At 47.9% G+C, this 66,555-nt stretch overlaps 1 protein-coding gene across 1 annotated transcript; it reads left to right on the forward strand.

Annotated features, from left to right (window-relative positions):
* The first annotated feature begins 3,394 nt into the window (after positions 1–3,394).
* Positions 3,395–60,684, forward strand: MYH16 (myosin heavy chain 16). The gene is given in 44 exon segments (XM_075994846.1): positions 3,395–3,604; positions 7,546–7,689; positions 10,643–10,799; positions 11,457–11,484; positions 11,799–11,892; positions 12,587–12,679; positions 13,578–13,641; positions 14,020–14,118; positions 15,961–16,066; positions 16,888–17,024; positions 17,400–17,668; positions 18,442–18,483; positions 18,485–18,613; positions 20,026–20,205; positions 21,783–21,909; positions 22,666–22,724; positions 23,688–23,775; positions 24,146–24,263; positions 25,723–25,843; positions 29,051–29,187; positions 30,994–31,075; positions 34,108–34,281; positions 35,527–35,754; positions 36,559–36,663; positions 38,910–38,996; positions 39,216–39,361; positions 40,581–40,671; positions 41,138–41,194; positions 41,902–41,988; positions 44,963–45,208; positions 46,347–46,464; positions 48,051–48,178; positions 48,525–48,721; positions 49,912–50,041; positions 51,134–51,350; positions 53,600–53,736; positions 53,828–53,931; positions 54,776–54,878; positions 55,849–56,007; positions 56,939–57,142; positions 57,392–57,517; positions 58,488–58,655; positions 59,199–59,399; positions 60,484–60,684. Coding segments are annotated over 44 exon segments (5,898 nt in total).
* Positions 60,685–66,555: the final 5,871 nt, after the last annotated feature.

The following is a 66,555-nucleotide window of genomic DNA, read 5'->3' on the forward strand; positions in this document are numbered from 1 at the left end:
ATTTAGGGCATCCAGTGATCCCCCCTGAGGGACCCAGGAGTGTCCAGTCAGGCCCTGGAAGGTGAGGCCAGCTGAGCCACTGGAGCCCTGGGGGGTTTTCTTTTTTAAGGTTTTGCCGGCTCAGACCTGTTGGACAGGTATAAAAGGGCACGGCCAGGCTCCCAGTCTCTTCCAGTGTGGTCTCAGGTAGGACCCGCAGGGGTGCTGGGGGAGACGGGGCACGGGCTGGGGGTGCTGAGGAGGAGCGCTGGCAGGAGTCACCTGAGGCAATCGTGGGTAATGACAAGAGGTTGGCAGGGGAGGCAGGTACAAGCATTTTGTGAGTACCTGCCTTGCCCCGGGGGCTGCAGAGGCGGCATCCCGGTCAACTCTCCAGTTGACTGTGCTCCAGGCCTGCTGTATGAACAGATGAGGGGACAAGTCCAGAGAGCTGCCAGGACTCCACAGGGAAACAAGAGCAGCTCAGATTTGAACCTGGATCAGCCCCTTCCCCTTGTGCCACCTGCCTTCCTGGGACGGTGGGGCTGGATTCGTGCTGGGTTCAATCCCAGCCCTGCCCCTCCTGTGCTCTATAAAGTGTCTTTCATTCTGAGGACCCTTGCAGCTTTGCATTCCGTGAGCTAAATGTTTTCTGTGTTTTGTGGTTTGTGATTTTTGACAATGGGTCTTGGTTATCGAGACCTAATGGCACCAAGACAGCCAAAGTGACATGCGGGAAAGATGCCAAAGGTTATCAAAGATGTCTGGAAAGACAGGAGTGTTTTAGATGCAAGGGGGCCTTTGGTGGGGGTCTTGACCAAGCAAGAGGCTGGTGGCCACTGAAAGGTAGTACTGGTATCAGAGATCTGGACATCCTTCAGGGTAGCACCTGGTGGGAGGGGTCTGTGCCCAGGCTGCCAGGCCAGGACAATAGCAATGGCACCTCCACTTGCAGCTCACAGCAGAACCACTGTTTTTTTTTGTTTTGTTTTGTTTTGTTTTAAAAAAAGCAGGCCAATTGGTATAAACAAGGGAGAATTTCTCGCCCCCACTGTCCCCACTGGAACAATTGAAAAGGAATTCAAGCCTCAGATGTGGGCAGATGTTTTCTTTTCAAGGCAAGTCAAAGGCATCTTAATCTGACTTTGCTGATACTTGAATTTCCTTTGCATGAGAATTTTGGTCTCCTGTCCCTGGTGACTTCTATGTATGTTAAGCAGAACCAGGGAAATGGAACAGCAAAGAAACCAAAAAATCAAAAATGCAGTTGAGCACGGCAGGGGCAACAAATGACAAAAGGAAGTTTACATTGAGCAATTGTAGCTTCCAGAAGGCATGCTGGGTTGGAGGGAAGCTGAAGGAGGTGTCGGCACTGCCCAAGGTGGCTCCTGGCAGAGCTAAGTAGGAGCTGGGTCTCCTAGATACTGAAAGAAAATTGCTCGATGCTATTGGCAGAAGCCAGGACTCCCAGCCCAGTGCTCCCTGAAGATAGGACATGGGAAGGATTAGGCAGGAGTTCTTAACTGGGAGCCCTGGCATCTTCAATGAGAAAACAATTCCATTGTGATTTTCAATAGCTTCAACTGAAATGTGTCGTCTCCTCCCCTTTATAACACAGTCTCTTATTAATTACAGCCTTATTAGTAGGGCCCAGAAGACACTGGTATTTTCATATCAAATTATTATTATGGTTACAGATGTCTCAAAATGTCATTAATTCTCATTGCTGCTTCAAAACCAGTGCTTGTTAGACCTGCTGCTAGATCGAGTTATTCCATGCGTTTATAAAGAGACACATATATACTGTATCATGCATCTTTAATATTTGGTTAATTATATTTTAATGTCACTTGTTTCCCTGGTAATCCTATGTATTTTATTACTTCAATTTGACATATTTGGTCCAAGGGGACCCCAGGCATCACCAGGCAACCAAAGGGGTCCGCAGCCCACGAGGGCACAAGACCCCCACTCTTCTTCCTTCATTTCTTGTTTTCTGTGCAATGGCTCAGCTTTGGGGACACAGAACCTGGGCTCCAGCAGAACTGGCTAAGACAGGCCCCACGGGGATAGCATACCTGGCTTTGCCTCCGGCACTGGCTGCACTGACTCAGCCTCTTTTAGAAAGGGAGGGGCCTTGGCAGGCAACACGGTGGCACAGCACAGCAGGGACCTTGGGCATGGTCGGGAGACCTCCCGCTCTCCAGCAGGGTTATGTGAAGACACAGGCTGTATTCTTGGCCTGGAGAACAGCAGCACTGACAAAGGGTCTCAGAACCACATTCTCCCTGAAACTTCGAGAAGGTTCTTCACCCCCAAGACACATTGAGGAAGCTTCTCTCTTTGTTCCCTTGAATCCCCGGTTCCCCTCCCTTCTAGGGGTTCAGTGAATCCATATGGAGTTTGGAAATCAAGAGGCCTCTGTTTGACCCTAGCTTGTCCTTGTTTCAGGAAAGACAGTCACTGACTGAGGCAATCATTTTGTACCAGGAACCTGCCTGGTAGCTGGTGAAGCCTGTGGACCCCTGCTCAGATTAGTGGATTTTTTTTTTTTTTGAGACAGAATCTTACTCTGTTGCCCTGGATAGAGTGCAATATTGTCAGCCTAGCTCACAGCAACCTCAAACTCCTGAGCTGAAGCGATCCTCCTGCCTTGGCCTCCCAGACTGCTGGGATTATAGGCATGCACCACCATGCCCAGCCAGATTAGTGTTTTTAAATACAAAGAATAAAATACATAGAGCTACCAAGGAAACAAATGATATTGAAATACTGTTATGAAAATATTAAAAATTAATTTGTGATGTGGTAATAATAAATGTCCTTCGTTATTAATAAATTTAAATAACAACATCTCACTGAGACTCTAAAGAGACCCTAACTTCAAAGTTGAGATGAGGATAAATAATACCTTGCAATGTTTGTGCCCACTCTAAAATGAAAGAACCCCTCTGATTTCTGTGGAGAGCAAGATAGGCTGTGCTGGCCCTATGGTGGCTGTGGCCTCTGTTCATACCTGAAGGGAAGTAAAAACCAAGTGAAAATTGTTTTCCTGTCCCATTTTGTGGGCCCTGATTAAAAACTCTTGGTTCCATCTCTCCTTGCTCTGGTCTCCTCCATAAAATGGGCTTCCCGATCCCCAGCATGCAGCCTGGGAGTCCGGAGCGTATGAGATGGCAGATGCAGAAGCATTTTGTTGTGTGGGGCACCCCGCTGTGGGGAGTTATTTGCTGATTTCTTAGTCTTGGTTATGAAGACCTAATGGTACCAAGACAGCCAAAGTGACAATCGGGAAGCAAGCCCTTGTCTCTCCCAGGGCGTCTGCTCTAGCCTGTGCCTGCCTCCCCCACAGCACCCAGGGAAGCCCAGGCTCCTGCCCTCGGTTCCGTCCTGCTCCTCCCTCAGCCAAGCCACGATGCCTGGTGGGTACAAAGGGGAATGTGGGGACAATGTGGATCCCATGTCCTTCCTGGCACCTCCCGACAAGGAGAGGATTGAAGCCATGAACAAACCCTACGACATTAAGAGGTCCTGCTGGGTCAAAGACGAGAAGGAGGGCTTCATCCCTGGGGAGATCCAGTCTGAACAGGGTGACCAAGTCACTGTGAAGACCATCACCAACCAGGTGAGTGGGAAATGACCTCCAGGAGTAAATTGACCTTGGCAGTAGCAGGCACCCAGGCCTCCTCTGGACCTGCTTCTGCCCAAGGGGCAGGGGAGCAAAAAGAGTAGATGTCTCTAAGTCCCACATGCGGGGATCAACTCCAGACTCAACTACACTCAAGCTGTGTGACCCTGGGCAAGATGATTTTCCTCTCTGAGGCTCCATCACAATAGAGATCCTGACATGACAAGAATCTCACGCAGGATCTATTTTCTAAGAGTCAGAGTGAGCACCCCACCCATCCGCAGTCTCCCAGTGTGCTGTGGCCTAAGGTGGCATGAGGAACTCGAAACAGGACCCCAAACACCCTAACTCAACTGTGGGAGTAACAGGTGGTGTTTCTCAAGCCCCTTGTTGCATAGCGGTAGTGTGCTGGACCCAACCTGGCTTATGAAGACACAACACTAAACATTCAGGGACTCTACAGCCAGTTGTTAAACCTGTGATAGCTTGCTAGTGGCCATGGTGGGAGTATTTACACCATGGAAATTGGCAAAGGCTACAGATCAGGGATTTTCCCCCCCTAGACAGCTGGTTGACCAACACACCCCTCTCTCTTCTGGTCCACATTGCATCTGATCATGAGGTATGACTTGAGTGGATAGAAAATTTTTAAACCCCTACCCTGTGGCTGACCCCTAGTGAGGCACTTGACAATTTGTTTAATCCTCTGACAACCTTATGTAGTAGAATTTATTGACCCAATTTTGCAGAGAAGGGAAATTGAGGATCAAATGTACCTGAGGTTACTGGGGCAAGGTCGCTAAGATAGCAAATGAGGAACTTGGATCCAAACCTGCGGCATCTGGCTCCAGTGCTGGTTCTCCCTCTACATTGCCATACCGCCTTTCCACGGCGGGCTACCAAAGGGGAGGGGGAGGTCAGTCCCTGGTTAATTTTCATGAATAAAAAAACCTAGAGATCTTTGATGACCAGAATAAACAACCACTCCGTTTTTCTCTGTGCCCGCCTTCGACGGGCGTGGCAGTAAAAAGACAGGGAGGCTGGAGCCACAGGGAGATGTGAAAGTCAAGCTTAATTCTCAGGAGAAACATACTTTTCAGAGGGGACAGGATTGCAGTGAGAAATGATGTGACAACACTTAACTTCCTTGAGTATGCGCAGTGGACAGGGCCAGCGAGTGGGTTTGGGACAGAACAAATGGAGCCTCTGGTGCTGACTCACCTGGCTCCTATGAGAAAGTCAAAGACCCCAGTTCCTCTACTGGGGCTGAAAGGGAAGTGCCCGCATGGGGGCGAGGACCAGAGATCTGAAAACTACGGAAAATGGACTCCAAGTAGAACGCAGCCTGATTTACTATGGGCGCGGAGATCACTACTAGGTGGATTTTCCAAAACTGCCAAGATTTCAGATGATCTGCTTGTTATACTCATACATTATTACAAGTCCCAGAAATCCCAGTATATATTCAGGCTGTACATCTAAAGCTGCAGGCAGCTAAGACATATTTATTTTCTGAATCATGTCTGAAGCTTTGATCCCAGATGCCAGGACTTAGGAGCTGGAGGTAGTTTTCATTCATAGATGAAGAAATTGGGGTGCAGTATGGGGAGAGGATCTGTCCACCTTGCACAGGAGCCCACATATCTACTGCTGAACACTCACTGCTACTTCCTTTTTATCTTCTTTGCTTGCTTGCTTTTAATTTTATCCTTCAAGGTGGTTTGGTGGGAGCAAGGAAATGTCTTTAAAAAAAATGGAAAAGTTCATTACTATTTTGGAACCACTACTAGCACTCAAGGCAGAGAGATATGAGTCACATCCCTGAAAAATGTCCCCCAGATCAAAGAGCGAGTTCTGTTCAGCTACCAGGATGGATTGGGCTGGAGGAAAAGCACAGGTCAGAGGTACTCTGTAATACAGGGAGGGGATGTTGTAGTTTACAAGGTATTTTCGCATGATTCCACTTAGGTCCATGTAATTCTCTCAGCAATCAGCCAAGGAGGCCACTGTTACCCCCACTTCAGAGGGGACGCAATGAAGGCTGTTATGATCTCAGAAGTCCTTCCCCATCCCAAGTCACATGGTGCCATGGGGCTGGACTGGGAGTTGAGTCCATTGGATGCTCCACTCCTGCTACTTCCAGGACACCAGAGGGCGTGTGGCACCCTGGGCCAGAAGCCATGTGGCTATGACAGCTCTATTTCATAAACATGTGCTGCTGTGTCTTTTTTTTTTTAACCATTTACAAATATGTTTAATAGCAGCAGTTTTTTATATTAAAGAAAAGCAAAGTTCAAAGGCCCAGCAATAATTACGTTTAACACTTGATATACATATGAACAAAGACATAAGGCTACGGAGTAACACTGGATTTAAATAAAGGTATTATAGGTATAATTAACTATAACTTATTTTATGAATAAATAAGAAAAAAGTCACTGGCTGAAAGGAATACCAGACCACCTCTACTCCCTGCCAACCAGGCAGACTTCCCACTATTAGACCTTGCCAGGCAATGACCACATGCCACACCATTAGCCCTGCTGGTTCAGAGGAAACAGTGTTTAGCCTGTGGCTCTACGATCTTCATCCTAACCTAGTTCTGGCTTCCAGGAGCCCAATCCATGCCTTTGGTCACCTGAGACATTTAATCAACATCAACACCTCTGCCGGTTTCAACCTTAAATGCCACCACCCACCAGAGAGGAGGCTCTCGCTAGATTCTAAATCTGTTATTTAAATTACTTTTCAATTAAAAAGAGAGATAAAGAGAGAAGACATTTATCAGAATAAGGCCACCCTAGGAATGTGCTTAAGGTCTCCATTCAGCTTTTGGATAATGGATGAAATTATAAATAATAAACATAACCTTTTCCCCAAGTGTGAGGCTACACCAGCAGCTTCTGAGGTTGGTCTATAGTGTTCAGAAAGACACATTGCCTAAAGGGTCAGGCTAGTGATATATTAATAGCTCCATCCATCCAAATATCTAATCATCCAAACATCCATCCATCCATCCATCCATCCAAACAGCCACCATTCATTCATCTATCCAACCATCCACTCAAACATCCACCCATCCAAACATCTACTCATCCATATTTCTAAACATCCATCCTTCCAAACACTTATCTATCAATCCATCCATACATACATATATACATACATCTGCAAATGAGGCCTTGCCAACCACCAGTGGGTGGACACGCAGCATCCAGCACTGGTCCTTCCCTCCTCTTGAGTTTCACGGTGGGGTCCATGTGAGGGAGCAGCCTGTACTCCTGTTAGAGGATGGTTGTAGCACTTCCCAGAGCACAGAGTAGATGAATGATACCAAGTTTTCCAGGCAACCACAATTAAGCTGAGGCAACACTCAGGGTTCTGGCCATCCCCAAATGGTCCCCCATCAATGACCAAGGACAACTGAGACCAGAGGTCTTAGAACTCTTCAACATTCAGAGGACTGGCCTGGGAGATGAGGTTGGAGCTAGTGACAGCAAGACATCCCCCCAAACACTGGGGCAAAGTCTCGTATAAAGGTATGGTCAGGAATCTGATGCCTACAAAGGGAGAAGAGGGGTTCAGGTTGCTGTTGAGGGCTTCTGAGGGTTTCATCACCAGGGTCACTGGTCCTGGCAACAGGCCTCTCAGGAGCCCCTCTGGTGCTCTCGCTGGGCAGTATCTGCAGATGTCGGCCACATGGCCCAGACTTATGGCCAGTGACTGAGTCTTGCAGCTCACTGGGCAGGCCAGGCCATACAGCATATTGGTGGGGACGCCTCTGTCCAGTTGGTGTGCTCAGGGCTTGTGGCCCACCCAGGCCCTAATACCCAGGAGCCACAACAGCCAGGGATCCATGGGCAGAGGAGGCAGCCACTCGGGGAACCCACAGGCCCCCTCACTCAACCTCACGCTGCTACTTTGTCTTGACCCCCCAGACGGTCACCGTGAAGAAGGAGGATATCCAGCAGATGAACCCGCCCAAATTCTACCAGGCCAGTGAAATGGCAGACATGACCTTCCTGAATGAGGCCAGCATCCTGGACAACCTGCGCCAGCGCTACATCAACATGAGGATCTATGTGAGTGCCCAGGATGGGGCTGAGGTGGGGAAGACAGGGGCCTGCAGATATTCTGCCCCTCTTTTGAAAAAGGGATACCTGCTCCACCCTCCCTATTCCTAATGCATATTATCACTCAGACAAGGGCACAGACATGATAGAACTTCCACCCAAGCCTTCAGCATCTCAGTAATGGCAACATCTCCATGGGCAGCTGAAATACTTTGTACTGAGACTGTCACTCAGAAATCTTCCTCCTCATGCTCCTCCCCACTTCCTCAAATGCTCCAATCAAAACATCATTTTCTCCATGGCGATTTCCAAACATACATCAATCCACTCATCCATCCATTCATCCATCCATCCATCCACATATCCATCCATCCAAATATCCATTCATCCATCTATCCAAACATCCATCCCCTCAAACATCCATTCATCCATCCATCCATCCATCCAAACATCCACCCATTCATCCATCCAAACATCCACCCATACATCCATCCAAACATCCACCCACCCATCCACCCATCCAGACATCCAACCATCTAGCCAGACAAAAACATGAGGAAATGTGATTTAAATGTAGCCTGAGGGACTTAGGAAGAACAACAGGCTGCATCCTTGAAAGAGTTTGGTTTCTGTTTGTCTGAGGTGATGACCAAAGTGGTTTACAATCAGTCTTCTAAGTGTCTTGGAAATCCTAAGACAGAGGATGATTTCCTCAAGGTGCTGGTGACTACATTCCCAAGTGGATTGTAAGTTTTGGTGTTTGTTTCTCCATATGTCTTTACTAAAGAGGAAAGGTGCTTGTCTGATAGGAATAGGTGAGGTGCACCTGATTTCAAGGTCGAGGCCATGAAGGATTTCCCTGCCTGGGTTTGTGGCTGCTGCACCCCACTCCCCTCATCCTCCTTTACTGCCTTGTTGGTCCTGGATTCAGGCCCCTGCAGCACCATAGCCCAGGAGGTGCTGGAAGGTCTCTGGAATGCTTTTGTGGATACCTGCCAGGCCTGGAGGCTACCAGGGCATTCTCTGACCACTGGTCTAGGAAGAGCTACTTGCACCCTTGGCCGGGTCTGGAGCCTGGACTGATAATATTGGTGTCAGTGGGCTCCATGGCCAAGCTCAGGGCTGGGCTTACTCGGGCCTGCTCTGCAGCCAAGCCCTTGCTTCTTGAGGATGGCCACTGTGTCTTCCGGCTAAGGGACTGCAGGCTCCGCGGAGTGTGACCTGAGGGACCAGGGCAGGGAGAAACTTCTGACATCAAAGCACCTCGATGGAATCACTAGTTGAACAACTCTGGCAGGCAAGGGCTGCTCTCACAGCCCCAAATGCTTCCCTCTCATACCTCTCCTGACCAAAATGCAGATGGAGCTGGCTTCCGCGCCACCATCTGTCCCCACACCAGAGCTGAGACGGGCTGGAGGGGAATTGTGACCCAGTGGCTGCAGTCCCAGGATGGGACGCTGCTTGTCATACTCTCAGCTCTCCCATGGGGTCTTGTTCATCTTCTCTTTGCTACTTTTTCTTCAGATTATGTTCTATTTAATAAGTTTCTTCTTAAAAACTCAGTTATGCTATGGAGAAGCTGGGTGAGGCACTTGGACCAAAATGGAAGGGTTTAAAGTTGAATTGAGAAGAGGCACATGGCAGAAGCATCAGCAGTCAGTGCGACCGTGCAGCAACAAGAAGGGAAAGTTTGAGGCCGGGCACAGTGGCTCACGCCTGTAATCCTAGCTCTCTGAGAGGCCGAGGCGGGCAGATTGCTCGAGGTCAGGAGTTCGAAACCAGCCTGAGCAAGAGCGAGACCCTGTCTCTACTATAAAATAGAAAGAAATTAATTGGCCAACTAATATATATACAAAAAATTAGCCGGGCATGGTGGTGAATGCCTGTAGTCCCAGCTACTTGGGAGGCTGAAGCAGGAGGATTGCTTGAGCCAGGAGTGTGAAGTTGCTGTGAGCTAGGCTGACGCCATGGCACTCACTCTAGCCTAGGCAACAAAGCGAGACTCTGTTTCAAAAAAAAAAAGAAGGGAAAGTTTGGGACACGTTGATTTGGCCATTTCTTGTCTGCACTTATTCTCCCTCCCCTCAGATAATTTCTTTTACTACTTTGTTGGTTTCTCTGTCTTTTTTTTTTTGCATGGAGTGATTTCTTACCAAATTGCGATCTTGGAGTGAAAAGAGAAGTTGGGGTCTCTTTTTAAGACTAGGTCAAACCCAGCTTCCCATCAGTAGGGAACTATGTCCACATAGTGAGGACTCTGCAGCTCCAAAATCACCCCAGAAGTGTCACACTGGACCCTCATGGACAATTTCTCAGATATATTAAGTGAAAAAGGCAAGACATAAAACAGTACTGTAGAATACCATCTTTTGTTCTATAAACAAGGGGAAGGGGCTAAGAATGTGTCTGTGGATTTGTTTTACATGCATCAAAAACCACAGAAGAGGGTATAAGAAACTAGGTCCTTTTGCTGTGTATGTGTCCACATAGTGACTGTGTTACCTGTTCAAATACAGATGGCCTCCGGCATATGATGGTTTAACTTAATGATTTTCTGACTTTACAATGGCACAAAAGCAATACCCATTCGGTACACTCCTCGATTTACAATGGGGCTACATCTAAATAAACTCATCATATGTTGAAAATATCATAAGTCAACTTACAGTACAACATTTCTCACTTACCATGTGCTCATCTGGATGTAACTCTAACATAAATCAAGGAGCATCTGTCATCAAACAAAAGAAAAAAAATACATATTAAAGAGAAAGCTCATCTTGCTCAATGAATAGAGACTCAGACAGGCATAGGTTTTGCCCCCAGAAGACTCATTTTGTTCACAGCCTGCTCTGCGATAGGCTGGGGCCTGGAGGGACTCAGCCGAGGGAAGAGGGACTCAGCTGAGGGAAGAGGGCCCCAGGAGGTCGGCCAGCTAACCATCTTCCTTTCCTCCTGCTAGACCTACTCGGGCCTGTTCTGCGTGACAGTCAACCCCTACAGGTGGCTGCCCATCTATGGGGCCCACATGGCCAACATGTACAAGGGCAAGAAGCGCACAGAGATGCCGCCCCACCTCTTCTCCATCTCTGACAACGCCTACCATGACATGCTCATGGGTGCGTGGGGGCAAGGGCTGCTGGGGCTGGGGTAGCGGGAGACAAGCTTTCCTTTGCCATTGTGGCTCCATGAGCATTGGAACCGCTGCTGCCTCATCCCAGTCCTGACCCGGCACCACCCATTGAAGTTCTTTGCTAGATATTGAGCAGCTACAGTAGCAGCTGCATGTGATATTAACACCACGTGCTAGTGCTCAGTGAATGCACACAGCACCCTTCAGGCACCAGCCCTACCGCACACCCTATCTCATTTAAGCTTCACAAACCCATGGGATGCCAAGGTAAGTAACTTGCCCAGAACTCAAGTCAACACCCTTAACCATTATCTGGACGATTTTTGCCGAATGGTATAGTGACTCCTTTATGTGATTTTTGTGACCATTTCTCTTTATGTTGCTTATGACTGGGTAGCTTTATGATCCAAGAGAACTGGCTGGTAGAAACTGGCTGATAAATTCTTGGCCCTTTCTATAGACTGCTGTGGTGGACATGTGGTCACACAAAACTGGGTTTTTGGCCTCCAAGTGCAGCCAAGGCCACGATCTGAGCTGGTTGGGACTTGGGGAAGGGCTGAATGTTTGGCTGGGGTATCATCAAATGCCTACTTTCTAAATGTTTCCTAATTACATCTTCCTGTTGCTGTTTTCTTCCCTACAGAGCGTGAAAATCAGTCTATGCTAATCACGTAAGTGTCTCTTCTGTCTCTCAGTCTATACACATATAATTAGGTCTCTGTCTTATACATGTAATTAAGCCTTCTTAGAATTAATTGGGGGATATTGTAGGGAACTTTGCAGGCAGTGAGTGGGCTCAACAGGGCGAGTAAGGCTGCACCTGCTAACCCGAGGGGGACTCTGCACCCCTAGGGCCTCCCCACCTGCCTATCTGTCTAGGCCAGGGGCACAATGTGACTAGAAATGTATACTTCCTGTTGCTTCCTTTTCTTGGCCAATGCACTCTCTTCTGGCATTTCTTTCCACTCCCGTTTTCTACCCACAGTGGAGAATCCGGAGCTGGCAAGACTGAGAACACGAAGAAGGTGATCCAGTACTTCGCCAACATTGGAGGGACTGGCAAGCCCTCCGATAAGAAGGTACAGCTGACAGGGTGGACTCAGGGTCCATTTCCCATCTTCCAAGTTCTGCAACACACAGCAGAGCCTGTGAGACCTTCACAGTGGCTCTAGGGGTCAGGGTCATCTTACAGATGATGACATTGAGGCTGGAGAAAAGCGACTTGGCTGGGGTCACACAGGGAGAAGGTGACCATAGAGCAGGGTCTCCTCCCGCAGCACTGGTTCTGCTGCCCCAGGCCACATCTGCCCCCAGGAGGACACTGGCACAGGAGAGACAGGGAAGGGGGCTCTGCCTTAAGCTGCTTCTGTAGGCTGTGGCTGTCCCAGGGGCACAAGGAGCACAGACTGGACTAGCAGCAGCTATAAAAAGCCGACAGAGCATAGGAGAGCTCCCGAGGGAGACCAAGGATGCACAAGGAGGGAGGCGGCACTTTCAGGTTCACTCAGGGGTCTCCCCACGAACAGCAAAGTGAGGAAATAGCTGGGAATCAAGGAATCCCCCACCCACCTGACATTATGGAGCTGTAGAAGGACAGACATTGTCAGGCAGTGGCCATCTGCCCCAGGTCACTACATGTTGCCCCTCTGGCCCTGACTTCCCAGCAGCCCCAAGGCCGCTCCCCTCCTGGGTCCCTGGCACATAAGGCACTGTCATTAGCAAGCTCAGTCCCTCAGCCCTGGTCACCCCACCTTGGGTTTCTCTCAGGGACAGGGGTCCCTGGAGGATCAAATCATCCAGGCCAACCCTGTGCTGGAGGCCTTCGGGAACGCCAAGACCACCAGGAACAACAATTCCTCTCGCTTCGTAAGTGTGAACCCAGGGGTGATAGGACAGGAGCCATGACCCTGTTCTAGGTGAAGAAATGGGGGTTGATTTAAGTGAACTTGAAGGGAAAGAGGAAATCCCAGGCATCTCCTTCCCAGAGATTTTTAAGTTGTGCTAATTAGGACCTAATCAGTGAACAGAACCTACTTCAGTATTTCAATCAAGGGGCTTTGATGCAGAGATTCTCAGCTGTGGGAAGCTGCGACCCCCTGGAAGGACGTAGGAGAGGTGCTGTTCCTGGGCCCCGGTGGATTCTGAAACCAGCGTGGCTGGCCTTCCGGCGGGAGCTGGAAACACCAGGGAAACTCAGCACCATCTGAGGTGCCGCCCAAGGAGGAGCCACACCTGGCCTTCCGTCCAGCCTCGCTAGCCTGCTCTGGGGCCTCCCATGGCAGAGCCCAGGGAGCTGGCAGGAACCCCCAGGGAAACAGGGCTGAGGCCAGCGGGTGAGGGACAGAGGTGAAGGCAGATAGGCCGAGGAGCAGCCAAGACCGAAACAGATTCCTGTCTCCAGGAGAATTCATTGGTGACTCTACCACAAGTCAGGAAGAAGAAGGGGCTGTCTCTTGATAAGGAGATTCGGCACAGTTCCCACCACCTAGCTGGCCAAATTCCCATGATGCCTGGCCTCTGAGCAGAATCCCAAAGGATCTCGGCCCCTTCTGCTGAGCACTCCCTTCCCCCACAAATGCCCCAAACCACAGACCCTAGATTCAGCCTCTGAGTCCTTCCTCATGGGAACTTCAAGGCTCTGCATACAACCCCATGTGCCCTGGTTATATCCCGAACAGTGACTCTTGGCTAAATCCAGGCCGCGTATTGCTCTAAAGCTCTGGACAACCTCCCTCCTGACCACTACCCTCTCCTCCCTATTCAGGGCAAGTTCATCCGGATCCATTTCGGAACTACAGGCAAACTGGCTGGAGCTGACATCGAGAGCTGTAAGTCAGGCCCTTGTGGCGGGCTCGTCCAGGCAGGACCAGCCACATAACTTGTGAGGCCCAGTGCAAAATGAAAATGAAGGGCTCTTGTTCAAAATGCATTAAGAGTTTCAAAACAGCAACAGAGGAGCATTAAAACAAGTGTGAAGCCCTTCTGAGTGCGGCCTATTAGTGCCCAGGAGACAGCCCTCCTCGAAGGCCTCCCCAAGGGCAGTCGGGCCCTCAAGGCTGTGCCTCGGGAGAGGGGAGAGTGGAGCCCACCGCTGGCAACCTGGCCACTGCACTGGGCTTTAGAGAGGGGTTCCTGCTTTCCATGGAACCCTGAACTCCAGGGAGACGGCTCTGTTCTCACTAGTGTCTTTGCTTCTTCTCATTCAGATCTCTTAGAGAAATCTCGTGTCATCTCACAGCAAGCAGCTGAGAGAGGCTACCACATTTTCTACCAGATTCTCTCAAACAAGAAGCCTGAACTTGTTGGTAAAAATCTTTACATTCGTCTGCCTGCCCCGAACTCACTTTTCCTCTTTTCAATCATGAAAAGAATTCCCGCATGCAAAGGGTCATGTGTCACCTCTGTGGTCCTATGACAATCCCTTCAGTTTAAAGTTCTGTGAATGCGTCACAGGGAACTTTCTGAAAGTTATACTTGCACATCTTGTCCTCACAGTAGCCATATGAGGCTCAACACTGTTGTTGGCCCATTTCACCGATAAGGTTTTTGGCTGCCTGCAACTCATGGCTGAGACATGGACCTGGGACAGGAGGCTTTAGATCCCCCTGAGACTGGGACCTGCTCTCTCTGAGTCTGACGCGTAGGTAGTGGCAGAGGTGTCCAGCCAGGACCATGATTAGCCCTGCCAGTGCTTGCATGCTCAGTAACAACAGGCTCCCCCTGGGCGGACACAGTCCACACTGGGTGCACAGCTCGGAGAGCAGAGTGCTCTCACCCACTCAACTTGATGCCCTTGTGCGGGCACCAACATGGCCAACTGTCCATGGCAGATCTGCTCAGGACATAAGGTGGGAAGGGGGATGAGGACTCAATCTTCCACAGGCACACCTCCTAACCCAGCCAGAGATGAGGGCATTGGGCACCATCCCCCACCCACAGAGAGCTTTATTTGTGTTGAACTAAGTATATTTTTATATTAATGAATGGCATTTTGAAATTAGAAGCCTTCACATAAAAATCTAATTTCCTAGGTTCTCTTAGATTAGCAGAAGATCCAATATCTCTGAGTTTGCCCTCCCACCTGGTACTAATCAGGGCAGTTGAGTGGTGTTGGCTCCCCTGTCTGGTGCTCAAGCTCTCTTGTTAACCAAACTCCCCACCAAGCCCTATTGTCTCCCTCATGCTGGAGCAGAGTGGCAAATTTATCTTCCTTCTTGTGTTTTAGTTTTTCCCTTTAGGAGAGATAAAATGAAAAGGAAACATTTCTTATACCCATGTCTCCTTCCAAAAGTAAATATACAAAGACAGACCAAGAGGAGCACACATCTGAAGAAAAACAGAAATGAGTGTATTTCTTTATAAAAGTAACAATAGGGCCGGGCGCGGTGGCTCACGCCTGTAATCCTAACACTCTGGGAGGCCGAGGCAGGTGGATTGCTTGAGGTCAGGAGTTCGAAACCAGCCTGAGCAAGAGCGAGACCCTGTCTCTACTATAAATAGAAAGAAATTAATTGGCCAACTAATATATATTTATATATAGAAAAAATTAGCTGGGCATGATGGCACGTGCCTGTAGTCCCAGCTACTCAGGAGGCTGAGGCAGTAGGATTGCTTGAGCCCAGGAGTTTGAGGTTGCTGTGAGCTAGTCTGATGCCACGGCACTCACTCTAGCCTGGGCAACAAAGCAAGACTCTGTCTCAAAAAAAAAAAAAAAAAAAGTAACAATATTCCCATGTGTGTCACATGCAGACAATTGTATTGCTTGCGGCAGCCATTATATTGCCTTCTACATTGGTAGAAGACTCTGCTCTTCATAGGACAGAGGAGGGAGAGACATAAGAATTCATTATCCAAATATCTACTGGGTACTTACTAGATGCCAAGTACTGAGGCAAGTGACAGAGGATGCAGCCAAGTTCCTGTGACCCTCTTGCTGTTCTAAAGCTCCTTGCATGAGGCTGTTCAAGTCCCTCTGTGATTCTGGTGGTACCAGGTGGCAGGGACCATATTTCATTCGGCCCTGTAACTCTCACAATGCCCGCCGTCGTGCCTAGTATGTGAGAGGCATTTAGAGAAATTAGTTAGGAATGAAAGAGAATAAAACCATGTATCACCGAGCTGTTAACCTGCTTTGCTGCCCTTGGCAGAGAGCTTGCTGCTGGTCCCCAATGCTAAGCAATACCACTGGGTGAGCCAAGGCGTCACTGTGGTGGACAACATGGATGATGGGGAGGAGCTGCAGATCACAGACATGAGTGGGTGGGCATGGCTGATGCGGGACATGGGGAGACCTGGGATGGAAACTTTGGGGCCCTGCCTGCATGGCCATTGGAACCAGAGTGGGGGTGGGGTCCCACCCAGAGCTGTCAGACAACAGCCTGGATTCTTCCCTGGGGGTTTCTGGGGTTGCAGTTGGTGCTTATCCCAAGCCTATTGCAGCAAGCAGAGTTTCTCTTTGCAGCATCGAATTAGAATTCCACAGGGACGGAAGGGGCCATCAACTCCATACAACGTTCCTCCTCTGCAACCCGGCCACCTTACCACTAGAAGCAACTCTGCCACCTTACCACTCCCCACTGCACTCTCTGTCTCCTTCCCTCTTATGACACTGAGCACGTGGGACTTCCATTAAGATTTTTTGTGTACTAGGCCCTCTCTTCTCTGATGACAGAATCGAGTCCTGATTTACTTTTGCCTTCCCCTCTCCCAGTACCTAGCATGAAGCCTTAATAATAATAACAATGGTAGTAATAATAATAACCCCCTTTACTGAGCACTTATGGTGTGTCAAACACTAAATATTTTACACATCATTCTGATCTGTCCTGACAATCACTTAGTATCCCCATCTTATAGATAGCTAAACAGAGGCTGGAGGGATTAAATAAATAAAATAGCCAGATAGCAGAGAATCTGATATGGCCCCTCCATGTCCAGGGTGTGTCTGACTCTGGTGCCCACACCTGCCACAGTGGCCCTTTGGTGTGGCCCCACAGCGGCAGTCCCATGGCCTCTGCCACGTGGGATGAGAAGCCAGGAGTCACATGGCTTCTCCTCCCTGTTGCTTTGCAGGACGCCTTCGACGTGCTGGGCTTCAGTGCTGAGGAGAAGATAGGTGTCTATAAGCTGACGGGGGGCATCATGCACTTTGGGAACATGAAGTTCAAGCAGAAGCCCAGAGAGGAGCAAGCTGAAGTGGACACCACTGAGGGTGGGTGTTGGGCTGAGGCTGTTCAGGCACAAGGCAGCAAGTGGTGGGAGTTTTCTGCCCCCCACCTCAGGGCTTTGTGGCCATTTCAGAAACATGCCAGGTATTCTCAGGTGCCGTGGTGGCTGTAAACTGTGCATGTTCCTTGAACATTCAGACATCAATCTTCTTAGAGAGGCATGACAGAGAGTCAAGACTGGACCCTAATTTGCCACTTGACTTTGAGCAAGTGTGGATCCACCTCAGATCTTTGTTTTGTTGTGGGTCTCCTCCTGCTCCCTGTCACCTCCTCCCCAGACCACAGTAGGCAGTGTGAGGTTTCTCCTGGGCATGGCACCATCTTCCTGGTCCTCACCTGTATTTTCCCTCCCTGCTCAGTGGCTGACAAAGTCGCCCATCTCATGGGTCTCAATTCCGGTGAACTCCAGAAGGGCATCACCAGGCCCCTGGTCAAGGTGGGCAATGAGTTTGTGCAAAAAGGCCAGAACATGGATCAGTGCCACAACTCCATCGGGGCCCTGGGCAAGGCTATCTACGACAAGATGTTCAAGTGGCTGGTGGTCAGGATTAACAAGACTTTGGACACCAAGATGCGGAGGCAGTTCTTCATCGGGGTGCTGGACATTGCTGGCTTTGAGATCTTTGAGGTGTGCCTGGCCTCGTGTTTGGTTTTTGCCTTGGTGGGGCTGTCCTCCTTTTATAAGTGACTTTGCACTACGGTTCTCTTGTTTCTCACCTTGGACCCGGGGCAGACCAATCGATTTGCCACTAGATCTCTGATTCTTGGAGAAAATTCCATTTTCATTTCTATGGTGCCAAATCATAAAGAATGGTGTGAACTTAATGGATGGAATGAGTGGTGTGCCGAAGCCATCCTGTACTGGCTCACAACAGCTGATTATTAAATTTTCAGGAACTTTGGGAATTTTGTGAGCCAGTTTACATGTTCATAGCTTAAAATTAGCCATGGTATAAATATTTACACCATGGAAATTGACAAACTTATAGATGAGGATGAGAAAAAGTAGAGAGAGAGAGAAAAGAACTACCCACCGGCACACGATGGCTCAGATCCATACAGCATTTCAAGCAATTTCCACACTTAAAAGAAAATGGTTCTTTCCACAATTATCTCTGTTCACCACAAGAGGCTAGAGTTTGGCTGCCTGGGTTTCAGGTCCCTAAATTGTGCTGCATGGGGCTCGTGTTAAACTATTCTATGCCTCTGCAGGGGAGGGTAATGGAGAGCTGCTTCTCCCAGGTCCCCTGCATGGTCAGTGCTATGGCAGTCAGGGCAGTGCCTGATTCTGGTGGGCCCTTGACAAGTTTCCACTAAGTGTGTGGCTTCCTCACCCCGTCCTGGGAGGGGCTTTCTCCTCACCTGGGCTGACGCCCTTCTTTCTGTGTTCCCCCACCGCAGTTCAACAGCTTTGAGCAACTGTGCATCAACTTCACCAATGAGAAAGCTGCAGCAGTTCTTCAACCACCACATGTTTGTGCTGGAGCAGGAAGAGTACAAGAGGGAGGGCATCGAGTGGGTCTTCATCGACTTTGGCCTTGACCTGCAGGCCTGCATTGACCTCCTGGAAAAGGTGACCTGCTTCTTGAAGGAGGGGCTCGGGCTCTGAATGGTACATGCCTCAGGAAGGCATGTCTCTGGGGCATGCAGGGAGGTGGCTCTTGGCTTCTGGTCAGTTGGCAACAGCCCCGATGACCTTCATTGGTCTGATTTCTAGCTCCCCCTCTGCAAAACGCACACCACATCGACCGCAATGACTCCTATTAGTTGGGCTGTTGTGTGCTACAACTCACTGGACCATCACAGCCTACCCTATAAAGGGGTGCTTTTACCATACCCATTTCATGAATGGGAACATTGAGGTACAGAGAAGGGAAATCACTTGTCCAAAGTCCCACAGCCTATGAGTGGCACAGTCAGGTTCTAACCTGGGCCACATAATAATTTCACCTGTAATCATACCACATGGAATGTTTTAGCAAATGATCTAATTCAAGAGTATATATTGTTTGATTCAATGCAGAAAAAAGACAGAAAAAGGACATTAACAGGGCAGATGACAAAATTGAAACAAACTCTGTTCATTGTCTGGATGGTAGCTTCCTGGGTTTCATTATTGTACATACAGTGGTTTTAGTAATTTTTGGAGAAGCTGGGTGAAGGGTATATGGGAAGGTTTTGCACTATTTTTGCAAGCCTGAAATTATTTCAATGTGAAAACTTAAAAAATAAAACAAAGAAAGAATATATCTTGCTTCTGAGGCTCATCCTCGGGCTAGTCCTAGAGAATCAGTCATCAAAGCAGCCAAGGGTCTCCATTGTGGGCCCAGCCTCCCAGGAAAGTACCGTCTCCAAAAGCAGGCTGTGTGCACAGTCCTGCATTGCCATGTACCTTAAATACCTTCCTGCCAGCTGTCATAGAGCCCCAAATCTCCTCATTCTTGAGCTTTGGGGTTAAACATCGCCCTCTTCCAGAAGTCCTCTTTTAAAACCCAGGCCCTCCATGGACAGAGGGCATATTGTCACTAACAGCATTTGGGAACTCCCCATTTTTGTGTGTGAGAATAGACCTAGAACAGCATAAGGCTTCAGGGTAGTCTGGAAGGTCAGCAGGGAGGAGCAGATCAAAGATAATTACAAACAGCAAGCACAGGTGGCATTGACTTCCCATTGTTTCAGAAGACCAAGCTTGCCCAGGGCCACTGTCTAGGTGGGATTAGCATTTGGGGAGCTATCTTGCTCCTTCAGGCCTTAGCCTTCTCTTCTGTTGGACTCGGCTGAATTATAGCTTCTTTCAAGTCTAATTGCCTGTGGGGTTTGAAGACAAGGCCGTGGGGCACCAGGTGCTACTCCCAAAAGTCTGAGTTCTGCTTTCTGGCTGGCCATGTGGATACATATTTATACTGGCCCTGGACTCAGTGCTAGTGTGATCTCTTTTGGGTCCTGCTACCTCTCCTAACACTATCTTCTCCTCTTTCCTCCTAGCCCATGGGCATCTTCTCCGTCCTGGAGGAACAGTGTGTCTTCCCCAAAGCTACAGATGCCACATTCAAGGCAGCCCTGTATGACAACCACTTGGGCAAGTCAAGCAACTTTCTTAAGCCCAAGGGGGGCAAGGGCAAGGGCCCCGAGGCCCACTTCGAGCTTATCCACTATGCAGGCACTGTAAGTACCGGCCTCAGAGCCCCTTGGTCCACAATGACACACCCCTCCAGAGGTGACCTGCTTCCAACCACCACAGCCAAGATATAACAGGGTGATCAGCCAATTGAAATGAGCTCTAGCTCATACCTCCTCATCACTTCTCCATCTGAGAATTCCAAAGCAATCCAGTGAAGGATGCCCCTTAGGGAGCAGCCTGCAGTTGGTGCCATCAGACCTGCCCGGGCCACACTATTGTCTACAGCCCTTGGTTTAATGGCTGAACTTCAATCTTGGCCAGCAATGACAACACTTGTAACAAGGAAAAAATTTTTTCATGAGCCCATTAATTACTCCCAACTGAATAACTTGTCTTTCTGACAGCTCGTGGCCACCAAATGAACAAGGTGACATCTATGAAGTAGCATTTTCACTCATGACAAATTTAGTCCTTGAGGAAGAGGGAAATTAAGTGCAGCCAGGACTCAGGTTCTATTTGTATAATTAATAGAGGAGAAAACATTCATTCTGCCAGTGTATGAGAATGTGCTTGGTTTCCTTGGGATCTCAATATTTCTCTGAGTGCCAACGTGCCTAGTACCAACAGAGTTTGTTGATCCTTTGGGGGTTTAACTGCAGGGAAACAGCAGTCTTAGGATTAGGTTGTCAGGAAAGCCACAACTACAATGGGCATCAGTGCCAAGAGTTAATAGTCATTAACCATAACAACGCCAACTGCTCACAAAATGCACTGGGCCAATACTTTGAGCAAACAGCAGACCTGGGACCAAATTGCAGCTCTCTATCCCCTCTTCCTACACTGGACTGAGAAGAGCTCTGTATTTATAGCAATAGACTATTCAAAGTCAAATGGAACCTGTGAACTTCCAAGAAGGCCCTAAAATAAGGCCCAAGATGACACCTGCTGTATGTTGCACAGGAGATGGAAAGCTCAGAGATTGTGGCTCCTCATCTACTTTCCTTGGTTCTCTGTGTTCCATGGAAGGATCTGAAGGCTCCTCCCACTTAGCCATCCTGTTGGGGCTACATGGCAAAATGAGAAGTGGAAATTAGCAGATGTCCAATTACCTGGATATCTGGAGCTCCCAGTTCTGGATGTAGTCCGCCTTCCACCAGCCAAAGACCCTACAGTGTCATAAGAGGGGATGCATGCTCTCCAACAAGGAGAGATCAGAAGCCCTTGTAGATTTCTTCATGCATCTCAGGATTCCACAGCTGTGGCCAGTTGCTGACAGCAAGCCCGCCTGGGCAGTTGAAGACCCAAGGGTCAGGAAGGCTCAGTGTGGTCAGCAGAGCAAGTCCACAAAAGGTCACACCCCAGGAGGGGTGGTTTATGGGCAAAGCTCAGAGATGGGTTGTTTTAGACAGGCAAACTGCAAATGCCCAAGAAAGCATACGATGGGACCTTTAACCCCAGGATACTAGGCAAGTCATCAGGACAAGAACTGAAGCTCCAGGAGATGGGGCTGAAAGTTGGTCCTGGGAGCCCAGAGCAGGTGGAGTTGTTGGTGGAGGTTCTACCTGTGAGACCTGAAAGGGGGAGGCTGAGCCTCAAAATTACTGGCATCTGCCCCCTCCAGGTGAGCTACAACATCACAGGCTGGCTGGAGAAGAACAAAGACCCCCTGAATGAAACAGTGGTGGGCTTGTTCCAGAAATCGTCCCTGGGACTCCTGGCCCTTCTCTTCAAAGAAGAGGAGGCTCCAGGTATGGCCGAACCCTTGTTATATCCCATCTCCCTGTGCTGATGCCCTTTAGTGGCCAAAATGGAAAAAAGGAAAGAAAACTCTCTTATTCAACTCTTGTGGAATGAGTGAGTGAATGCATGAATGGCCAGTGCTTGAGGTGGGCCGTGGATGGAACTGTAAGAGAGGAGTGAAGACACAACCTGGGAGCCTCTATCAGCTGAACAGCTCACTGGGCCTGTATCTCCTCTAGGTGGAGGGATGCTACTTCCTAAAAGTTGGCACCCAAATGCCCTCTGCTTATTCTCTGCTTCCCTCTCTCCCGTCTGAGGCAAATGCCTAGCCTGGCCCTGTCATCTGATAGAGGGCACATGGTTCATAAGGGACTGCCCTGGTGGAAGCTGCCCAATCAGGCTGTGCTCGGTGGGGCAGGAACAGCAAACCTCCTTGGGCTCAGCAACATTTTACCACCGATAAGTACATTCTCTGATGGTCTAGGGGCTCTTCTTCCTCCCCAGGCAATGGGAGCAGTTGGTCACCCCACCAGAACCTAAATCACAAAGGACTGTATAGTCCCCAGGGAGCACAATTACACCACAGTCCATCCATTTGCCCACTCCCTGGTAGATCTCATTTTCCTGGTGTGAGGGTCCCACCTCAGTCCCAGAATAAGCCTTTTTAAACCCAGAGAATGCGTGTGTTTTGGCACAGAGCACTTTACGGGGCTGTTTGTCCCCAGGCTGAGTACTGACATGAAATGTACTTGTCCGTCCCTCAGCTGGAACCAAGAAGCAAAAGAGAGGGTCCTCCTTCATAACAGTTTCCAACTTCTATAGGGTGAGTAGGGGCTGCCCAGAGGCCACCTGGAGCCCAGTGCCCTAACCCTCCTTTTCAATAGTGGGTGGTCTGGCTGCCATGTCATGGCCGAAGGCAGGATAATTTCATCACTCTGTCAGTGATCGCCTCTTTAATTAAAGAAGTCTGTTTCTGAAGAGGCCACAGAATCACAGGATCATTAGGCAGAAAAAACCATCAAGAAGGTCCATCATTGTAGATGGAAATCCAGAGAGTGAAGGGACTTGTGCCACATGACCAACTGTGGTATCAGTGCCCAATATTGTGTGTCCTAGAGTGACAGGTCTTCTGGGCTGGCTACAACTTCCACAAAGTTTGGGCATTACTGGAAACACCTTGCAAAGGGCAGTGAACAGGGAGATGTTGCACGAACAAAGACTGAACAATCTGCAATGATGAAATGTGCTCTTCTGGGCTGTCCAGTATCAATATGGTAGCCATGAAGCACATGTGGCTAGTGCTGAAAAGTGGCTGGTGTAACTGAGCACACTGAATTTTAATTTAGTTTTAGTTGATTAAACGCTAAATAAAAACCTCCTGGGTGTGGGTGTCCTGCAACATCAATGCTAAGTTTCACTCACTCTCTTTTTTTTTTTTTTTTGAGACAGAGTCTCGATTTGTTGCCCAGGCTAGAGTGAGTGCCGTGGCGTCAGCCTAGCTCACAGCAACCTCAAACTCCTGGGCTCAAGGGATCCTCCTGCCTCAGCCTCCCAAGTAGCTGGGACTACAGGCATGTGCCACCATGCCCGGCTAATTTTTTGTATATATTAGTTGGCCAATTAATTTCTTTCTATTTATAGTAGAGACGGGGTCTCACTCTTGCTCAGGCTGGTTTCGAACTCCTGACCTCGAGCAATCCGCCCGCCTCGGCCTCCCAGAGAGCTAGGATTACAGGCGTGAGCCACCGCGCCCGGCCTCACTCTCTCTTTTGTCGTTTGTCCCTAGGAGCAGCTGAACAAGCTGATGGCCACCCTCCACAGCACAGCCCCCCATTTTGTCCGCTGCATTGTTCCCAATGAGTTTAAGCAATCAGGTACATTGTGGGGTCATGTCTCCCTGTTGGAAGTCCTGAGAGACTTTCAAGTTAGTGTTTGTTCCAAATTAAGTCCACCTTGCATTTTCAGGGATGGTGGGGGCTAAACAAGGCACTGAATCCCTGACAATGGGTCACCCAAAAATCATGGTCTAGCTGTGTTATAAAGCAGACGGTACCCACCCAGCCAGAAAATACACTCAGAAGAGCCTTTGGGCATTGGCCAAATAGTGGCCCTGAGGCCCCCAGTCAGTGACAGAAGATGTGGGTCAATGACAGAGATGCTCAGTTCAGCCTTCTTCACTGGCCAAGACTGGCCTGTACCACCCCAGGGCAATGACTCTCTACCCTGTGCCCTCCCCTTTGGCAGGTGTGGTGGATGCTCACCTGATTATGCACCAACTGGCTTGCAACGGTGTCCTGGAAGGCATCCGTATTTGCAGGAAGGGCTTCCCAAACAGGCTGCAGTACCCAGAGTTCAAACAAAGGTGAGTGGTGTCTCTTTGACCTCTGTCCTCCAGAGGTTGGCCAGCTGGTAAGTCCTGTTACATTGTGGCAGGCACTATGGTGTCCTGTCAATACCTCCTCACTGTCACTGCCTTAGTATATGCTGGCCCAATTTTCAACTGCCAGAACCTGCATTTCTTTGGCTACTGGATACAGGCTACCCCTTCCCTGCAGGCTGAGAGTCCCAGGAATTAACACCTTCCCCAGAGTAGCCCTCCATCAGTGACTGAGGAGAGTTGATATGTAAATACTTCTGCTCCCTCACCCATCTGGTGGGCTAACTCCAAGACCATCTTCTATACTTGCTCTCAGACAGCAGTGTGCTGGTGAATGTTTAACCAGGTTCTCCAGGCTAAAAAAAAAAAAAAAAAAAAAAAAAAAAGCAGCCCTGATTGGTAATATTTGCCAATTTCCACGGTATAAATTCTCCCACCATTGCTCCCAGGGCTCCCCCACTGTCATAACTGCCTTGATAATGTGCATTTAATTGGCTTTCTACTCACTTCCCAACTCTGCCACCTCCCAAATAAACCACTTGCACTTGTCTCAGGGTCTGCTTCTAGGAGAACTAAATTAAGACTCCTAACTTAGAGATGATCTTCTCCTACTGCCCTACTTCCTAGAACACAGAACCACAGATTGATGGATCAGGAAAGATCACTGGTGGTCACCTTGTTCAAGGACCTCTGAAATCCCTAAATGGGGAAGGACTTGTCCAAGATCACAAAGGGGGCTACTGACAGCCCAGGAAAAGAAGCCATTCTTCTCTGCCTGGGCCAGTGCCCTTTTCTCTACTCTAAGCTCTGCCAGGAAGGAAAGGATTTGGGTTTCTTAATTTCTAGGAACACCTCCTCCCAGAACCCCCAACCTATACCAGCATTCACTCCCAAGCTGTAACCCTTGCCCCAAAGCCTCCTGTGGATCTCATCTCTCTGCCTACTTTGGGCATCCCTGTCTTGAAGCCCTCAATGCCAATTGATTTTGAAATATCAAGACACATTTTATGAAAGGAAGCCTGATTTCTCTACCTTGTGATGTAACATCTAACTCCTTGGGAGGTTTTTCTTGCAGGGGGTGGGGAATGCAAGGAGGCAGGAGCATTCTTTTCCATCCTTTCCCCATAGGGACTCAGCTGGGGGCTCTGTTCCCAGCCCCCACATGCAGAATGACAGGCTCCAGCAGCTGAGAGGTTGTGGGGCTCCTGCAGTTGTACTCTCTCTGGTCCCCAAAGGAGAGTGACTTGACCAAGGAAACATACATAACTCATTGAAGGCAGGCTGAGGCCAGAATGCAGGTCTCCTGGCACCTTCTATCCTTCTAAAAGTTTCTATCATGTCCTATCTGAAGCATGTAAAAAATCCGTGAATGACTGTGTGAACGTGCTTTCTGTGCTGCCAGTGTGAGTATGACAATGACTGTCAGTCGTCTCTCTCCTGTCAGGTACCAAGTCCTGAACCCTAACGTGATTCCCCAGGGGTTCGTGGATAACAAGAAGGCCTCAGAGCTGCTTCTGGGGTCCATTGGCCTGGACACGAATGAATACAAAATTGGGCATACCAAGGTAGGGTCTTCTGGGGGGACGCCCTCCCTACACCCACTCAGCCCTGTTCCAAGAAGGTGGGCTTCAGAGCGTGAACTCCAGCTTGGCCAAGTAACTCTAGCTGCCTGCCTTAGGCAAGTCCTTCAGCTACTGAGAGCCTCAGTTTTCTAAAAAATCAGGGCTGACAATGCTAGTCTCACAGGATTTGGGGTGATTAGTGGCAACATGCATAGAACCCAGCTCAGCACAGAGTGGTTCTCAATCAATGGTACAATGTTTCTTAGTACTGTATGAACCCTAAGTTTCTAAGAATAAAGAAGTCCATCAGAATCAAGGTCCTGGATCTGACCCAGCACTGCAGAATGTATAGGCAGGGCCTGGGCAGGGAAGCACCAGAGCCCCAGCTCTGAGCTGGTAGGTGAGTCGGGGCTGACTCAGAGCAGCCTCCTGATCCTGACTCATGGGGCCTGGGATGCCCTGTGTCTATCTCATTTCCTGGTCCTACAGCTTCCTGTTGGGACTGCAAGGGCTGGCCAGGCAAGTGGTGCAAGGTGTTCATCCACAGCTATACCACCAGACTGCACCCCAACATGATAGCCAGGTGACCCAGAAGAAGCACTGGCTTTGCAGGCAGGAGTGTCTGTGCAGCCTAGGGCAGATCACTTTTCTCTCAAAGTCTCATGTGTGATGCAGGGCCAGTATGAAAACTCCCGGGGTGCACATTCCTCCAAAACATCTGGTCACTTGGCAAATGCTTATGGAGTATGTGCTAGGCATGGTTCCAGGCTCTCGGGATATACCACAAAGAGAAGAGAACGAGTCCCTAGCTCCTTGCTTTATAATATCCTGTATTTGCAGAATTGTAACACTGTTGTAGAACCTGCCAGAACTGTTTGCTTTGGCCTCCTTTGCAATTAAGACATGCTGTGTACAGCTAGATTGACTTACAGGAAGGACTTGAGATTTTGTCACAGAATCATTGAATACTTGAGCTGGAAAGAACCTTGGAAACCAGCAGGCCCCCTCTCGCCCCACCCACCCTTGACAGATGGGAAGTTTCAGAAAGCCTGGCAAGAAGGTGGAGGTGACATGTCCCACTTCACAGAACCAAGCATGACAGAGCTAGTTGGTGTCAAGGCCCACCACTACTGGGCACGTGGCCTGGAAGCCAGAGCTGGTATCTCCAGACTCTGCCATAGCTACCACCTGGGCAAATGCACCACATCCTGCTCTTGCTCAAGGGTTGCATTAGGCATCGCAGGTCCTGGGGAAGGCCTAGTGTTGCTGGGGACAGCTTTGTTCCCTGAGGCTCTGGTAGCAAGGACAGAACAAAGATCAGGGTGGCTCTGCTTATAAATGGTGTTCCTGTCCTTGGTATTGGCTCACTCGGGCCCCAACCCCCACCCACAGGCTTGCCTCAAAGACCAAGCCTCAATGCCAATTGATTTTGAAATATCAAGACACATTTTATGAAAGGAAGCCTGATTTCTCTACCTTGTGATGTAACATCTAACTCCTTGGGAGGTTTTTCTTGCAGGGAGTGGGGAATGCAAGGAGGCAGGAGCATTCTTTTCCATCCTTTCCCCATAAGGACTCAGCTGGGGGCTCTGTTCCCAGCCCCCACATGCAGAATGACAGGCTCCAGCAGCTGAGAGGTTGTGGGGCTTCTGCAGTTGTACTCTCTCTGGTCCCCAAAGGAGAGTGACTTGACCAAGGAAACATACATAACTCATTGAAGGCAGGCTGAGGCCAGAATGCAGGTCTCCTGGCACCTTCTATCCTAAAAGTTTCTATCATGTCCTATCTGAAGCATGTAAAAAGATTTTACATTATGAGACATAATAATAAAGTGAGCAACCACAAACCCAGTTAAAAGCCCAGAATATGATCTTTGTGCATCTTTCTTCCCCTTCCTCCCCACCCCCAGCAGTAATGCTTGTCCTAAATAATTATGTTAACCATTCCCTTACCTTTTAAAAATCAGTTTTATCACATGTGTATACAATCCCAGGTTTTGCTTGGTTTTGAGTTTCATGGAAATATCATACTTAACACTCTTCTGTGGCATTTTTCAATGACATGCTTTCATCGCTTAATTCTGTTTCTAAGGTTGTCCTTGTTGGTACGTGATACTCATTCATTGTCATAGCCACACCATATTGCAGTGCTGCCATGAGCATCCTTGCCCATGGTCCTATGTTGGAGTTTCTCTAGAACAAAGTCCTCAACCTTGGCTGTACATTAAAATCATGTGGGGAGATTTTAAAAACTCTAGTGCCTGAGCCCCGCCCCAGAAATTGTTTGAAATTCCTTATGCCCATGCATTTGCATTTTTCAAAAGCCCTTCAGGCAGGTGTAGCAAGCAGCCCAGGCTGAGATATATGGGAAGACGGCTGCCTGTTGCAGGTAACAAATGTCCAACTTGATGAGGGAATGTCAACCCATTTTCCAAAATTCTTGTGCCAATTCGCCCTCCCCTTGTTCCACACCTGTGCCAACACTTGTTTTATCAGAAGTTAGAAATGTTACAAGTGTGGGGAAGGGTAAATGATATCTTGGGACCTTAATTTGCATTTCCCTGAGGCTGGATGTTTCCAGCTCTTTCTAACACTCATTGCAAAGCCAGCCTTGCTTTCCTGGGGTGAGTCCCCCTCACACCCCAGCTTGAAGCTGAAAATATGTAGCATGGTAAATTCCATCTTCTGAGAAAGTTAACCACCCCTACCCAAACCCCCTGCCACCCTGGCCATGCAGGGCAATCACCATGATATAAGGACTATGATGGTCTACCACATTTCACTTAGAACTTCACAGAACTTTTCCACCAATTATCTCATTTAATCCTTACAATAACCCTCTGAGAGAGGGATGGGCATCCCCATTTCACAGATAAGAAACTGAGGCTCAGAGATGTGAGGAGATGTATCCAAGGTGAGCCAGCTAGTAAGTGCAAGGCCAGGGCTGGAGTCCTGCGTGGTGCTAGGCAGATCCGGGGTGCACCCTAGTGAGAGGAGCTTGAGGCTAAGGCTGTCAGTGGGTGCCCTGCTGCTGGAGGTATCCAGGCTGGGGTCAGCTGTTTCCTTTTGGCCCCAGGCGTCAGCACCAGACCAGGTCCCTTAACTTTTAAGGACCCTTCTGACCCTCTGATTCTTTGATTTAAAACTTCCTCAAGTGGCTGCCATTGGGTGACAGCTGGGCTTTCTTCAGAGGGGTACCTCTTTCCCACAGGTGTTCTTCCGTGTAGGCATCCTGGCCAAGCTCGAGGACATGCGGGACGAGCGTCTGGCCAAGATCATGACGATGCTGCAGTGTCGGCTCCGGGGTTTCCTCATGAGGGTCGAGTTTAAGAAGATGCTGGAACGAAGGTAGCACTCACAAACACCAACAGGAAAGGACTGCTGACGCCACACATATGCCACACACACAAGGGCCAGCTCCATTAGCCACACCATGTAGTGAGGGCGGGGTGGACATCAATGTCTTTGCTGGCCCAGAGACTGTGTGTGGGGCCTATATCAGTCTGCTAGGGCTGTCATAACCAAATTCCACACACTGGATGGCTTAAAACAACAGGAATTTATCCTCTCACAGCTGGAGGCCAGAAGTCCAAAATTAGGGGGTTGGTAGGGTTGTGCCCCAGCCAAAGCCTCTAGGAGAGGATTCTTTCTTGGCACTGCCAGCACAGGTCGCCCCAATTGTCCCTCTGCTTGTGGATGCAGCACTCAAATCCCTGCCTCTGTCTTCACACATGTTCTTCCCACATGTCTGTGTCTTTACATCATCTTTCCTCTTTCTATAAGGAACCCATCATATAGGATTAGAGCTCACCCCACCCCAGTATGACCTCATCTTAACTAATTCCATCTGAAATGACTGTATTTCCAAATAAGGTCATATTCACAGGTACTGGGGGTTAAGACTTCAAAGTATCTTTTTGGAGGACACAATTCAATCCCTTATAGGGACCAGCTAATATAAACCCTTTTCTTTACAGTTTCAATTTACTTTCACAGCCTTCCCCTTACTCAGTACATGTGATCATGCTGTGAGAGAGATGTGGCAGGGCCAGCACACCCATTTTACAGATATAGAAACTGAGGTCAGAGGGGTTAAAGAACCAGACCAGCTTCATGCAGATTCAGGATTAGAACCCAGGATTTCTCGCTCTAAATTCCTTATCATCGGCCGAGCGCGGTGGCTCACGCCTGTAATCCTAGCTCTCTGGGAGGCCGAGGCGGGTGGATTGCTCAAGGTCAGGAGTTCAAAACCAGCCTGAGCAAGAGCGAGACCCCGTCTCTACTATAAATAGAAAGAACTTAATTGGCCAACTGATATGTATATAAAAAAATTAGCCAGGCATGGTGGCGCATGCCTGTAGTCCCAGCTACTCGGGAGGCTGAGGCAGGAGGATCGCCTGAGCCCAGGAGTTTGAGGTTGCTGTGAGCTAGGCTGACGCCACGGCACTCACTCTAGCCTGGACAACAAAGCGAGACTCTGTCTCAAAAAAAAATAAAAAATAAAAAATAAAAATAAAAAAATAAATTCCTTAGAATCATGTTTTCAGCCATTTCCCTAACACAGTAACTTAAAAATTGGTGTGTCCATCCCAGATGACCTGTGGTTGCCTCTGGCTCTTTGTGGTTGTAGAATTTGAATACCTGCTACCCACTAGCAGGCCATCCAAGACCCTGGACTGAAGGCAGGGACACCAGTTAGGGGCTGACGCGAGGGATGTTGGCCAGATCCAGCCCAGGGCCTCTGTGCATGGTAGGGTCTTCAGTAAATGACATTTGAATGAAGCTACAGGGGACAAGAAAGGGGCAGATTCCAGAGACTGCACAGATCTAGGATTTAGAGACTAATGGGTGATTTCTGGTGAAGGAGCGGAAGGAGGGAAAATGCAGGAGTATATGATTGGTCTGTCTCAGCCATCTGGGAGGGACCTGGTTGCACTGGCTTCCATCTTTGTTCCCTTAACCCACTGCTGGGCTCTGACTCCAGCCTGAGTCTTGCTGCCCCAGACCACATGGGCAACGTAGGGTCCTGATAAAGTATTTTTGTGTCTGCACCAAGTACATCTACTGGCTTCCATTCCCTGCCCAGCCCCTCCCCAGAGAAGCCAGGTCCAGACACCTTCATTTTAACCCATGCAATCCCAATTCTTTTTGCAGAATTGGCCTGAAAGTCATTCAGCGGAATGTGTGCAAGTTCCTTCAGCTACGTTTCTGGGGCTGGTGGAAGCTCTACAATAAGGTGAGGGCTGAAGGGCCAGGACTGCTACTGCCTGTGGACTGGGGGGCCCTGGTCCTGGATGGAGGTGGGGCGGGGGGGGGGGGGGGGAGGGATATAAGAACAGTGTGAAAATGAGGGTGCCTTGGAGTGGAAGGAGTCTAGCCTCCTTCCAGACAGGGGCTAATTCCCCCCAGAGAAAAATCATGGTGTGTCTTTCAACCTTCCATCTCATCCCTCAAAATAATATCCACTTAAGATGGAGAGAGTGAAGGGACATATGGAGTGAAAAAAATAAAAAAAGGATAGAGCCATACAGTCCCACCAAAAAGAGTAGGCTTGGCTACTGATCCCTGCCCTTGGGCTTACTGAGGTATTTTCAGCTCCTTCAGTGAGTCCTTGGCCTCAAAGCTTGAGGGACCTCAAGAAATATGGGATCTGACCTTTCATTTTCCAGGTTCTTCCAAGATGGCAGTGAGGGCAGTGTGGGTCAGCCAGCTGGAGTGGCTGCAGATACCCCGAGCAGGCAGGCCACCCTCAGCCGATGCAAGAGGCCATGAGCCATCCCACTGCGTGGGAGTCCAGTCATGCCAGGGCTGGGGTCACCAGTAAGAGGGAACATGCCCCTGGGCACCAGAGGAGGGAGGTTAGACACGGGCAGCTGTGTTCAAGAAACAGGACAGTGTTGTTTGGGGCAGCCACGCGGGGGGTGGGAACAGGCTCTGAGTCATCTTGGGTGGCCCCGAGTCCTTCATAGCTCACAAAGAAGCTTCTTTCCATTCCCAGTAGGAAAGAACTCACTAACAATCAGTGCTGACCACAAATGGAAAGGGAGGGACAGTAAGTCCTGCATCCCCAAAGGTATCGCAGGCAGGCCAGTCCCCTGGAGGGACTGAGACCAGAGAGGAATCTGGACAAGCCGCTCTCAAAGGCCAGTTATTGCCAGTACTGCCTGGCTTTTACCATGTGTCCTGTGACTGAGCTTCTTTACATCAATTCACCATTTTTCATTTTGAAAATTTTATTTTAAAAGAAATCTTAATATCCTTACCTGCTTTAATCTCATCCCAAGCAAATGTTATGCACGAAATTGTGGATTTGATGAGCTCTTTTTCATTTTTAAAATTGTCTATTATAGTAACTATGTAACAACTCACATCAAAGGGTTTCTATGTAACACTTGAAGGCATCTCACCAGTCCCCCCCCCCCCCCCCCCGTATATGAGTTACACTTTGGGAAGACCCAGACCAACAGCCTTTAAGATTCTTTCTGTGCAGGACGCAGTGGCAAGAGATGTAAACTTCTCTGCTCTTTACTAATTAGATGTCACAGAGCAAGGTCCTGTTCTAATTAGTGAAATAAAAACCAAAACTTTTCCTCTTGGCTTTTTAACAAGGCTCTGACCTTATTTAACAAAGCCAGAGAGGATGGATCAGTGGAAGAAAACACCTACAGCAGGTATCCACTGAATAAAATGTGTTACACAGCTGCAAGCTGTGGTGCTTCTTGCAAACTTTGCCACTGTGACATCCCAGATCCCCAACGGCCAGGCTGGCAATGATCAAAATTTATATGTTATCTTCTAAGAGACATGCGCCTCCTCCCAAATCCAAGTCCATGGCATTTGCCCTCCTTGGAAACGTACCCTTTGACTCAGGAAATTTTCCCAGAGGTCCTGTTCTGCAGGCTCCACTCAGTATTGTAGAGACCTGAGAGGGCAGAGGGAGATCTTTAAGGGGCTTGCAGACACAAGGCAGAGGAATGTAGGTGATGGGATCTAGCAGACCCTGGCACTCTGATGCAGACTGAGAAGTGCCAAACGCATCGAGAGGTCCAGATGGATGCTGGGAGTGCAGAACAGGAGCGACTGCGCTCTGCTGAATGGCAAAGAAGGCCAGCCCTACAACATGGGGGCAACAGGGGCACGGCCAGAGGCAGGAAGTACCAGCTGAGCAAGCGTAGAGCGAACAGGGGCTGCACTGTGGAAGGCTTGCAAGGCCACGGTGAGAGTTGGGGCTTCATGTTGCAGAGAAGGTGAAAGAAGGGGAGCGGGGAGAAAATGAGAGGGACAGAGAGAGAATCAGAGATAGAAATAGAAAGAGGGAGAGACAGAGCAACAGAGAGACAGACAAAAAGAGCTAGAGACACAGCATGAGAGAGAAAGACACAGAGGGTGTCAGAGAGGGTGACAGAGGCAGAAACAGAGACAGAGAGGGTAAAAGATTGAAAAACAAGAGAGACAGAGACAGAAACAGAGAGAAAAACACAGAGAGACAGAAAGAGAGAGACAAAGAAGAGGGAAAAATCAGTAAGGAAGAAAGGGAAGGGAACCCAAAGCTGTGCATTTCACCAGGGCTCCTGGTGTACACACAATGTACAGAACAGATGTAAGCATTCCATCTTTGGTCCTTCCTGCTGTGCCACAGCCGTTTCTGTCACCGTAAGAGTGTGGCACTTGCGTTGTCCCTCTGCTGTGCCCAAAGCTGCCTCCAACATCATTTTTCTGTGTTCTCTCAATGCCCCTGAGAAGCTGCTAAAGCTGATATCCCTATTTTTTGTGTTTGTGGAGGCCAAGGCTGAGTGAGACCACAGTGATGAAAGAATCTTTCATCTATAGAAGTGTCGTTGTGTGTTCCATCCCTTTAAACCTCATGATGATTTCTCTTATTTTTCAGGTAGAGAACTGAATTTTAGTAAAATGCTACATAACATCATAAGCCACACAGCTGGCCTGGGTATTTTGCTGTTTTACCCTAGATGCTGAGAAACAACTAACTCTGCATCTACTGGGATTAAAGAGCATCCTAAGAATTGGTCCTGAGTGATGGCAGACCTTCTCTGTTGAGGCTAGGGCTGCAAGGGATGCTTTAAGGCAAGGAGCTCAGCCTTAGAGATGGCACCTGTGGAGAGACTAGGCCTGCAGAGCTGCAGCAAGAGCTGCTTCCCACCACCATGCTGCTGTGAGGTCAAACCTGAGCAGACACTTCACAGCCCACCATCTATCCCCCTGGCAAATCCACCCTCCTAACACTCTTTGGTATTGCTCATCGCCCAGGTCAAGCCACTCCTGAATGTGGCTCAGCAAGAGGAGGAGATGAAAGTCAAGGAAGTGGAGCTGAGGAGTACCATGGCCAAGACCCAGGAGCTGCTCAATAAGGTCAAGGAAATGGAGGAGAAGATGGCCACACTCAGCCAGGAGAAGAATGACCTCACCATCCAGCTGCAGGCTGTACGTGGGGTCCTCGGGGAGAAGGGCGGGAGGCTTGGAGGCCCTGGTGGGCAGGGAGGAAGGGTGAGCTCTTCTAAAAAGCCATGTCCCTCTGGACCACGGGGAAATTCCCCAGCCTTCACTTTCCCTTCATTACCATGTCACCCTTGACCCAACCACCAAAAAGTCTCCATCATATTCTTATTTGCACATCACCACGGGGCGGGCACACAGCCACAGGCCCCACCTGTGGGGAAAGTCCAGGGATGGCCGGGAGATGTGTCGGAAAGAGCACCCCCTGGAGTCAGAGCTCAGCTCTGCCCTGTGAACTTGGCAACTTATCCTCCCTGTACCTCCTTTTCCTCACCTATCAAGGGGAAACATGGCCAGGTGTGGTGGCTCATGCCTGTAATCCTTGCACTCTGGGAGGCCAAGGCAAGAGGATCACTCAAGGTCAGGAGTTTGAGACCAACCTGAGCAAGAGTGAGACCTGAGCAAGAGTGAAAGAAATTATCTGGACAACTAAAATATATATATATAAAATTAGCAGGGCATGGTGGCACACGCCTGTACTCAGGAGGCACAGCTTCTCGGGAGGCTGAGGCAGAAGGATTGCTTGAGCCCAGGACTTTGAGGTTGCTGTGAGGTAGGCTGATGCCATGGCACTCTCGCTTGGGCAACAGAGCAACATTTGGTCTCAAAACAAAAAACAAAACAAAACAAACAAAAAACCAAGGGGAAACACGGCAGGGAAGAATAAATGACAGTTTCTGTAGGGTGGTGACTAAATGCCCTGTGGTGCATCTGCTGCTGGCATCCTTTTGGCTCCCAAAGCTTATCCTGTCTCTTCTCTGATTTGACCCTCACAACCACCCCATAAAACACCCAGTTTTCATATGTCTTGTACAGGGTAGAAAACCCAGTTGGCAGACATTTAGAGACTTGGTCAAGGTAGGTAGACAACCTGCCAACACCTTAAGGTGAAGCTGTTCATCTAGGGTGATGCAGAGTCAGACAGCAGGTCTCAGGTTTGTGTCCAAGTGATGTTGCTGTGGCTGCTGATCCCAGACCACCCTCCTACACTATACTATGTTTTGTCACACACATTGTAAAAGGAACTTAGAGATAGCCCACCCTCTTGTCTACCCAAAGACACATTTTTCAGGGATTATCAGCCCTAGGCTTGTCCACCGTCTTGGTGATGGTGTGTGGATCCCTCGCAGGTACCTGGTACCTGCCTTTGACTGGGGCTCTTTCTTCCAACAGGAGCAAGAGAACCTGATGGATGCAGAGGAACGCCTGACCCAAATGATGAAGACCAAGATGGAGCTGGAGAGCTCCATCGCAGACATGCGGGAGTGGCTGGAGGAGGAAGAGGGCACAGCAGCCTCACTGAGTGCTGCCAAGCACAGGCTAGAGGGGGAGCTGAGTGACCTGAAGAGGGACTTGGAGGGCCTTGAAACCACGCTGGCTAAGACAGAGAAGGAGAAGCAGGTGAGGACTGCCTGGGTCCTATCACGCTCCTCTCAGGCCAGGGCACCCCTGCCTGTTCACCTTCAAGGACATCAGGAGCCTCCACCGTGGTGATGCCCAGTGCCTCAGCCACTGGCCACGTGGGGCTATTTTAATTTCAATTAATGCAATAAAATTTAAAATGCAGCTCCTTAGTTGCACTAGCCACATTCTGAGTGCTCAGAGCCACGTGTATTAAGTGCCACAGGCAGAGAACATGTCCATTACTGCAGAAAATTCTGCTGGACAGAGCAGCTGACTAAGGTGACTGAGAGCTGTTACTGTCATGGAGAAGGGATCACCTTTAGCTGTTGGATTTCTGACAAATAAGCAGTTGCTTCCCTCTGAGCAGCTCCCTGGGGAAGCCCTGGCCCCTTCCTGCCGTCACAGGTGGGTAGAGCTCACGAGCAGGGTAAGGTGGCTTCTGCCTAAACCTGTGCTTCTCCAACTTTGCTATGCACACAAACGACCGGGGATACCGACAAGGTGCAGACTCTGGACTGGCAGGGCCCAAGGGTCTGTGTTTCTAGCACACTCCCAGGTGATGCCACTGCTGATGTCTGGGAACCATGTTTTTTGCAAGAACGCCCTAAACTAGTGGTTCCCACTGCTCCCCAACACTTGTAAGATTCTGACTTGGTTTGTCCGGGATATGCCCTGGGCGCTGGCATTTCTTAAACTCCCAGGAAACTCTAGGGTGCCGCCAAGCTTAGGACCCCCCTCTCCTCCTTATGGAGGCTGTTTCCAGTCTTAAGGACCCATCTCTCTCCTCACCTGGGTTTCCAGGCCCTGGATCACAAGGTCTGCACCCTGAGTGGGGACCTCTTGCTCCGTGAAGACTCCATTGCCAAGCTCCAGAAGGAGAAGAGGGCCCTGGAAGAGCTGCACCAGGTAGGTTTCCCTGTATCTCCCCTTGGCAGAGCAGGTGGAGCTTTGAACAATGTGTTTTGTGTGTGGAGACTGGAGCCTGGTGTTCATATCCTGGCCTTGCTGCCCCTCAACTGGGGGCCTTAGGGAAGTCAAGGAATCTCCCTAAATCTCAATTCCCTCATCAGTGAAGTAGGTGTGGTCACATCTTGATGCCTTCCTTCCAGGTGTGTTATAAGTAGGACAACCATATAATTTATCTTATAAAGTAGGACAGTTTTGAGGATGAAACAGGGAGCTGTTAATACTTATGAGTCAGGTTGTGCCCAGGCACATTGGGAGGTATGGTCACCAGAGTGGTAAGTATGCTGTGGGGTGTATGGAAGTGCCCCGTAAGCTCCAAAGCCCAGTGGACCCTAATGCACCATGGCAACAACAGCCACAAGCTCGTGAGGTCATGAGGAGACCCACCCTACTTTCCCAGGGCTGCTTTTATGGCTCAGGCTTCTGAATGCAGAGCTAGCTCTGACCAGCTGCCAGCGCTGACCTCTAGTGACACAGGTACAAAGAACAGGTCAAAGCTGAGAGCTGACACTCATCCCTGTGTTTGCTGACATCATGAATCCACAGCATGTCCCCTGATCTCCTTTCTCCACTGCCTCTGGAACTGCCTCCTTTAGGCTGTGATTCTCAATCATATCAGACCCAAGGCCTCCTTTTACAATAAATACAGTCAGTTCTTGTTATGCACAGTAGTTCTGTAAAATTGTTCTGTAAAGTTGCCACAAACACTGAATTAACAAATACTGAATTAGCAAATACCAACCATTGCTCTTAGGGGAAACACAGAGTTAGGTTCCTACATGCCTCTGGCCATAACATTTTTGTCAACCAATTAATTCATAATATATACAATTACGATCAACATAATACTTTGTTTTACGTGTGTTCTGTTGAAAGACACCTTATTTGATATAAAATGTTGATTCATTAACTTTGAACTCACGGCTAGTAGCACTATAACTCATGCCTAAACAAAGCTTATCTAACATATATTTTTGTAGTAAGGATCACTATAGCCTTCTCATGCTTAGGAACACTAGAAGGCACTTCAGGAATATGCTTAGGGGCCACTTTAAATAGCAAAATTATCAATAAAAAACAAAACAAAACAAAAGATAAAAGTAAAAAACATGGCATTAAGTAGAGCATAAAAATGACATTTATATTTCAGAGCTGAAACAAGAAGGCAGAGCATCACCTTATTCAAACTCAGCTGGGAATGTGTATATCGGGTGACTCAAAATTTTCCCTACCATGTACATATTTGCCAATGACCATGAAAGCACCATGATTATTAATTTGGGATTACAAATATCTTTTAGTGAGTAAGTGAATCAACAGTAGGGAATCCACAAATAATGAGAATCAAATGTATTTTGCAAGGCCCTCTTATTATCCCAAAGTAAAAATTATAAATAATACATAACTTCAAAAAATCAATAGCATGCCCTTTGATATAAACGAGAAATGGATGAAAGGCAATTTAGAATAAATAGCAGTTGTCAGCATGTAGAAACAAGCTCAGGCAGATGGACTAGGAGACAGCACAGGAGGGTGTGGCTGTTGTTGGGGATGCGATTTTACAAAACAGTGAATAACCCTTGGGGAAATTTTGAATAATAACAAATGTCTCAGTTTTCATGGTAGATCATTCTCGTAAAATGTAGTGCATACTAAATGAAAAAGAATGTTGAGCTACTTGTAAAGTGGTGCTGGGTTCTAGGTTCAGAAGAGCATAAATGGTTGTTTCACTTACATGAATGCATGGGTGGGACATCAGGCATGTGGACTGCAGAATTAGTCACCATGGTGCTGGATTGTCCAGAGCAAGGTGGGATATCCAGCATCCTTGGAGTCACTCACTAAACATCAGTGGGCCCACCAGTCACTGTGACAGCCAGAAGCACCCCACAGATTTCCAATATGCCTGATTTGTAAGAGCTAGCTAAAAAGAAAAAGAAAAAGAAAGATTTCTGATATGCCCACTGGAGAAACAGAGCTTCCAAATGACCCCGTAATGGGTGCTCGGGTCTGTCTGCCCTGGCCCCAGCCAGCACACAGGAGCAGGTGCTCAGTAACTACTCACTGAAGTCAACTCAACCTCCCAAAGCTTGGGGGCTGCACAGCTCAGAAGTTATGACTGAGGACCAGGCCTATTCAGCTTCCCCTGCAGTGCCTAGGACACACGTGTGTATCTTTCCTTCCAGAAAACCCTGGATGACCTGCAAGCTGAGGAGGACAAGGTGAACCATCTGACCAAGAACAACAGCAAACTGAGCACCCAGATCCACGAGGTAATACTCGTTGCTGGGGCCATTTCTATAACTCAAGGGCCAGGTCCATTCTTGGGCACAGTGTGCTCAGATAAGTTATGGGACCTAGACTGACACATGACCTGAAGTGTGAGGGCCTTTCTGATGCCACAGGTGAGGGACCAGGCCCAGTCTGCTTCCTTCTTGCCTTCTGCCCCCAGACTCCCCTCCTCTATACCGTCTCTTTTCTTGTTGCTGTAGCTGGAGGATAACTGGAAGCAGGAAAAGAAAATCTGGGCAGAGGTGGAAAAGGCTCGCCGGAAAGCTGAGGGTGACTTGAAGATGACCATTGACAAGCTCAATGAGATGTTGCACTCCAAGCTGGATCTTGAGGAGGTGGTGAAAAAGTACGCCTGCGTCATTGTTCATTTTGTCTGTCACCATGTTAGCAATAGCTGGAGCTGCCTGGATGGTGCCCGGTGCTAGGTGCTGTGGGCTTCACATACAATAATGTGTGTCCTGAGTACCTGTTGTGTGCCAGACCTATGCCTGGCATGGAGGATACAGAGCAGTGCCTGGTGGGAGCTGAGAAGGAAACGAGCACCTGGAACGCTGAGGCCTAAGCAGGGCAGGGAGACTTCATAGAAACCTATGAACTGGTCTCTCAGGGGTAACAAGGAGTTGATGGTGTATTTTATCAATATCACTCTGGCAAAGGCAGTTTTAAAACACTAGAGACCTTGGCCAGGCATGGTGGCTCACACCTATTGTAATCCTAGCACTCTGGGAGGCTGAGGCAGGAGGTCAGGAGGCTCAAGGTCAGGAGTTTGAAACCAGCCTGAGCAATAGCGAGACCCCGTCTCTACTAAAAATAGAAAGAAATTAATTGGCCAACTAAAATATAAAGAAAAAATTAGTCGGGCATGGTGGCACATGCCTGTAGTCCCAGCTACTTGGGAGGCTGAGGCAGGAAGATCACTTGAGCCTAAGAGTTGAGGTTGCTGTGAGCAAGGCTGATGCCACGGCACTCTAGCCTGAGCAACAGAGTGAGACTCTGTCTCAAAAACAAAACAAACAAAAAAAACCCCACTAGAGACCTTGATGAGGAGTGTATGCAGCTAGATCTGTATCTTGGCACATTTCTTCTGTGGCACACACAGATAACATGTGCGACTCTGCCTGTCTTCATCTGCTCAGCCTCTGGCATCTTAGTTCTCACATGTGGCTCCTTGAATGTGGAGCTCACACATCTGAAGGAGATAGAGCCTTTTGTGGAAAGTTTTTGGAGGAAAAGTTTTTCCTAAAAGGCAAAGCATACATGTTTCTGGAGCCCCTGGGATGTAAGCTGCACCAGAGCAGTGACTGCTGTCCCATTTGTTCACTGATGTGTACCTGGAGCCCAAAACAGTAAATGTGTGAAGGAATGAATGTGTGAGTGACAAAAAGCCCATGGAGAAGATTCTGGGGTGTGCTGTTCCATGGGTGTCACCCCAGAGGCCAGGGTCTGGGAGAGGGTGGGTTATGGCAGGTCCAAGGCCTCCTCTGGCAGCCCAGGCATCGTTTCCTCACCAGCTCGCTGGGCCACCCTCAGAGCCTTTCCTCAGGAGACCAAACCTTTCCTTGTAGGAGGGATATGGAAATAAATTCTATCAATTCTCAATATGAGGATGAGCAGTCTCTGAACTCCACACTGCAGCGGAAACTAAAGGAACACCAGGTATGTCCAGGACTGAGAAGCCAATAATCTCCTTTTGAAATGCACTTCTCTGCACCCTTAGTTCACAGCAGCTGATTGGCTGCTAGGGTTTCCTGAGAAACAAGACTGCCACAGAGTCCTTGGAGATCAACTTGTGTTTACCTCATGCAGGGTCAGATCCAAACTCTTCACAGTGATTACGAGGCCCTCCTCCATCTAATGTCTGCTCCTCCCTGATCTCATCACTTCCTGTTCCACCACCACTCTGTCCAGCCATGCAGGCTCCTTGCTGAGTCTCACACATGCCAGGCTCCCTCCACCTCAGGGCCTTTGCACGTGTTCTCTGGGACCTGCTTCTCTCCGCCTTTGACCGTGGCCATCATAAGCTCCTGTCCCTATTTTCTATTCTAAAAGGCCAAGAGGGTGACTTTGTAACTTTTCTTAGGAGAGACGAATCTCCCTTATCTGTCTCCTATGTGTCCTCTAGGCCCGAATTGAAGAGCTGGAGGAAGAACTGGAAGCTGAGAGGGCAATGAGAGCCAAGGTAAGCAAAATGCTTTTATCCCTTCCTAAGTCAAAGGACCTAATGACAACCACACATCCCACCATTAGTAGAAACTCCCACTCAGAAAACCAACAGAGAGGACAGGTGTCTGATCAAAAAGTCTAGTCATTTCTTGAGCACTCAGTGTGTGCCAGGCACTGTGTTACACACCCACATGCATGAGGATGTGCAAGGCACGGATACCACAGGTGGGTGAGACCAGAAAAGAGGCTGGTCTGCTTGGGGCAGGTGGAGGAGGAAACATTTGACCTCAAAGATTGAATTCAACAGGTTGATGCAGGGAGGGATTTCTAGGCAATGGGAACATAATGGCACCTACCTTCACAGGGACAAAGGTGTAAAATGAGAAAACATGTGTTAGGAAGAGCAAAGCATGGAAAGGGGCTTGAGGGTGGGGCTCTTACAGGGTAGTGAAGCCAGAAAGCTGGTGGGAGACACATCATAATGTGCCTAACCTCCAAATTCAGCCAAATTGGGCAGCAGAGTAAGGTGAGCACTAATACCCACCCAATGTGGGGAGGACACATAATGTCCTTCACTGAGCCTTCACTGTGGATGGCAGGCAGGGAACAAGACTCCCCAGGTGCAGGCCCTGGCTTCTCAGATGTGATGTGGTCACCATGCTCTTTACTAGAGAAAAAGGAGCTATGGCTGGCTTCCATCAGTGCCATTAAACCTATCCCCAGGTGGAAAAACAACGCAGCGACCTGTCCCGGGACTTCGAAGACCTTAGCGACAGGCTGGAGGAAGCTGGTGGAGCCACATCTGCTCAGGTACTCATCCTGGGGGGCCAGGAACCCACAGTATTGTCTTCGGGGAGAAAAAATGCTGGACTGTGAGCAGTGGGATAAAAACCAGTTAGTTCTTGCTAAAGTCATGAGACTAACTGGAAGAGAAACCAACTAATAATAACGAGTAGGTATGGGAGGAGCTGTTCAGTTCACTTTCTGCTGGGGCTCCGTAGCTCAGCCATGTTCACGGAAGCAGGAGAGAGACTGGATGCAGAGGGCAGGCGTTTAAATACAGTGTATTAATAGGAAATGTGAGGTGTAGTAAGGCCAACAGATCAGCAGACACCTGCCTTTGAAAAGACAGTTTGTTATCCATGGTTCCTTGAGGAGGGGATCGCTATTCCCTGTGGAGCACTGGGCTTGGCCAGGAAGAGCATGTGGTGTGGCAAAGGGAAATGTGGGCAAGAGCCTTTCCTGTGGTTTCTATGGCAAGGAACAGGCAAGGTGGGTAAAACTGGCTTAGGACTGGCCAGTTTGAGTAATCTCAGTGGCTCTGGGGCACAGGGACTATCCCCAATTGCCTGGTACTTGGCCCTGGAGTGATAGGGCAGGTGGATCGTGACCCCAAATGAATGTGAGTGCCCTCCAGAGGTTGTTGCCCTGTGGGCTCTAGATTGACTGGTTTGGATTTGAATAGCACACTCCAGGGTGAGCTGTTTGCTGTCTCTGGTGTGGTGGGGAGTGGGGCGTGGGGAGGGGGCGGGCCCTGCAACATCAGTAAGATCTCAGATGTCAAAGCATCAGAATACAGAAAATATGGAACCCATACTATTAAGTGAAGTTTCCCAAGAATGGAAAAACAAGCACCACATATACTCACCAGCAAATTGGTATTAACTGAACAGCACCTAAGTGGTCACATAGGTACTGCAGTAATAGGGTATTGGGCAGGGGGGAGGGGGGCGGGTATATACATATATAATGAGTGAGATGGGCACCATCTGGGGGATGGTCATGCTGGAGACTCAGACTTGTGGGGGGAGGGGGGGAAATGGGCATTTATTGAAACCTTAAAATCTGTACCCCCATAATATGCTGAAATAAAAAAAAATGAATCTCAAAAAAAAAAAAAAGAATACAGAAAATAACGACAAGGTTAATATATTAATACAGTAGCGTAACCCCACTGCCCCACACCCCAAGTGCACCCCACTGAGAGGTGAAGGGGGGCTGGAGTTAGAGCCTCACCTCCTGGTGTAGGGCTTCAGCTTCTTTGATTCACATGACGGTGTCCTGGGGACCTGCAGAAACCACACAACCTCCTCCTAATTGCATGTAGTCAGCTCTCCTGCAATGCAGACCCTCAGGCATAGCACAAGGCACAATGGCTGTTTCCCTGTTGCTGGACAGCAGGGCTTCCTTTACCTACTGCTGCCTGGACTCTACATCCATTTCCTCACCTTCCTGGCCACTGTCCTTTCACTGGGGGTGCATGCTCAGAACTGAAGCTGGTACTCAGCTGTGGTCAGGGTCCTGGCAGGAAACAAAATCATTCCAATGGTTTGAATGATGAGGCATGAACGAAGGGACTACTGCTAGCAGTGTAGGGAGGGTTAAGAGAACAGCAGGGCACCAGAGACTGGCACCAGGGACCCATTACTGCCCCTGGACCAAAGGGACAAGAGGATGCAGGGTTATGGGGCTGTGAGAGCCAGAGCCAGGGAGGAGGGGCTGCCTGATAGGAGCTGGAATTATGGAGGGACCTGGGTAGAGAATGGACCATTAGGGAGGCAAGGAGCAAACAGCCAGTGCCCAAGAGTGGCTGGAATACTGGTTCTGATTCTGGTATGTGGGTTTTGGGGTATCATTAAAATGCAAATTCTAGTTCAAAAGGTCTGGGTGTGGACTCTGCATTTCTTTTTTTTTTTTTTTTTTTTTTTTTTGAGACAGAGTCTCGCTTTGTTGCCCAGGCTAGAGTGAGTGCCGTGGCGTCAGCCTAGCTCACAGCAACCTCAAACTCCTGGGCTCGAGTGATCCTTCTGCCTCAGCCTCCCGGGTAGCTGGGACTACAGGCATGCGCCACCATGCCCGGCTAATTTTTTATATATATATCAGTTGACCAATTAATTTCTTTCTATTTATAGTAGAGACGGGGTCTCACTCTTGCTCAGGCTGGTTTTGAACTCCTGACCTTGAGCAATCCGCCCGCCTCGGCCTCCCAAGAGCTAGGATTACAGGCGTGAGCCACAGCGCCCGGCCTGGACTCTGCATTTCTGATGAGCCCCCAAGTGATGCTGGTACCCCCCAGCCCATGGTCTAAACTTGGAGTAGAGAAGATCTAGAAGTTATATACAGGCAAAGAAGAGAAACACACAAGGCAAGAGTTGCTATCTGTGTTTGTCTCCCAGGGCTACTATAACAAATTATCACAAACTGGATGTCTTAAAACAACACAACTATATTCTCTCACAGTTTGGAGGCCAGAAGTCTGAAATCAGGGTGTGAGCAGGGTTATTCCTTCTGGAGCTCTGAGGAAGAGTCTCTTCCAGGCCCCTCTCCCAGCTCCTGGCAGCTCCCAGCAATTCTTGGTGTTCCTCAGCTGGACGAAATCACTCTAATCTCTGCCTCTATCATCATAGGACCTTCTCCCTGGGTGTCTCTCTGGGCCCAAATTTCCTTCTTCTTAAAAGGACATCTGTCATTGTATTAGTGTCCACCCTAATTGAGTATGACATCTTAACTATGTCTGCAAAGACCCTATTTCCAGATAAGGTCATACTCCCAGGTGCCTGAGTTTAGGGTTTGGATATATCTTTTTAGGAGGCATGATTCAACACACAACACTACCTAAACACATCCTATGGGCAACATGTCCAAAGGTTAAGGAATAACATTTCAGTCAGGACTTCTAGTGAGGGGCAGGAATACCAGGGGACTAGCGAGCAGGTGGACAGTGTCCACCCCAAGGAGGCCAGGCTGGCCCGTTCTGCTGAGCCCTGCTGCTCTCCTACCCCAGATTGAGCAGAACCGCAAGCGGGAGGCCGAGTTGCTAAAGCTGCGGCGTGAGCTGGAGGAAGCGGCCCTGCAGAGCGAGGCAACAGCCTCCACGCTGCGCAAGAAGCACACGGACTCCATGGCTGAGCTGACAGAGCATGTGGAGAGCCTGCAGAGGATCAAGTCCAAGCTGGAGAAGGACAAGCAAGTGATGAAGGCTGAGATCGACGACCTCAATGCCAGTGTGGAGACGATGCAGAAGTCCAAGGTGAGGACAGCCCCCTCCCACAGCCACAGGGAGGCCCCACTATATAATCTCACTGTGCTTCAGTCTTCCCATCTATAACACAGGGATGGTAGTAATAATCCCCACTCAGAGCACTATTGTGAGGGCTGCAATAGGCCCTGGCACATAACAAATGCTCAATAAATGTGCAGTTACAATTTTCATTTCATTAGTATAATTATGTCCTCATGGAGTTAGCAACCAATAGGAGAAATAAGATAAATGCATACCATGCCACAATTCAAAGAAAAAGTGATCCATGACAAGAAAGAAAATGAAGCTGGTAAGCCATTCAACATGCATTTATTGAGCACCTACCTGGTGAAGAGCCCCTTGTGACACTAGGAAAGGGGGGAATCAAAAATGAGCCAGCAACTATTTGCAGTCCCCAAACTTCAGATACTTACAAGACATCTTCATAGTTCCTGTTTTATCTACAGACCCCTGCACTAATGCCAGTATTTTTCCTTAAAACAGCTCACTGCATTTTCTTATTGGGTGTGGTGTGCAGGAATCTGGAGGGGCTGTGAAAGGGGGAATGGCCAGAATGAGGGGCTGTGTGCCCACCCAAAGGCTCTGGGTTTATACTGATAGAAAATGGTGAGCTGTTTGGGATTTCCAAGAGAGGAACATTCTAGGATTAGGTAGGTATCCTGAGAGGTACACAAGAGGAACAGACATGGGGGAGGGAAAAATTTCAGGGGGAAGGAAGGAGGGTTTGGCCTGCCCAACCCCATACCCTTCCCCACTGTTTTTTTTTTTTTTTTTTTTTTTTTTGAGACAGAGTCTCACTTGTTGCCCAGGCTAGAGTGAGTGCCGTGGCGTCAGCCTAGCTCACAGCAACCTCAAACTCCTGGGCTCAAGCAATCCTGCTGCCTCAGCCTCCCAAGTAGCTGGGACTACAGGCATGCGCCACCATGCCCGGCTAATTTTATATATATATTAGTTGGCCAATTAATTTCTTTCTATTTATAGTAGAGACGGGGTCTCGCTCTTGCTCAGGCTGGTTTCGAACTCCTGACCTCGAGCAATCCGCCCGCCTCAGCCTCCCAGAGTGCTAGGATTACAGGCGTGAGCCACCGCGCCCGGCTTCCCCACTGGTTTTATTCATCCGGAGCAGCTGAACACAGAGGCCCACGTCAGAAAGCTGGAAGACAGCTTATCAGAAGCCAACGCCAAGGTGGCAGAGCTGGAGAGAAACCAGGCAGAAATCAATGCCATTAGGACCTGCCTCCAAGGTGAGCTTCCCAAGGAGTGGTGCTTCCCAAGGAGTGGTGCATGGAAAGGAACAGGGATCCTGAAGGAAGCGAAAAGAAACACACCTGGGTCCTCTCCCCAGCACTTTCTTGGCCTTGGAAAATTCCTATCCAATCCCCTTTCGATGAGACAAGGACATTTTATTCCACCTGCTGAGTATTCCAAGTAATGTCTTTACAATGTAAAACAGAGAACACCACTCACAGGTTTTTTGTTGTTATTTTGGGTTTTTTTTGAGACAGTCTCTGTTGCCCAGCTAGAGTGCAGTGGCATCATCATAGCTCACTGCAGCCTCAAGTCCTGGGCTCAAGCGATCCTCCTGCCACAACCTCCCGAGTAACTAGAACTACAGGTGTCACCATGCCCAGCTGATATTTTTCTATTTTTAGTAGAGACAGGGTCTTGCTCTTACTCAGGCTAGTCTCGAACTCCTGAGCTCAAGCGATACGCCTGCCTTGGCCTCCCAGCGTGCTAGGATTACAGGTGTGAGCCATATTCAAGGCATTTTTGTAAAAGTTCTCTCACCTGCCCTGTCAGATCAGCAGGAGGAACACTGATGCTGACAAAATCCAATTTTCAAACATTTTCAAACATATGATCCACATACTAATATAAAGTGAACATGCTTCAAAGATTTATTTAACTCATTAATAAAGGAACCAGAAAAATGGTAAAGCTCTCTTCAAAGAGCATTGGAGAAGCAGAGATTTACAGTCAGCTGGGAAATGAATGCCAAAATAACTTGACTAAGTTAGATGCAAAACTGGTTAATGTCCACACACACAATAATACTGTAACCTCTGGGTTTAGTTTTTCCCCCCACCAGAAGAAATCCTTTGCATCTCTATGACAAAAATAATCAGTAACTTATCATTATACAAGCTAACATCTAACTTTGCAGAGGCTGGGCTCTAATCAGGGGTAAACAGTAAGTTAAACAGAGGCACATTCCCTTAGAGAACTAAATACTCTGTGGGTGGGCCTGGTAGACAGTGCTTCAGTGTGACATTGAGAGAACTTGTAGGCATCCTTTGGCCTTGTTTCTCACATTCTGAATACTTGTTAAAAATTGATATCCCAATTTGATGGACAAGAACAGTGAAGCTGAGGGAGATGAAAGGACTTAAAGAGTAGAACCAGAAACCCTCACTCTTCCTCTTTGGCTCATGGACATTGCTGGGCTCTCACAGTCATTCCACAAATAACAGGACTGTAGGTTCTGGGATGGTGACAAATATACTTTATACTGTAAACACTCTCTGCTCCACTGTTTTCTCCAAATTGCTTTGCTATATCTCCTGACAGTTGGAAGCTGGGGGCTTTGTTATCTGAGGCTCCTAACTCCATGCAAGTCACCTAGATGTTGGCAACCCGTGGGCACTTGCTTCTCTCCTGGGTTCACTTACTTTGGATGGCTGGCATAGTTGTTCCTTGCGCTCCCTGTTCCTGCTCAGTTGGCCAAGCTACCGTACTTATTTGGTACTTTGGAAGCAATACCCCAGGAGACTTAAGACCTGGCTGGGAAATCAGTTCCTCATCCAATATTTCTTCCACCCCTCTCACCCAGCTGAAAATAGTGAACTGAGCCAGGAACATGAAGAATCCCAGAGTCGGCTCAATCAAATCCTACGGATAAAGACATCTCTGACATCGCAAGTGGATGATTACAAGAGGCAGCTGGATGAAGAGTCGAAGGTTGGTTTGGGGGTGGAGTTGGTGGTAACAGAGCTGCCTCCTTAAAGGTTATAGGTTATGGAGATGTAGAAGGAACATGAAAAAGAGGTGATACAATAGCATGTAAAAATGTTAACTACAAAACTGTAGTACGTGATGTGCATGACTAGATTAAATCACATATCCTTGTGGACAAATAACAGGGTGAAAATAAGGAAAATGAAACCCTGATGGTTTGGATTGTAGAATCACATGTCTTTTCCCTCCATTACTTGCTGTCACTGTTGCGCCAATGTTACACATACCTAAGCAATGGCCTCGAGGCTGTAGAAAGCCCCCAGGGCCACTGACTGGCTGGTCCCCACAGTCCTGCAGCACAGCCATGGTGAGTCTTGCCAACACCAAGCATGACCTGGACCTGCTGAAGGAGCAGCTGGAGGAAGAGCAGGGGGGGAAGTCGGAGCTGCAGCGCCTTGTGTCCAAGCTCAACACTGAAGTGACCAGCTGGAGGACCAAGTATGAGACCGATGCCATCCAGAGGACTGAGGAACTGGAGGAGACCAAGTGAGTCACCCTTGTGCTGGGTGGACTGGGCGGGCAAGCACTGCTAAGGCCAGGACCAAGCCCAGAATTAGGAAGTTCATGGGCTTCTTTAAGAGGAGGACTAGGTTTCTAGACAAAGGAGCCCACTCTGGGCCCTCAGCAGAATATTTTCTGCACATACCACCAACGTCAGAGTTCCACCTTCAAGGACCATCTACCTATACTCAGGTAGCCTGCAGGGACATCAGGATCTAGGGCTCCAGTTCTAGGCAGGACTTCTCTGACTCTGATGTGCTCAAGAGGCATTGGCAAGCCTTGCTGAAATGTAGGTTCCCTTTGGTGGGCCCAGGGAGAGGCTGGCAAAAGTCTCCACTGCACCAGCTCACCAGCAACAAATGCCCTCATCCTTTGAGCTTTCTTTCTCATTCAAAAACTACAGAAATTGACACCCTGCTTGCACCCAGGGAAGCTCTGTGGTTCAGCCACCCTGGGCCAGGCAGGGGAAGGGACCCCAGCCTGCTCACTGGTCCTTTCTATCTACCAGAATTCCTGGTGATAAGATAGTAAGGCATAGTGACCTCCAGCCGATGCAACACTTTCACCTAAAGCTCTTTCTTACATTGAGCCTAAATCGGCCTTCCTGTAACTTCCACCTCCTACTCTCCAGCCCTTTTCTTTTGAGGCTGCTGGGAGCTGCCTGGTCATACCCCAAGGCACCTACTCCAGGGCTAAACCTAAATCTCAATCCCTAACCTCTTCTCTGCCTGGAACCCTCTTCCTGACACCCACAGGGAGCCCACCCTCCCTCAGGGCTTTGTTCCTGTGTCCCCTTCTCAGAGAGCCCCTCCCCCCACCGAATCCTCACATGACACTGCAGTCAGCCTTTCCCACATGGACTGCCCATCCCCTTCCCTGCTTTCTCCCCCACAGTGCTTATGAGGTTCTATATATATATACCATCTGCCACCCCTTGCTCCAGAACAAATGTTTCATGAGGGCAGAGACCTTAGTCCTGTTTTATTCACTACTGTATCGCTAACACCTGGAACAATACTTGGCACAGAGTAGAAATAATAAGTATTTGTTGAATGAATAAACATGTGAACAGGTGTTTAGGTGGCTCACCCGTAAACATTCTGCATCTTTTCCAACATTGAGCCTCTAGGCTCCTACATCTCTTTCATGGCCTCTCTGGCCCTCATCTGCTGGAGGAAGCTAGCCACCAGGCTCCAGGAAGCAGAAGAGGCAGCTGAAGCTGCCCAGGCCTGGGCTGCCTCCCTCGAGGAAAATAAACAGAGACTCCAGGCAAAAGTCGAAGACCTCACCATTGACTTGGAGAAGGTCAGAGGGTCAAATGCTCAAAAGTTGCCTATTTACCAGTGCACAGAGCCCACAGCAGAGCTAGGACAAGAATGTCACACATCTGGGGTTATCAGGAAGAAGCTGCTGGCCCAAGAGGGTGGAGCACAGGGCTTGTCTTCAGGAGCTCACTGGACACAGGCTCCTGCTTGAGCATGTGTTTGTAAACTCTTCTGAGATCTTAACACTCAACAAGCCACTATTTAAATAGGTCCATGAGAGAGGTAAAATTTGCTCCCAGGAAGTTATACAACACATCTTCCCTGTTCCTTTCTCTCTCACACAAACCATGTCCCACACATAGGGGACATGGCTAAATATTCCTGTTTGCATCCCTGCTTCAAACTGGTTTGCCAGTCCCTACCTGAATTAAATAGGATTTCCCCTGGCATGCACCTCCCTGGTCTTGTTCTAGATAGGACCATGATTCATGCCAGCTGTGAGGGGCCACAGACAGTAGTATCCGAGAATATGACTGCACCAGGAAGCCACATAGGCAGAAGGTCACATCTATGTGAGAGGCTTCAGGAAAAAAGTCCTGAAACCCAAAAAAGTTTTGCTCCCTCATATTAAGAAATTAAGCAAAACTTTACAAAATTTAATATAGCTCAACAACAAGTATGCAGTTGCTGGGGAGTTAGGAGAAAGATAAAAGGTCTATGGAAAAATAAAGTCTAAGAATAATCAGTTTTGAGTTGGGCAATGATGTGCCACATATATGACTATGTCATAGAGAAATACATTATAGGGAGTTAGGTCAGATATCATAAATCTGGGATGGCTGCTGTGGCCCAAACTCATTTTACACTCGAGAAAATTCTAGCCTGGGAAAATGAGGAGTGCCTGGGGTCACACAGCACACATCACTAGAAGTTTGAGAACTGGAATACAGCTCTTTGCAGACTCTGCTCTGTGCTTATGCTGTGAACGTTGAATTATATTCTGATTCCCAAGAAGTCTATGGTCATGAGAGTTACTGGGGAAAGGGAGGGAAGAGAGCTTGGTGGGAGAAAGAAGGACGGGTAAGGGGCAGGGAAGTCAGACCCTCCAGAGACCACTTCCACCTTGCTCCAGGCCAATGCTGCAGCCGCCGCCCTGGACAAGAAGCAGAGGCTCTTTGACAAGATGTTGGCCGAGTGGCAGCAGAAGTGTGAGGAGCTGCAGGTGGAAGTGGACAGTTCACAGAAGGAGTGCCGCATGTACATGACAGAGAGCTTCAAGATCAAGACTGCCTATGAAGAGTCCCTGGAGCACCTTGAGTCAGTGAAGAAGGAGAACAAGACCCTGCAGGGTGAGTGTGAAGGCAGGCAGGTGGGCTGGGCCTGCAGGGATGGGGACACAGCCAGAGCCCTGAGCCTTCTGAGCACCTGGCACACAGTAGGTGCTCAATAATTTTTGACTGACTAGACAGCACTTTGCAGAAGCACTTGGGTGCTCAGAAGTATAACTTTAGGTGAGTTACTTAGGCCTTCTGTGCCTCAGTTTCCTCATCTGTAAAATGAGGAAATAATTCTACCTTCCTTGTGAGGTTGGCATGATGACAAGTGTGATGTCTTCACTCAGTAAAGCAGCTGGCACAAATAATGGCTCAATAGATTCTCTGTACTGAGCCCTTACATATAGCATATGTAAATAATATACAAGATGCTCCTAGACTTACAATGAAGTTATATCCCAATAAACCTATCTTTTCATTTTATTTATTTTATTTTTTTTTGAGACAGAGTCTCACTTTGTTGCCCAGGCTAGAGTGAGTGCTGTGGCGTCAGCCTAGCTCACAGCAACCTCAATCTCCTGGACTCAAGCAATCCTCCTGCCTCAGCCTCCTAAGTAGCTGGGACTACAGGCATGTGCCACCATGCCCGGCTAATTTTTTTTTCTATATATATTAGTTGACCAATTAATTTATTTCTATTTATAGTAGAGACGGGGTCTCGCTTTTGTGCAGGCTGGTTTTAAACTCCTGACCTCAAGCAATCCGCCTGCCTCGGCCTCCCAGAGTGCTAGGATTAGGCCCGGCCCCAATAAACCTATCTTAAGTTGAAAATATCATAACTCAAAAATGCATTTAATACACCTAACCCAAGAAACACCATAGCTTAGCCTAGCCTACCTTAAACATGCTCAGAACACTTACACTAGCCTACAGTTGGGCAAAATCATCTAATACAAAGCCTATTTTATGATAGAGTATTTAAAATCTCATGCAATTTATTGAATACTATACTGAGGGTGAAAAATAGAATGCTTGCATGGATACCTGAAGTACAGTTTCTACTAAATGCGTATGGCTTTCACACCATTGTAAAATCAAAAAATCCTAAGTTGAACCACCGTAAGTTAGGGATCATCTGTATATTTCTTAAATATAGGACTCTCAGGATGGAATTTCCTTCTGTTGGATATTGCTTTTAAAATGTTGGCTATCTGTTGAAGGTAGTTTTGCCACATATAGGTTTAACTGTATTATTTATTTTTGTGGTAGGCACACATTTCTAACCACAAATAGTTGTGCAAGAGATGTCACTTTTTTTATTTTAAAGAACTGTTTTTGGGTCTCCGTTCTGCTGAGCAGCAGAAATGAAATCTCAGGTGAGGCAGGGCTTTCTCAGTCAATTCTGGGTTGCCTCACCCTGCTGCCTCCCTAGGCTTGTATCTATGTTCCAGGGCTGACATGGGGTCACTACAACGGGAGTAGAGGCAGACTGTCCAATGTCCCCCCAACCTGCCCCAAATCCTGTGAGTCCCTCCGAGGGGAGTTGTCTGCTTAGAGGAGACAATCTTGAAAACCAAGCATTTGAGGTATAAGGACTCCACTTTCTTAATTTCAAAAGTGAAGGAACTGAGCATAAAGTAAATAAATACATGAGTCAAAAATGGGGGAGAAACATCTGAACCAAATAAAGGTTGCCAGGGCTCAGAGAGGAGGGAAAACAGGAGAGGGCAATAATCAGGCACTGGTGAAGGTCCTTGCCAATATGCGTGGGTGGGCCCCTCAGCTCCCAGTACAGATAAGAAAACTCCCAGGTAACCTGAGGATTAAGAGCAGAGGAATATATACCTCACCTGGCAGGTAAAGCCCAGGTGGGAACAAACCTTGTGAAGTAACCCCAGCCTGCTGGGAGCCGTAAGAATGGCTGAAAAGCCTGCTTGGGCTGAGAGAGTATGAGGGAGCATAGTAGTGTTCCTTGTGGTCCCAGAGTGGTACACTAGAAAATGTTCCAGAAATAGCCACCATATCCATGGCTGTGTCAGTAATGCCACCACAAGTGACAGCAACAACCGAGACCTAGATGATGTCCTCCAAACCCCTCCAAAAGCCACCTGGAACTTAGAGGAGCTTGAATCCAATAGCTTCCAATGTCCAAGCCCTGATATTCCTTGAGTCTACAATGCTGAGTAAATTACTTCCCTTTTTATCTGATGAGGCTAGGAGTGCCTGCTTTTTTATCTTGATGGAAGAATGACTGAGGCACATGCCATGATGCTGGAATGCTGGTATCCCCATATGCCTTATTAACATGCATATTCCTTTCTCAGAGGAGATCAAGGATCTCATTGATCAGCTCGGAGAGGGAGGACGGAGTGTGCATGAGCTGCAGAAGTTAAAGAAAAAATTGGAGATTGAGAAGGAAGAACTCCAAGTGGCCCTGGAAGAAGCTGAGTCTTCCCTAGAGGTAACTATGTGGCTGTCACAGGTGCCTGGACCCTTAGCCAGGAACTGCACACCTTCTTGGCTAGAAAGACTGATGTTTATATTCCTGGTAGGTTGAAGAGAGCAAGGTGATCCGAATTCAGTTGGAACTGGCTCAGGTCAAAGCTGACATTGACCAGAGAATCCACGAGAAAGAAGAAGAATTTGAAGCTACTAGGTATGGAGCTGATGGAATGGGAGGCTGACTTTTAGCCAGTATGATGGTGTAGGGCCAGAAACCTAGGTCTCTGCCACTTAGTAGTCATGTGACCTTGGGCAATTCACATGAACCTCTCTCAACCTCAGTTTCCTCATCTATTAAATAGAAATAATGATAGTGCCTTACAGTAATGTGGCACTGGTTTAGGAACACTTAAGCACATAGTATTTTAGCCATGTTGGCTAATGATGCTGAACATCGTTTATGTGCTTACTAGCCATTTGTATATCTTCTTTGGATAAATGTCTGTTCTTTGTCCATTTTAAAAACAGGGTTGTCTTTTTATAGTTGACTTGTAAGAGTTCTTTATATATTCTGGAAATTAGACCCTCATCATATACGATTTGCAAATATTTTCTTCCATTCTGTGGGTTGTCTTTTCACTTTCTTAAAAGTGTCCTTTGAAACACAAAAGTTTTTCATTTTGAAAAGTATATTTTTTTCTTTAGTCATTAGTGCTTTAGGGATCACATCTAAAGATCCAGTCACAAAGATTTATGCCTATATTTCCTGTAGTTCTAGCTCTTACATTTAGGTCTTTGGTCCATTTTGAATTAATTTTTATATATGGTGTGAGGTAAGGGTCCAAATTTATTCTTTTGCTTGTGGATATCCAGTTGCCCCAGCACTATTTTTTGAAAAGACTTTTATCCTCATTGAATAGTCTTGGTACCCTTGTGGAAAATAAACTCATCATAATTGTGAAAGTTTGTTTCTGGATTCTCAATTCTATTCCATTGATGTATATTTCTATCTTTATATCAGGACCATACTGTCTTGATTATTGTATCTTTGTAATAAGCTTTGAAATTGGAAAGTGTGAGTCTTACAACTTTGTTCTTTTTCAAGATTGTCTTCGTCATTATGGGTCCCTTCCATTTCCATTTAAATTTTGGGATCAGTCTGTAAATTTCTGTAAAGAATCAGCTGAAATTTTGATAGGGATTGTATTGAATCTATAGATCAATTTGGGGATTATTGCCACCCTAACAATAGTAAGTCTTCTGATTCATGAACATGTATGTATTTCCATTTATTTAAATCATCTTTAATTTTTTTCAACAATGTTTTGTAGTTTCTGCTTATATTTATTTTTTAAGTCAATGTGAATCACTATTTTATTTGCATTTGAGAATATTATAATATCCTCTCCCAAATCTAAGAATTGAACTATTTCAAGGTGCTATAAATCCAGCAATGCACCTGCATGTGGTGGGCATTCAGGGTGGGGCTGAGGTAAACGTGGGATGGGGTTGGGGATTTGTGAAAAGGCAGTGACAGGATCTTTACATGCCAGCCATTTATTTACCTCAATTCAACAAATGTTTATTGGACACCTCAATTACCTCCTTGGTCTTCTCCTATAAAAGGAGATTAATACAGCTTACATGAGTGTTTTATGGAAATATTTATTGTGTTGATTATAATATAATTGTTATATACTAAATATAACCAATTAATGACTGTTGTTTTGAAGAGAGATATAAACCTGACTTGTATGGCCAAAGCTCACATCCTGTAATGGAAAAACCTGGGACTTTAACATCTGGATTTGAATTATGACTCTACTGTATGACAAATGGGTGGCCTTTGGCATGTTTTTCAGCATCTCAGAGCCTCAATTTCCTCTCAGAGCTGATCTGCATGTTAAATGAATTGAAATCACATAAGACACATGGTAAATGTTCAGTAAATATGACCTTCCTTTTCTTTCCCCAAAGCATGAGACTTTAAAGGTTTAAAGGTTTTTTTAATTTCACAACATGATGGCTATATCTGCTCCACTAATACTGAGAGACTTCTTATCTAGGGAGGTTTGGTACAGCCTGAACAGCAGGCCCAATATACCAAGCTCTTCTCTGCTTGGACTTACAGGCCAACCTGGAGGCAGAGGCCAAGGGCCGGGCAGAGGCACTACAGCTCAAGAAGAAGATGGAAACAGACCTGAATAAGATGGAAATCCAGTTGGACCATGCCAACAAGAACAACAGTGAACTTGTTAAGACACTGAAAAGGCTGCAACAGCAAATCAAGGTAGTGATCTGGGAAAAGGAGAAACTAATCACAAAGCAAGCCATCATCAGTTGAGCCTGAAGGCTTACAGGGAACTAACTTTTTGCATGTCTTCAGCAAGGATAAAGGCAGCAGAGTGAGAATGCAGGGTGGATGGCAGTCTAGGGAGCAAGAGACTTGGGGACTGTATAAACAGGAGGCACCAAAGTCCATGTCTGAGACAACTTAAGAGAGAGGGAAGAAATGAGGAAAACATGAAGTGGGGCCTGTCTTAATTTTTAAAATCATTTTTTGACTTACTATAAACTATTTCAGACATAGAAAAATAAAGAACATAAACTCATACATCCACCACTAGCCTTAAAAAATAAACACAAGTCCCCTTTATCATCCTCCATCATCAGGCTGGTCTTTAAAGCATACACACATAGTAGCATCCAAGCATTCAATACTTATTGGGAACCTGCCCTACCCAGGCACCGTTGTAGGTGCTAGAGATACAAAAATAGACAAGACAGAAACACCCCTGCAGGTGGACAGTAAGCAACAAATAAATTAAACTGTAGTATTAAAAATGATGATAAGTGCTATGGAAAAATAAGAGGGCAGAGGAAGGAAGCCTGGCATTAGCCAGTGAAAGAGTAATTGTCAAAGGTCATCAGGGAAGGCCCTCCTAGGAAGGTCTTGCTGGGAATACCAGGCACTATTACATCAGGAAAGGCTTGATCTCCTGTTAGACAAGTCCTGGGTCCTGGCCTACCTGGGACTCAACCACGACATGAACTCCCCTAGGGCAGATCTGTGCCTCACTCTCTTTCTATGTGGTCTCCACCCCTGCCCCGGCTTCTTGCCGAACTCTGTCCATAAAGGTGAGGGCGCCCTCAGGCCTGGCCAGCCCAGGTCATACCAGAGTCCAGCCAATGGGCTCAGGCTGGGTTCTTCTGCCCTCCAGGACCTGCAGATCCAGATGGATGAGGATGCCTGGCAGCATGAGGAGCTGCGGGAGCAGTACAACCTACAGGAGCGGCGCCTGAGCCTGCTGCAGAGGGAGCTGGAAGAGGTGCGCTCAGCCCTGGAGGGCAGCGAGTGCTCCCGCAAGCTGCTGGAACAGGAGGTGGTGGAGATCACCGAGAGGCACAACAAGGTCAACATCCAGGTAGGACAGTGGCTCCTGAATCAGTGCCACTTGGACTCACACTCAGACACCTTATTCCTGGGCTACTCATGACTCAAGTTCTGCTCTCCTAGAGAGGAGTGCAGGGGAGAGACCTTCACCCCACACAGAAGGCCCAGGGCCATATCCTGTTGGAAGGTCTGGCAAGCATATCTTGGGGAGGGTGGTTTTCTTTCCTGGACAAGGGCAGGGCCATGCAGACTCCTGGCAGTGTCTTCATTCCTCCTCTAGAACCAAAGCCTCCTCGTGGTCAAGTGCAAGCTGGAGTCAGATGTCCAGCGCATCTCCAATGAGCACGAGGAGCTCATCAGTGAGTTCTGCTTGGCTGACGAGAGGGCCAAGAAGGCCATGACAGACGTAAGTCTGTGTACCACCTGCTGGTGGTGGGCAGGGTCTGGAAGGGAAAGCCACCCCTCCCCTCACGGGTCACTGTGGACTTACTTGTGTGGTACCCTGCCCAGCAAGGATGTGGGCCTGTCATGGAGGAGCCTCAGGCTTTATAAAAAGCCAAATATATGAAAGTAGGGAAGAAATATAAGCTATACCTGATCATGTGAAGGATTAGAGCATGAGGTCAGGGGACTCAGATCAAAAAAAATCTGGGCAGCATTTTTGGCAATGGGCAGAATTAAAACAGCCTTGAGGGAAGAGCTAGGAAAAGGAAGTTGGATACATGCCCAGGGGCTCAGAGGTGGATGTCAGCAAATGTGTAACCATGTGTTTTTACCCCAGCATCCCTTTGGGTGTTCACACCAACTCTGAATGGTAGGTTCTATATATGCCCACTTTGAAGATGACGGAATACAGATTTTATTGCCAGGCTTTTCCCACTTGATTAAAATTCCAGTAGTTCAAGAACATTGTTGGTCTTACATGGTGCTACCTCCCAAGAGCACAGACCCATGCCTGGTACATAGTAGACCTTACATGAATATTTGTGGAACGAATGCAAGAATGAGGGGGCTGAGGAGAGACAGGCAACTTGCTAAAGGTGGCTCAGGGCTGGACACAATCCTAAGTCTTCCAACTCCAGATGCTGTGCCCCTCATGGAGGTGGCAGCAAAGGTTTTGACTTGAGTGCCCCTAGCTGGCAGGATTCTGTGGGGTTAAGAGGCTTGGTTGGGGGTGCATGAGCCTCCCCCTCCCCATTTGGGGCACATGGGAATAAGTGGCATCCCCTCCACCAAACCCTAGCAGCTTATCAGTGAGGATCCTCTTGTCAACCACTTGATTTCCCAGAAACTGGAAGACAAGGTCCTTCATCTCCAAAAGGTGCTATAAACTTGGGTAGCACCCAGCTCTAATTCTTTCTCCTCCCTGCCCACAGGCTGCCCGCATGGCAGAAGAGCTCCGGCAAGAGCAGGACCACTGCATGCACCTGGAGAAAATCAAGAACTATGAAGTCACCATTAAAGACCTGCAGGCCAAGATGGAGGAGGCCGAACAGCTGGCTCTGAAAGGAGGGAAGCGCATGATCATGAAGCTGGAGGCCAGGGTGAGGGCAATGCTGAGGCAGCCAGGAGAGGGAAGCCAAAATCATGCCCTGCATTTGATGAGAAAATGGGTGGTGCAAGTGCTATGAAAGAAAAGGAAATTGAAATAACAGTTCTAGTTTATTTACCCAAAGTTCTCCTTTCCTCCACCTCTCTCTCTGTCATCTTCCTCCTCAGAATGTCCTTAGCCTCCAAGCAGAGCAGTTTCCAATATTTTCCTTCCTCTTATTACTAACTTAAAACCAGCTTTAGTCTTTATCCCATGAAACATCAGTGCTGGAAGGGCCCAGAAGGTTCAGTCACCTTGTCCCACCTCAGACTCCCCCATGCCCAGAGGAGGGAACCTAGGCTCAGGGGAAGGTGACCATGTGGTGACCACAGCATAGCCCATAAAAGTCAGAGCCTGGCTTTCCTGCCAAGGGCTCATCCCATCACCTCTGGGCAGGAAGTGGATATTGCAGCCATGATGGCCACGTCCCAGGCCACTGAGCTCTGAAGTTCAAAAACATGCATCTCTCAGCTGCATTCCTGTCTTCCTCCCTCAGATCAAGGAACTAGAAACAGAGCTGGATGGGGAGCAGAAACAGCACGTGGAGACGGTTAAGACACTGCATAAGAATGAGCGCCGCCTCAAAGAGCTGGTCTTCCAGATGGAGGAGGACCACAAGACCAACCAGCGCATGCAGGAGCTGGTGGAGAAGTTGCAGAATAAGCTGAAGGTCTACAAGCGACAGATCGAAGAGGCGGTGAGTGCTCAACATGCTTCCCCACTCCTCCCTCTCTAACGCTTGCTTCCCAGCCCACACTGCCAGCCTTGATTAGAATTAACCACGGGGAAAGAAGCAAGTATTGGCCCCAAGATGACTCTGTGAGATTCATGTCCACAGTACCATGTCCTCAGTATTGTGTGGGAAGGGGACCAGACACTACACACCAGAGATAAGAACATGTAAAAACTAAAAACATTTCCCATGACTACCAGGTTAACTAATATAACCATGCAGTGGTGACCACAACCTCAGAAAGTTCCCATTCTCTGTCCTGCTTCTGTTGACCCTTGTGGCCTCTGGCAAAGACAACCTCTCCCTCCCTTATTTGATCCTTCTGCTGCTGAGGTAGGAAGGCTGATATTTTTAATACATTTCACAGGCAAGAAAACAGACCCCTGCTTTCTGAAGCAGGATTTGGGATAAAAAAAAAAAAAAAAACAGACCCAGAGTAGAATATCTATGCTATGTTAGTAAAAGTCAGAGTTAAAGTCAAATGATCAGCAAACAGCAGTTTCAAGTCTCAACCCTGCACATGTCCTATACATTCCCCCTTCAGGGACATAGATAGTGACTCTGCCATCATTTGCTGATGGTTCTGTGGCCACCATGTTGAATCCATCAGCTACCCGTGCACCTAACACTCTTCCCAAAAGGTTCAATAAAGGTCAGCTGACAGCAGATATGGTTCTAACCAAAAAAATACTCTTCTAACCAAAATGACTACAGCACTACTGGGGAATATATGGTAGGGGAAAGTGCTACATCCTCATCTTCAATGGTAGAGCACCAACAGATAATGCTGAAAACCAAAAATTACAGAAGCAGCCACAGAAGCACATTTTTACTTATAAATATTGATGTTGAGGCCAAAAATAATCAGCTAATAGTGTTGAAGGTGGTCATCCCTGGTGAGCTGGAGTGTGTCCTTCCCTACCCAGGACAGCTGTTTTGTAAGAAGAACAACTGGACTCTTAGGGGTCTGAGTAGAACTGATAAAACTGCATACTTAACCAGAATCAGCCAGGCTCATGCCCTGTTTTCCACCATGCCTCTGTCACAGGAGGAGCAGGCCAACCAGACTTTGGCCAGGTACAGGAAGACAGTGCATGAGCTGAATGATGCTGAGGAGCGGGCCGGCATGGCGGAGACCGCCCTGAACAAGCTGCGCACCAGACATCGTGTGGCTGGCAAGGGCATCACCTCCGTGGAGATCATCCAGGTGTCTAAGACAGGCTCCTCCAAAACCCTCTCTGAGGAATGAAGCCCTCCATGCCCTAGGCCACAGCAGGTAGGTGTGGACTGCCAGAAGCTCACCTTCCCTGCACCTGCTTTGCTCCTAGCAGTGGTAGTACACTGCCCAGTGGGGCACCCCATGCTCCCCAGCTTCCAGTCTTGATCACACCTGATCTCATGCAACAGGAACCCCACAGCACCCCCCACCTCTTCAGTTGCAGCTCTCCTCTCTGGATTCTCGCAGCCCTCGGGTGGGGTGGGATGGGGTGCTGTCCACCTGCAGAATAGGTGCAGGTAGTCCTGATGTCCCCATCTAGTGGCAGTTTCCTTATGTGATGCCACTTGATGCTAGACCTGGAATGTGAGTACTCGGTACACACTCATTTTCCCTGGAGATCCATGGAGATATCTGCAAGTTTATGGCAATGTGTGTTCACCTTTCACATCCCCCACAATATCATTCTTCACTGGGGATTTCATCACCAATGGTTGCATTTAGGGTTTTTTTGTTGGTTTTTTTTTAACTTATTTTTTTAGTAGAGATGAGAGTCTCACTCTTGCTCAGGCTGGTCTCAAATCCTGAGCTCAAGCAATCCTCCCACATTGGTCTCCCAGAGTGCCAGGATTACAGGTGTGAGCCACCACACCTGGACAAATTTAGGTTTCTAATACTAAGAAAATAATGAAGAATCATCATCACAGCTACCATTTCTTGAGCACTAAGTGCAGGTGGGATTTTAGGGGCACAACTTAAAATAGTCCTTTCTTTTTTTTTTTTTTTTTTTCTATTTTTTTTCTTTTTTTTAGGTCAAATTCAAACTCAAGACTGAAAAATAGTCCTTTCTTACTCCCTTTATTTCAGAACCAATCAAGGGAAAAAACATTGGGGACAAATATATGACTCAAAATACCAGTTTTATTATGCTGTAACTCTAGTCTGAGGATGTGGCTCTATTGTGTGTCCACCATGGGCATCCTCATCTTTGCCTCAGAATTAAAGATGCCTGCAGCACTGAACAACCACAGGCCAGCTCCCTGCGGGGCATCCACTGCCTTGAGCAGAGAAACAACCAGAACTCATCATCCTGCAAGTAGATTTAAAAGCAGAGACAAGATAGGGTTCAGCCTTCCTGGTTTCTTATTCCAAACACAAGATAAATCACTCCTCCTCCCATGGAGAGAAGCAAGGGAAAGGTGAGGAGAAAGAAAAAGAACATTATTCTAGAGCAGTGGTTCCCAAAACACAGTCTGGACCAGCAACATCAGTGTCACCTGGAGAGTTGTTAGAAATGCCTATTCTCAGGCGTGGCTCTATACCTACTGAGTCAGCAGTGCTGGGGGTAGGTCCAATATCTGTGGTTTAATAAGCCCTCCAGGTAACTCAGATGTGTGATAGAGTTTGAAAGCCACTGCTGTAGCAGAAGTCTGCCCTTACAGAAACACGGAGCTAGGGATGGAGGTTTCACCTACTTTTTTTTTTTTTTTACAAGAGCCTGGCAGATGGCAAATACTTCTCACATTTTATTTACCCTATGAGGTGGGTATAAATATCCCCATTTGTCAGGTGAGGAAAATGAGTTCAGAGAAGTTCAGTGACTTGCCTGTGGTCATATAAACCCTGTGCCAAGGAAAGGCAAGTTGTCTTTTATTTGAATTACTCATGGAAAATTGATTTGGTTGCCTCTGTGTGGGATTAACCAGAACAGCTAAAAATCCAGGACTTGGCTCAGGTTGAGGGATGGGGGTGAGGATGAAGCCTAAGCACCAACTTCCATGGATTCCAGAAGTTATTTCTGGCCTTGTGTTCAAACATCTGGATTAGTCAGCTATTGGTGAGGTTAAGGTTCCCTGTTCATTTACAGTTTTCTCTCAGGAATGGTGGTCAGTTTGAGTTTTAGCCAAAAGTGATAACCCGTTGACCTTTGGATTCAAGCTGAGCCTTATCTTACTATTTGCTTAGGGAGGAAACAAAAAAAAGGACATGGAATCTTTTTCTTAATTCTCTAACCCTAAAATAATGGCAAATGGTAAGCTTGGGAAGTTAAGAAAATCAGAGGCCCTTGAACTCAATCTTCTGCTGAAAAAAAGAAGGAAGAAAAAAAGAAAAAAGAAAACCAGAGGCTTGACTCAAGATGAGTTCTATGATTAATGTGTAACCATCTCCTTTCAGAGCAGAAACCTGAAAGGGATCCCTCCCCCTGAGCTCTCACCTAGGCAGGGACTACTCAGGAGGATTCCTATACACCCTGACTCAGGAGGCGGTTCAGCTCTTTCCACCTGCTAAGTCTTAGCCTCCAGGATTAGATACTGTCTAAGGCAGATCCCCCACCCTCCTTTGGTTGGCCCTGGTCTGGCTGTTCTAACACAGCAAGGATATACTTCCACGTTCCAGGCTGCAGTCCGGCCTCCAGCACCCAGAGGTGATGAGGCCGTGTCTCCAGGGTCTTCTTTCCATGCCTTGATCTATCCTCACTCTTTTATCCATGTCCCCTTGTTGGTCACAGGGCTGGATATACCACCAGTGGCCATGGGCTGTCTTAAGCAAATTGGTGCATGGATCAACACTGAGCCTAGACCCTGCCTTCACATTCATGGGCCACAGAGTTTAGTTCTCTAAAGTGGCATTATATCCATACCCACATGTATTGACCAAGCTCTGAATATGGGCTCTAGGCCTGTTCTCTGGGATACAGAGGTAAATGAGAAAGAAGGTCCTCCTTGAGGAGCTCAGCACCTGGTGGAGAGGTAGATGCACACAACAATCATTACAAGGCTGTGGGCCAATGTTCTCCTACGTGCCATTTGCATTTCATGGGAAGGGAGCACAGAGGAGGAGCAATTGGATCATCCCAAGGTGGCTGGATGGAGCACCTCCAAAGAGAGCGTGACCTGTACAAGAGTCTAGAGCAGTGCCATGCAATGGGTGGTCCTGTCTGTTACCTGCCCATAACAGCAGAAGTGCAGAAACTGAGAGGAAGTTTTTAGAAATTTTTATAGCAATCAACACTGTGACATCCAAGTGCAATACTGGTGTCTTTTATAGAAGTTATTGGTGTTGATATTAAAATTAAAAATTAAAATAAAAAATAAAATATTTTAACAAAAATTTAAAAGAATGAATAAAACTGATCCTTTGCCAGGCAGAGAAGAGAAGGAAATTCCAGAGAGAAGGCCCAACACGTGCAAAAGTACAGAGGTGGGACTTGCCCAGGGGTTCAGCATGAGGCAAGAGAGCTGCAGAGAGGTGGGAAACAAAACTAAAAGGGTAGGCAGGGGTGAGTCTGTGAAGGGCCCTGTTGGGTACAATATTCCATAAACTCCAGAAGGAAATCTTACTAATATTTAAAATCCACTTGTGGGATGTGATGAGCAGTAGCTTTTCTTTCTTGGGAAGATGCTCACATCACAATAGCAAAGCAAGCCTCTTAGCCCCTGAAGAGATGCCACACACAGGCATGCAGGAAGCACTGGGTCTCGGGATTGCACCCTGGCCCTCTCAACAGCCTGGCAGAGTTCAGTCCTAAGGGGCATGCTAGGCCTCTAAACCCTCCCAACCTCATGCAGAACAAGCTAGGTATGACCCAATGGTACCCATTACTGAGAAGACAGCCTACATAGAAGTAACCCTGGCATCTAGGGGAGCTTTCTAGCAAGAAGGGAACAAAGATGTCAGAACTCCCTGCCCTGACCCACATGGACTTTCTCCACCCTCTCTCTTTCACTGTCTTCCAGAGTGACACAGATTTCAACAGCAGTCCATTGAGGAAGAAAATATGAAAATGGAAAACTGGGTCTATCCTGAGAATGTTTATTATGCAGAAGAAAGTACAAGCCAGAAACAGACCAGCGCTGAAGAATAAGAGAGCTATGGTGGAAAATGAGTTTGGGGATGTAAATCCCAGCCATTAGAGGAATTAAAATTAGTTGGCTTCTCTGAGGCTGCATTAAGCATTTGAATGACAGTAACAATGGATCTGTTTTAGTTGAGTTCCTACATGTTCACGTCAAGGACAGAATATGTATTGTCTGTGACCTGGCTGTTCTCTAGAAAGAATTCCTCACATTGATAATTTTAATGCCTTGTCCTAATACAGCTTGAATAAAAGAAACATAAAATATAATCAACTGGAGCTTTATTGATTGGTTGATTGATTGACAGAGACAGGGTCTCACTCTGTCATCCCAGGTAGAATGCAGTGGTATCATCATAGCTCACAGCAACCTCAAACTCCTGGGCTCAAGTAATCTTTCTGCTTCAGCCTCCTGAGTAGCTAGGACTAAAGGCATGCGCCACCATGCCAGCTTGCTGCTTGTTTTTAAATGAAAAAATTTTATTTGTCTAAGACTTCCCAATCTAAAGGCAATTTTTACAATTGCCATATAAAAAAGTTATGTCATATCCCTATATCCTAACTCACAGGCACAGGTTTGTTTCTATTGGAAACCATGAAAACTATACAGTGTTGATAAAGTTGTTTCTAAATTTTAAAAGGGTATAGTCATTAAATGAAGACAAACTAGGTTTTCTAAAGTCAAGGAAAGATATGGAACCCCATGAAGGGATGTTAAGATCCATCCAGGCCAAGGTCCCACGTGACCCCTGCATGTTTTGCCTGCGCATCTCCCAGAAGGTTCACATATGGGGGGGGTCAACTCTGTGAGGGCAGGCAGTTTTGTGTGTTTTGCACACTGCTGTACCCTCAGCAACCAGAGTGCCAGGCCTGGTTGCATATGGTAAATACATGTAGAGTGAGTGAATGATAAAGCCAACCAACTGCCTCCCAAGGTAGTCATTCCCAGACATTACAGGAAAGTTCTTCCTTGAATCAAGCTGACACCTGCTCATGATAGTGTCCACGTGCTGATTCTGGTTTCATATTCAGGGCCCTGAAGAACCACTTTAATAGAAGACAGTTCTCATGGTCTGTCCAAGTTCTCTCTTCTCTAGGTTGAATATTCTTGGGTCCTTCAACCTTCCCTTGTGTGGTAGGATTTCCGCTTGTGGCCTTCCGATACTCCTCAACCCTGTTTCCTTTCTTCACTTTCCTAGTCTTTGGAGAGCTGCAGGCAGAAATCATTGTTCAAGAGCACTGGAGGGAGGAATACTATTTCTTTCGTGGGTCACTCTCCATCTTCACACAGGGCACATCATCATTGTGATGGTTCTAAGTTTGGTGCTCTCTAGGCAGCTCTGGAGGGATCTTTGGTTCCGTCCACACAACTGAACCAAATGTGGTAACACCGCCCTCTGGTGGCAGGGGCTCTAACTGCTGTGTGTGTGAATTTCCTGGGTGACACCAAATGACACAATCTTAAAATTACATTAGAATTTGGGGGCTAGAAGGGACACTTAGAGGACATCTACTCCAACTCTCAGCCAGTTGGGGATTCCCTTCCATAACATCCCTGAAAAAACAGTAACCCAACTTCTACTTGAACCATGCCAGTGAAAAAAAGGCAACCCATCCCAGTTTTGACTGATAATCATGGTCAAAAAGTCCCACTTTATACTGAACCAGAATACATCTCCTGCTGTTTTATGCCCTTATTTTGCTCTAGTGTTTACCTCTACAATTACATGGGCTTTTGGCGGGGTTTGTTGTTGTTGTTGTTGTTGTTGTTTTGAGACAGAGTCTTGCTCTGTTGCTGGGGCTAGAGTGCCATGGTGTCAGCCCAGCGCACAGCAACCTCAAACTCCTGGGCTCAAGCAATCCTCCTGCCTCAGCTTCCTGTGTAGCTGGGACTACAGACATGCACCACCATGCCTGACTAACTTCTATTTTTAGTAGAGACAGGGTCTTGCTCTTGCTCAGGCTGGTCTTGAACTCCTGACCTCAAGCAATCCTCCCACCTCAGCCTCCCAGAGTGCTAGGATTACAGGTGTGAGTCACTGCGCCCA

Source organism: Microcebus murinus, chromosome 19 (genome assembly GCF_040939455.1).
Source record: "Microcebus murinus isolate Inina chromosome 19, M.murinus_Inina_mat1.0, whole genome shotgun sequence".
NCBI lineage: Eukaryota > Metazoa > Chordata > Mammalia > Primates > Cheirogaleidae > Microcebus > Microcebus murinus.